This window comes from Anopheles ziemanni, chromosome 2 (assembly GCF_943734765.1).
Source record: "Anopheles ziemanni chromosome 2, idAnoZiCoDA_A2_x.2, whole genome shotgun sequence".
Taxonomy (NCBI): domain Eukaryota; kingdom Metazoa; phylum Arthropoda; class Insecta; order Diptera; family Culicidae; genus Anopheles; species Anopheles ziemanni.
The window spans coordinates 15,488,020-15,560,108 of NC_080705.1; the positions used below are offsets into that span (position 1 = coordinate 15,488,020).

The 72,089-nt window shown below is 46.2% G+C and overlaps 2 protein-coding genes across 2 annotated transcripts; both read left to right on the forward strand.

The window, feature by feature from the left end:
• The first annotated feature begins 1,785 nt into the window (after positions 1-1,785).
• Positions 1,786-51,977, forward strand: LOC131290758 (uncharacterized). Its single transcript, XM_058319936.1, has 5 exons — positions 1,786-2,175; positions 23,879-23,963; positions 50,047-50,804; positions 50,869-51,690; positions 51,754-51,977. Exons 1-5 carry the CDS (start codon positions 2,107-2,109, stop codon positions 51,826-51,828), a joined length of 1,809 nt encoding a protein of 602 aa, XP_058175919.1. The 5' UTR covers positions 1,786-2,106; the 3' UTR covers positions 51,829-51,977.
• Positions 51,978-65,044: 13,067 nt separating this feature from the next.
• LOC131293016 (uncharacterized) lies at positions 65,045-66,048 on the forward strand. The gene is made up of 2 exons (XM_058321095.1): positions 65,045-65,491; positions 65,570-66,048. The coding sequence occupies exons 1-2, from the start codon at positions 65,062-65,064 to the stop codon at positions 66,046-66,048; spliced, it is 909 nt and encodes a 302-aa protein (XP_058177078.1). The 5' UTR covers positions 65,045-65,061.
• Positions 66,049-72,089: the final 6,041 nt, after the last annotated feature.

Here is a 72,089-nt window from a genome sequence, read left to right on the forward strand (position 1 = left end):
GACATGGCGTGTCTAGGATGGTCAAAATGTTGTTTATTATTCTGAAGTAACAAAACAAATCATTTGTAATCAACTTACCTCGCATTTTATATTCATTTGATATGGAAGAAGACTTCCTTCATCTCGCTAATTGTTCAAAAAGGCTGCCACGGCTGGGCTTTGATTATACCTGCTGTATTTTATCAATCTTGGTATTCTGTGGCAGCAGGTTTTTTGGTCGAGTAAAGTGCTGGGGGTGATGGGGGTGATGGGGACTGTGCGAGATTAGGTCGGAACAAGCAGAAGTTGCCAACATAAATTCAGTGTTTTGACGGCGCGGTGACTGCTCTGGCGTTTTTTGGCGCAAGTAGTCGTTTGTAGGCGATTGTGGTGGTCATGTTTCTGGCTTTTGGTAATAGGTTTGCTTATGGTTTTCTTTGCCACCTTTCTTTCCGTAGTAGTGCAGCACTGGGACACCCATTTCCGCTAGATGAAAATTTTGTTTTGGGCTGTAGAATTTTTGGTGCAAATAGTGAACCTGGTCGGGTTTCATTGTGGAATTGTGTATGTGGTTTGTCAATTTGTTTTGGCTGTAGCTGGACGAGAGTGACGGATCGCCAGGCATTTGCTAGAAAATCGAGAAGCAATTCTCTATGAAATTGTTGGCGAAGGAGCTTGAAAATGTTTTTTCGCAACTCCACTTGGCTGTCGGTGCTGTAAAATTATTCTACTAGTAAAAAGTTTTTCCTTCAATGCTCTTTCGCACGAGCGAATTGCAGTGCAGTGGAGCTTCGCCGTATCTCGCCTCGCAGTGCAGTGAAGTGCAGCGCCCTTTAACGGGAGGTGGATGAAAATTGAAAAATCGATAACATTTTATTGCAACTCGCCTGCTCTCGCCGTATTTCCAGCGCATTGCTATATTATAGGACCGGCTTGAAATGTAGTTGACTTGTCGTGGGGGTAGGGGGAGCAGGTGGAAGGTAGGGAGGCATGTGCGCGAGAAAGAGACACCAAACGGGAGAGAGAAATAATGCAGTGAGAGAGCGAGAGAGGGCGGACAGAAAATACCACATCGAAAGTGGTGTTCTCGTTCTTGTTGGATTAGGAAACGTGCGTCCTGTGCAATCTTTTTGGCCATTATTTTAGTAATTCCAAGGACCTCGTTTTTGGGGAAAAATTTGTGCGTTTGATTTCCCACCCCACGCCTCCCCCCTTCGGTCGGTTTGGTCGTTGTTATGGTGCCAGCGCTTTGTATGGCGACAGGTCCTTCCGGCGGGGCAGCCGACGTAGGGTGAGGTCGATGTCAGGGACTTTCGTTTCAACAGGCACGTCCCCTGCAGGATAGGTGGGGATAGGGTGCAGGGTGAGTTTCAAAAGGGTTTGGGTGTTCCGGAATAGTTTGTTACACTCCGCCACTTGACGACAGAGTTGGCGAAAGGCTTGTTGAAAATTACCATCGCAACGCTGAGCAGAGTAACTTTGGAAAACCATCCGAGCAATCATTTGGGCATGGTTGTTGGGTTGTTTTAAAAAGTAGCTGCTCTGTTGCTGTACATTCTTGCTTGGCTTTTTCGCTGATTTCCCCCTTCTGTTTCCGGCGTAGTGCGGCGAAGAAGCACTGCCCAGCGGTAGAGAAGAGCGTTCGCCCGGAAAATGCAGGTAGCCTCCGGATGAGCCAAACGCAGAGCCACCAGCAACTTAGTGTTTAGTGTTGTGTCGTGCGATCCGGTGCGAGTGAGCTGTTCCGGTCGGTGCGTGTGGATACCGGTTTGGTGCGGGCACAACAACTGGTGTAAGTGTTTCCGGTTCGAGCCAGCAGCCGCCGCCGCCGAGGCCGCACGTCGAAGTACGGGGGCCGCCGTGGAAAGCGTACGGGAGCAGTTGCGGGCGGGCAGGAAGCAGTTTCGCAGAGATCGTCGCACCCGCAGCGGGGCCGAAGGACTTCCAAAGTGTATCATCACCGTGCAGGACACCAGCGTCGACGTCGGCGTCGGGGCAGGAGGAGAGGACACGGCAGTGGCAACGGCAACGCAGGAAGGCGGCGCCGGAAGTGGCAACCGACCCCGGAGAAGGTGGAGACGGTGCAAGCTGGCGACGGGGGCGAGACGCGGTGCGAACCAAACTACTATGCTCAAGTATCTGACGCACAAGCTTCGCACGCAATCAATCAACGATGAGAATCATGCCAACGAGAAGGTAAGTGTGTAGTCAATAGGGTTTCGGGCCAACCCCTGGTGGCAAAATCAGCATGCTTTCTCGTTCTGGCGGCATCAATTGTCAATTGGAGAGAATGAGAAAGCATGCTGATTTTGCCACCGGGGACGTATCCCAAATGTCTTACGATTACGGCAGGCAGCTGGACAAAGAAACATTCAAAGATTAGCGGCCATGAGCTGATCGAGAGGGAGATAAGTTCGGTGAGGGGAAATATTCCAATCCGACACAATTCAGCTTACCCTGTTGAATATGTTCTGATGAATTATGATTGGAAAACTTTTAAATGGCTTGCCTAAAAGTCCTACCTTCGCTTGTTCGTTCACGTTTTAAAAAAGAATATGTAAAAAGTTCACCCTCAATGTACAATTTAGAATTAGGTTAGGGTCGTTGTCTACCCGACGACTTCCACGCGATAAAAACGGGACTAGTGGGGGAGGGCGCGATGGAAAGAGACGCACTGTTGCCAGAGAGGTAGACAAAGAAATTAGGTGGTGAAAATTACACCATTAATGTGGTGGTAACGCGTTTCTTGAATGTGTTTCTTTATGAACTCTCCCCCTTCACCCTCCTCACTCCCCACGACAAGAGGGGTGGCCTTCCGGTGGGTTCCTTCTGGAGGTTTCGTTCAACCGACCCCCAAACCGGGCACAGCCGGAAAAATCGGCAACCTTTCACGGACGCCATTTTTCTTTTTCTTCCCTGGCAAACGCACGTACGGCGCGTCACAACGACACTCACTCATCGGTTTGTTGCAGCGGAAAACCCGTGCCCTCCGCCCCTCCTCCTCTTCCTCCTCCTCGGTACGAGGACCGGGAGCGGAAAGGGGGCTCGTTCCGTCATAAAGCCTGTAGTAGTGGAGGCTGATTTTTGCTTTATCCTTGGGCTCGCACGGGAAGCCGCTCACTAAAATCCGCTGCTCCATTGCACTCACACACACGGAATCACTTCGTAGTGATGATCCGTCGTGTCCTTGCCAAACATGCGCTCGCTCTCTCGCCCCCTCTCTTTCTCTCTGTCTGCTGCCCGGTCCATTAGGCGTATGTGGTCATGGTCCCGACGTCGTCCTGACCTATGTATGTGAGTTATGAGAACGAACTCGACCCAATATAGTAAGTATACGGTACTATCGTGCCGTACGCGACCCAGCAGCAGCAGTAGTAGTAGTAGTAGTAGTAGTAGTAGTACTAGTAGCAGTAGCAGTAGTAGTACTAGTAGTGGTGTGTCGTAGTAGGAAGTCTGTGAGACGCGGCGGCGATTCTTTCGTCCTTCCGTCGGCTCACTCAGGTGAGCTGGTGAATTTTCCTGTGAGATGGAAATTAGCACCCGCTCATGGATCATTTGAGTTGCTTCAAGCTGCACCCCCCCCCCCTCCTCCTCCTCCTCCTCATCCTCCTCCCCCCTCTTTTTGCTTTTGATTATCCTAGTGGATGGACACTGTTCTGTCTCACCTTTACTTCCTGGCGAGTTATGTCGGCTCGGTGTTTGTACAATGACAACAAATCTAATTCGTTCTAACGCTTTGCACGAAGATTGCAATTCCTAGAATTCCTCGTAAGCAGTGTTACTATTACTACATGTTAGTAAGCGATTTTGTAACTGACGCTACCGCTCGGCTGTCATGGGGACTCCCTTTTAATCCATATTTGATGAAAATTACTTTTTACTTCGCCAGTTGTTCACTGGGATGAAAGCATAAGTGGTTATGATATCAGCCTAGAGCAGGGATGTCAAACATGCGGCCCGCGGGCCACATGCGGCCCGCAAGAACATTGGGTGCGGCCCGCGACCCCTTTGAAACATTACATCGAAAGTTTGGATCCTTGAGTATTGGCTTATAGAAAATAGCAAAATATTTAATGTAAATTTTTTCACGAATTACGAATTGCAAGAGAACTGAACAAATGTCAATTTAAACAATTTCAATAAGAAAGTGATATGCAACTTTGCAGCAAAGGTTTTACACAGATTTTTCTAGACAAGTGGATAAATAGTGTTTATAGAAAACAAACGTGATGAACTACAAGACCATTCCAAACAAAATAACAGATGCGGAGCAATAAGTTAGCTATTGTAATTATATACCTTTACTTTTCTAAAATCTTTACCAAAATACACAATAGTGTTGAACTGCAACATATATTTCAATAAACTTGATTTGAATTCGTTAAAATCTGGAAAACGATTGAGCAACAAACCCTCTCTTTTACTCAAAATTTGTAAATTTTATAGGAAGTAATATAATATGAAAAAATGTAAAAATATAAAACATGATTGACTGTTAAGATAAAACCACATTGATAAGAACATATTTTCATCACTCCAATCAATTATATGGTTTGGCCCGCGAGCCTATTTTGGGAGAAAATGCGGCCCGCGAACCTATTTTGGGAGGAAATGCGGCCCGCGAACCTATTTTGGGAGGAAATGCGGCCCGCGAGGTGAAACGAGTTTGACATCACTGGCCTAGAGTTTATGTTTCATGTTTCATTAAAATCCCAAATTGAATTAGTCTTCCGTTGCCGTTACCATTGCTCGTTGTACAATCGTTGCATACGCTATTGTTTTTCTATTCATTATTGGCAATATTGTTATTTGACTTACCTGCTAAGCCTGTTTCTGGTTTCGTGTCTTAGTTTTTACCTTAAAGTTAAACTTTTTTACATCTTTTTGGTGGAATATGCACGTGATAAAATAACGTTGCTCATGTAAATAAAAAAAATAACTTGTACGTTGATAAAGTGTTTCATTTTGAAACGCCAGCAATAATATCATGAAGCACATTATGGGGTTTTTGGTAATTAGTCTAACTAGAACATGTTCGAATGCTTTCGTAATGACTACATTTTCCGAATGTCAAAAGTAACGAGCGGACCGAGGTTGATTTTGCAAAACCATCCCCAAAACTGTCTCGCATTAGGCAGAAAGGTAAAGGTACCTCACTGTTGCTGAAAGTCAAATTAGGAAAGGTTGTTTGCCATACGACAGGACATTGAACATTCTAGGCAAGTGAAAATTCCTTCTTCAAACCACTGTTTCCTCTCACCCTTCGCCCCCCAAATCGAAGGGCATCCAATAACTTCCGACCGGGCTGGCAACCTTCGGCGTGAAAAACAGCACCAATACTGGCGCAACCCCAACCGTACGCCATTGTTGCTTCGTTCGGTCGTGCACCCAGTGCCTTTGCCCAAGGACAGCCCTGTCTGGGCTATGGCTCTGCAGCACCGACCGACTCTATTACACAATATCTACGATGGGAGTGCGTCCCCCATCCTGCCTCCATCGTCGCTGCATTCCCGGAGTTTCGGGAGGTTTGTTTTTAGAAGTGAAGCTAAAACTTCCTTTTCTTTGTGCGCACCAAATGATGGTGTCCTGTGAGTGACTTTGCTTACTACACTCCATTGCCCTGCTTTCCACACACTCTCTCTTGGTGGGTGTGTGTGTTTGTGTGCTCGGCTGCATGGAGCTGTACGTGTGCACCCTCCTCCCCCCCCGGGCGAGTGAAAGTTGAGGGAAAGCTTTGCGCTTCGGATTCATTCAACCACGCGTTACGCGAAGGGACGCCGCGCGGTGGTTGACACGACACGCGCATGACACTCCAAGCAGGAAGGTCCTTCGAGGCGAGGGTGGGTGGGTGGCAAACACGGAAAAAAGGATCATTGCACCGACAGTAGTAGTACGACGACAACGACCACTACTCTACGCTCTGGCGGGTTTCCTCTTTTCGTCCTTCCCCCCTTCCAAGCTTGAGTGTTACAATGTTCTCTGGTGTTGGTGATGTCCTTAGCATGATGCTGGCTCTCGTTTGCACCAATGTGCTTCAGGTGCAATCGCTCCCTGATGTAATGGCGTTACAGCTTTTCCAGGAAGCACCCTACAGTATGTCGACAATGAAGTGAGAAAACCCCCGTGTGGGAACTATTGAGGGGGAGAGAACCTGACGAGTGCTGGCAGGGATATGAGTTTCCCTTGTCCGCTGGCTCTGGTGGGCTAAGCTTTCCAAGCTTTCGAAAATCGCGATGACACGCTGAGCGACGGATTCGAAGTCATTGACCACTCACAGGACCAAAACGGCGAGCTCTCGGCTGACTCCTCCGGTGAGTGACCGGGAAATGTTGAATGAGCAAGGACAATCGCAAAACACGGCGGAGCAAATGAAGTCCTTGGATGGATGCGAAGCAAAAACAAAAAAAAAGAAGGACCTCAACCCATAACACCCGAACACTACAGAATGAGAGCTTCCAAGCTTGGCACCGGAGCGAATGTTTGTGTGTTGGGTGGCCCGTGGTTACAAGGGGGAGAGGAGGTCGGAAAAAGCGTACGTTTCGGTGGAGTAATGGACGAAATTTTGGGATCCGTCCTGCCAGTACGGTTTCGACCGTTCCACGCGAAACAACAAGGTTGCAGGCTTGGCGAAACGCGCTTTCCTGGGGGCTTTCAGTTGAAACAAAATGGAAGACCGTCGTACCGGTTGTCAGAGTTGTGGCATTTAGGAGGGACGCTCCTTCGATCGGGTGGGACAATCTTTGCTAGAGCATCCCTCCTCGGATCAAGATCCTTTCGTTTTTGGATCGGGGGAAAAACAAACCATCACCGAGGGAACGGTCAATAGGCGGACGACTTTTAGTTCTCGTCGGAACTTCGCGGCGCACTCTCCTTCAGTCCTCGAAGAAAACGTGAAGAGCAAACGGGGCGAAATCGGTAAAACGGACGGGCAAAAATCGACCAACAGCAGCAAACGCTCCGGACGAAGAGGGCACCCAATGAAATCCGGTTGCCAGAACATCGCGGTACCGATGGCATCCACCGTGCTGCTGCCACCGCACCCCCCCATGCACGGTGGGTATCGTCCCGTCTTCGCCTTCACCTTCGACGTCGTCGTCGTCTTCGTTGTGTAGCCATCGTTGCGTTGTGGGCTCGTGCAGCTCGGCGCAGTAGTGTGCCGAGAACAGCTCGTGCAGTGTGCCGTGGAATCTCGCTCGGGTCACTTGCTCGCCGCTGTTCCAACGACGGAGAACGAAGCACGGTTCCTTTCAATCGCAATCCAAGAAAAGCGGAGGTTTTTCTTCGAAGCACCAGTGGCATAGACTTTCCGTCCGCCCAGCATCCGGTTTCCGCGCGCGTGTGTGTGTGTGTGTGTGTGTGTTTGAAGAGGAACCACTTTGCGTGGACACCTTCCCGTCGTCGTCCAACGTCGTCCATTTTCCAACGCGAAGAAAAGAAGCTGTCTCCAGTGTGAATCGATCCCATTTTCTCAATCCTTGTTACGCGCACACACCAGCAAGGAGGAGGAGGAGAAGGGTGGGAGGGAGTATAAAAATACTAAACCGGCCAGTGGTAGTGAACTGATGGAAAGCGAAAGTGTCAAATCATTCGAGAGATTCATAGTTCCTAGATCGAAGGAGTACAAAAAAGCATAAGAGCAGGAGAGAGAGAGGGAGAGAGCGAAAACGAGAGACTGAACGAAAGAGCGAGGGAGAGAATGTGTCAGAGAGTGTAGGCGTGAAGGGGAAAAACGTACAACAAACAACAAGAAAACATACACACGTCTCGCAGAATGGAGAGCTGAAATTTTCTTATCGCAAGTCGCAAAGGCGCTCCTCAGAAGCGCAAGATAGTTCTTGAATTGAAGGATTGCTCGTAAATTGGAAACTGCTTCCCAAGAAACCCAAGCTGCTGCTATCGGGAAAACCGGGAAAGACCGGTCGTGGGTGTGTGTTGTGTGTTTGTGTGTGTCGGTATGTCAGCTGTGTCAGCACCTTTTATTTTTTGTTTTCCACCGTTGCGTACACTCTCCGCGTCGTTTGTGCTCTCGGGCGGTGGACGTGGTGTGTAAAAGATTACTTTGCACAAGACTCAGCAGCGACTGACTCCCCCGGTTTGCAGCAAGGGATCGACAACACGGAGATAGGAATCGCCAAAGCGATAGAGCCAAAAGCTTTCGAGCGAAGGTACGTGCCAGGACAAAACGGCCAGAATACAATGACGTGGAAAAAACGCTAGGAAAATAGCGAGCTAGAACTGGGAAAAAGCAGGCGAGAGGAGCGAATAGCGTAGAGGGGGGGGGAGAGGAGCGGCCGGGGAAGAGAACAATCCCATTAAAGGACCCGCGCAAGGTATACGGCAAGGCTTTATAGCACCGGAAACAAAACGAAGAAAACTCTCGCCATTCTTTGTTGTTTGCCGAAGGTGACTTTGGGAAGTGTCGAGTGTGTAGTGTGTGTGTGTGTACGTGTCCGTGCTTGAACTGGTGTGCTTTGGTGTGCTTTTTTGTTCCTTCCTTGGTGTCCTGTTTGGGGCGCACGAGACGTTTTTTCGAAATGCCAGGCCTGTTTCCAACGATCGTAAGTAGCATTTTTCGACGTTTTACAAACTTTCTTACTTACTGCGAGTAAGCATTTTCCTTCGGAAAAGCCGAATTTTCCACCCTCAACGAAGGTTTGGTTGGTTCCGTGAAGATTCTCACAAGAACTATCCCTTCGCGTGTAATGGCCGGGAAGAGAGAGTGGAAGCGGAAAGGGAGAGTCTGGGAGTGTACGCACGTACGATACGATTGGTAGTATGCCCTTGAAAAAATACCAAACCTCTCCTTGGCCTTCCTATCCCCTGGCTTCGTGTTGGAGTACTATTCCATCTCAAGTGTTATAATCACGCAAACGTCTTTAGTTCACTCCAACATCAGTGACATTTTGAGTTAAATTGTCTTTCCTTACCTTTGGAAAAATGGTTTCCCACCGAAACGATTCCACCGTTTTCAGATGAAGTTGTGTCTTTATGTGATCCAACTGTGTAAAAAGGTCTTCTACAAAGGAGATAATTTCCAAGAGTGTAAGATATTGGAGAGGACAACGCATTTGATCAATAGCCGCTGGAAGAAAAACGGAGGCTCCGACATTCAAGATAGCTTTTCTTCTCCTCTCCTCTCCGATCATCGCTTCCGAACAACGTCACTGCAGTAAATCTTCCCCATCGATGACGTTCGCGGACGCTGGTGGACGCTGGCTGGCAGAAATAAATCACTTGCGATGTGTCAAAGTCTGCGAACGCGTGCACCTAATCAATTCCCAGCTAAAAAGCTTTCCCCAATCAGGGGCAGGGAACGGAGTAAACCCCCTCCCGTTCCGGGCACATCATCCCCTTTGCACTACTGTGTGACCTTGTAGTATACCCCCGGTACGGGTGTAGTAGTAGTGTACGGTCTTTGCGCCGGGCAACCCGAAACGACGGTCCTAGGCGGCGGTGGTGGTGCTTCAGCTTTATGCTGACGTCGGGCGGAACTTGCCTCGACGCTGGCGAGAATGGAACCATCGTGTGATCGTCTTCTCGACCCTTGGGCACGTTTCGGTGCCTGCTCCCATGACCGGTGGAGCTTGGAGCGAGGATAAGAACGATCCACCGTCGTCGTCCTTTACATTGGAAACTTGGAGCCAGCAGCATGACGATGCTGTATATACCACTTACTCCCAGCACATTACGAATAGACGCAAGACGTGTGGCTTGTCTTCCGGAGAGCAAATCCGAGCGGCGTTACCGTGTTCCGCAATATGGCGAGAGAAATCCTCCGGAATTGGCACGGTAACCACCAACCGCCCTCCACCCAAGGTGGCAAATTCCAAGACCGTACGGAGCAAACGACGACGTAGCGTAGAGAACGTTCCACGTCTCGTTCTTTGGCGCAGGGAAAAGCAACCAACAAACCAACCAACCAACCTTTCCCGGAGACTTCAAAGTCATCATCCCACCCGAGCGCGTCGGGTCGGTGGTGGTGGTGGTGGTGGTGGCGCCTCTCGGGGTGGCTCGGGTTCTCGCGTTCGTGCCGAAGACACACACGGTTGCTGCTGCGCTTTGCGCATACTACGCGATTGGCGTAGAAAATGTTATTTCAGCAGTAGCCGCGCGTCCGGTCGGGGGTGAGCAAAAAAAAGAAGAGGGTAGAGGGTGGGTGGGGTGGGGGCTGGTTGGTCTTTTTACAACCTCTACTCCGCAGCGACCGCACCATCCCAGTCCCGGAAAGGGCGAAGGCTCCCATTTCATTCACAGCGTCGCGTTACCACTCCAGTTCCGAACAGCAGGGCTGCCGTAGTTTTTCCTTTTTTGAATGAATCGACCGCCACTCACACTCCGGGCGGCGCCGGAATGCCATTGGCATGGCATCTCGCTCGTTCGCAGGAAGTATCCGACGCTTGCGTTTTCGGGGAGGGGAAACACACACACTGCCGGTTCCTACTTCCAACAATAATGCTGCCCGTCGTCAGGAAGTAGTAATATTTTTCGGAATAGATCCGTTTCCACTCGCGCCGTCCGCGTTTTCCCCATACCGAACGATCCGCTTTTCCGGAGTGCTTTTCTCGGGCTTCTTGTTGTACTTGCTATTTTAGCGCTGTTATTTTACAGCACACCCCCGCCGAGAACTCTCTCAACCATTTGCTAGTTGACCGTTTCTTTTTTTTTCCTGTCAGTGGTTTTCCCTCACAAACCTTCCGGTTGGTCGTGGGTGGAAGATTAAGCTCGAACATTTATTGATGGGTTTTGGGGCCCTGCCACTACTGCTGATAGTCATCGTTGACGTTGATCCTTTCCTGGTGCTCGCTTGCTTGCATGCTCTCGATATGCGAATTTTAATGGACGCGCTGTAACTGAAATGGTATTTAAAAAAAAGGAATTATCGGAATAAATTTCTTGAGCTTTCTTTGCAAAAGCCATTGAACCATGGAAGGTGACTGCATTCAGTGAACGTGCGGTAGTTTAAGGACCTTTTTGCGCTTTCCCTTCGCGTAAAGGATTTCCACCGAAGCGAGGGGTTTTTTTTTGGGAAACACTGTGTCAAACGGGGATTTTGTGGTTTATGTTGAGGGAAGAGGTGAGAAGAAGAAGAAGAATAACAACGAATGAAATGCAATGAAATTCGTAAAATTAATCACGTTTCCCCTGTTAAGCTGTGTCGGAATGTCTCGGTTTATCCGGTTTTCGGAAATTGTGCATGCGATCCGGATGCGGGAACGGGATCGTCAAACTGTTCCGGAGCCGGGACCGTTTTTCATGCGATGTAACATTACACGCCACTCCTTGTTCCCGCCCCCCACCCCCACTTGCCCCCCTTGGCTCCAGCAGGAGCCCGGATGGTTCCGGGGGCTTTGCGCGCAGTTTCATGTCATGCGACATTTAAGGTAATCCCCGTTCGGAGAGAGAATATTAGGAAAACGGGATAATCCCTTTTTGGTAGTGGGGGGGAGGAGGGGCTTGGAGCCGGCTTAACGCTACCGTGGCCGGATATGTGGATACGGATGGGCCAAACCGCACACATACACATGACTCCACACACACACATACAAACAACAAATAGACGGCAAAAGAGTGCGAGGCCAGTTTGGACGGACAATTTCTCAGCCTCCTCGGCTCGTGATAACCGTACCGTGAATGTCACGGCATGGAATTTGGGCGTTTTTGGTTCGTACTTGCTGGTGCTTGTGAAAGGTTTTTCTCCTCCTCACCACTCGCCCGTTCTCGACCCCTTCCGAATATCGGGGCTCGGGAACGGTCAACCGGGTTATTGGCAATGTTCACCGAATCGGTTGTTTCGGGCGTGGGAGGAAAACGGTTCGTTACTCTACATGCGCCCCATTATCGTGGGCCCACCCCCCCCCTGGGCACGTAGACGCGGGCTGGACGGGTATTACTGTCAATGTTGTCCAACCCAAACCCGGGCTGGGGATCGATTTTCCACCAGGATACTGGCCGTTTACGTTGGTTCTTTTTTCTGACGACGCGATATATCCGCAAAAGGAACGAAGCGAAAGGAATGTAATGAAGCAAAGGAGAAGTAAAAACGGAACGGCAAAAGAAAATCACTGCTCCACGTGTCTCCGGCACGAAACACTTTACAACGCTGAATGGGACACTCGAAGGCAGCGAGGCTTAAAATTCGATCGAACGGGCAGCAACTCCTACGCGCGCCCTCGAAACGGTGTAAAAAGACACCCGTGTGCCAGTTTGCTCTAAGATCCCTTTCGGAGAGCCTATCTCTCATTACGGTTAATTAATTTTAATAACCGACCCTTTGCGACTTCTTCTCGCAGAGTAAGCTGTACTACTTTGTTGCGAAAAACGATCGATTTCCTTTGATGTTTTTGGGGGGGCAGCGAATGTGTGTTTGTGGACATAGAATGACGAGAAAAAACTTATTTGTTCCGCAGATGCCTTATCGATTATTATGTTCACTGTAATTAATGACACTTGGGTGAAAAGCGTTACATTCAAGAAGTCGGAGGATGCGAGAAAAAAGACCGCCACACATCACCATTTTATTGTCCCGCTTGTGCGGAATTACTTTGTGGTCAGCGTTTGATGATGCCTCTCATCATCAGAGGGCCAGTGTGCCGACGTTCGGTACTGCGTGTATCGTAAAATTAATAAGCCAATAAATGGCATTAAATCATTTTCGAACGAGCGGCTCCCTTCCATCGGTACATCATGTGGATATGTTTTGTTGTTTATGCGCATTCGTTCGCTTTCGTTACCTTCGCACGATCGATCGTATCGGTGACCGCATAAGAAAGAACAAAAAAAAAACACAGGGAAGCGGGCCAGCGTGCAGAAATTTATGAAGCCTTTTTCCGCCCATGGTGCATGGAAGATGTATTACCGCATGCGGAAAGGCCATTGAGTTGAAAAAGAAAAAAACGGTGGTGGTTTGGGGGGACTGGGAAGGAGTTACTACAGAGTCGTTGTGGCACCCCTGCACCCCTAAGAACAATCGCCCCGAGAGAGGGAGGGCAGGCCGAGATTCTTCGGCTCGAACGAACAGAGACGGACGTACAGAGAATATGGCGTTGGAGCTGGAAAACCCGTAGCGAAATCCATAAAATGCACTGCATCTGTGGCGCTTTAGTGTGTGTGTGTGTATGTGGTGAAGGTAATAAATTTCGCTGGTGTTCTGCCGTTCGAGTCGGCCCCCGCCACACACCCCCATTCCCGTTCTCCAACGGCGCGACGGAGAAAGGTGATACGAAACAATTTGGAATAACGAAAACTGCACAAAAGCGGACCAGGCCTACAGGGGCGGAGGTGGTGAAGGGGCGGAAGGATGATGAGGGTTGCCGTTGCGTTGTGGCGAAACCAAACCGAAATTCCGCTCTCGTTGGGTGCCGAAAAATTCAACGGACCTGAACCGCCGACTCTCCTTGGCCACTTCCTGCGAGACCCTCTATTGATCATAACCACCCCGGGATGAGGGATGAGGGCGGGGATTAACAAAACCTGGGGGACGAGGAGCTGGGGGTAAACAAGTCACGCCGGAAAGGCAGCATATCGGCAGCGGGCCTACGCCATCGGCTTTGCACCCGCTGTTGGCCCCACGAAGGACGAAGAGAGGTTAAACAGAAACTCAATCATATCAAACGAAAAGCTCTCCTGGGGTGTAGATGGGGTAAGTGGTGGAGGGGAGTTACGTGGTCTTTAAAGGGTTCATGATTACGTTAAGAAACGCGTCCTTAGGTGCGCGATCAGCCTCTTTTTCCCTCTTTGTCCACCTTTAGGTACCGAAGATATAAACCCTTCCACCTCGGAGACTCCGGAACGAGGAGAGTTTCTAGAGGTGGCGATACCCTTTTTACCCATTTTCGCCCGTTCTCTTCCACGGCCGATTCGATATCGTAAAGCCTGATTACTACACCAGCACAACCCAGTTGTGGAGCGGCGCAAGAACCGGTTACGCGAATAAGTTCTCTTCCCTTCTATGGCGTGACCTGCTGCCTCTAACGTGAGTTCGTGAGTTCGCGCCGGTGTCTAGCGTAAGCTATCGAACTCGAGGTGTAAATATTCTAAAGCCCGAGCTCGAACTACTCTCCACCTTGTTGTACACCTTGTGCCCTTGTGGTACACTTCTGGGTACTGGGTTGGTTTTGGTTTTTTCTTACAACCGAATCCGTTCCTCTACAACCGCGTCCCACACGGAAAGGCGTGCCGGAGAACCACGGCTGAGCTTGGGCAACGTTCTTTCGCCAACGTTGTTCGTTTTACACTTAATCGGCTCTGTGGGTCCCGAGACAGAGATCTCTCTCTCTTTCACTGCCCTCCGGGGTCCCTGCCTTGAATGGTTACATTGCGTGTCGTTTAATCGTGATCGCGTACGCGCACCTCCAACATAACGCTCTGTAAGAAGGAATGGAAGCGGTGGAGTCTGCGTGGGTTTTGGTTGGAAGGCGCAGCACTAGAGCCCACCATTGACCGTCCGTGCGGGTCTCTGAATTGTCGAACAAGTTAAACCTGAAAATCCACCCCATCCTCCGGTGTCTCCGGACGTTTCTGTTCGTTCGTTTGGTTTTGGTCCTGGGGAGAAGTTCTTTGTGTCGGGAAGTTGGTTCCCGGGGCTTGGTGTGTACACGAGAGAGATTGAGTTCATGATTTATGCCTCACTCCATCGTTCTCCGTTCGTTGCTTCTTGCACCGACGGCGCGATCGGCGCGGTACGGCAAAGAAGTAGTCTTCTTGCGCGGCCGTCAATTGGCATTCCTTCTATGGTTTGCACACGAATTCGACCTGCGTCGGTACGACGGGTTTCGCTTCCTCCAACCACTACCTCGGGGGTACTCTCTTCGGGTTCGGGACACCTTTCAGTCCCAGCGGTCTGCGGTTGTCGCCAGAACTTGGGCGGTACACGATTCACTTTGGAAACACAATACTGTTAACTCGGCCCCATGCACCACGATCTGGGCGTTTGCGAGCGGATAATAGGCTGTTGCACCTTCATCTAGTGATCGACTGCGATGGCGGCCCCTAAGGATTGGCTTTGGAGCGAAACTGGTTTCGAACCTGAAGCGACGCAACTGGGAGGCTATAGACTAGATTTGCAAAGGTCGCCGTTACCGTCGGTGAGAGTATGGAAGGAACTCTTGTGGGCCAAGTTCTGCTTGCAGCTGAGTTCTGTGTCGATCCATTTTATTTGGGCGATCATGTTTCAGAAAGTCGGGAAGGTGTAAATGTTTCCTTTTCACTTAGAAAGTCTCCGAATACTTGAATTAAATGTTGACTTTGACCTATTTTCCGATGTGCGTTTTATAAAATTTGTCGGAATATGACCTCTTTAGACACGATCTCATTTAACATACAATAACATTCGCTTCAAGTAAAAATTAATTCGACGAGGAAATGATTCCTATGGTGGAAGTTGTGGATGATCCCGTGGCAAAGTGATTTTTAATTTTCGCATCTTTACACGTCTATTACACATCCGTTAAATATTCATAAAAGCCAACGGTCAATAGTCATACACCGAAAAGGTAGCCGTGTTCTCCAAGCACTTATCCCTATGCATAGTCAAACTTTCGCAAGATTTTGAAGTTGATGGATTATTCATTTGGTTGTGGAAGAACCGCACTTACACGGTCTTTGACGGTTTCGATCGTTGCGATTTCGTGTTTGGTCACGGTGAATATATAAACAACCGTCGGGGGTGATGGTTGCAGACTTACATTAATAGCAACATATGCGTTCCAAAATCGCACCCTTTACTAGTTCTGGTTTTTTGTTGAAGCTTTCTAGAATCGTACACCGATTAGTCCCGCATCATATCTTATCTCTCACACTTGATGGCAGATCGTCGTCATCGTCGTCGTCGTCGTTTGTCATAAATCAACATAAGCATCATATCAGCCATTGGTCGATCGTAAAAATCACGCTGTTATTGGGTGGAACAAAGGCAGAGCAGCAAGAACCTCGGATGGTTCCCGTGTTCGTAGGATTAATTTTTATTTTGCCTCACGATCGTCGTCTTCGTCGTCATCATTTAACATCGGCTCAACATATGTTTCTTGCTGCCTCCATGGGTGGGTAATTCCGACGGCGGAATTGTGAATGGGACCGTGAAGGCAATAATTAAACGAAATCGCAAACGTACGACGCCGAAAAGTTGTTTATATGTTGGACCATTCTCGAGGAGATAACAGTGACGTGCGGCGGCGACCGTGTGTTGTTGATTGAAACGTTGCTGACGCTGCTGGGTGGACGTGCCTTAACACGCCTGATAAGTGCCTTCGCTCTAAGAACTCAACTCGCAGGCTTCAAATTATGTCGCACTCTTTTGTTGGTCGTACAACCTCTGTCCAGCCTAAAAATAGCTCCCGCTCCCTCAGATTCACTTAAAGATAGCATTTTGGGCTAACAAACGCGGGATGGTTGCTTTACTTATCAAATTCAAGTGACGTGTAATGTGCAGTACAGTGCACTTCCGTCGAATAACGATGCTATCGCAGCGAGGAAGAGTGCTACGGCAAAGGAGAGGGAGAGGCATTAAAACAAATCTGTATGATGGAACAAAAAGACCACGTCTTCAGAAAATCACACTTGAACAGCAACGAAAAAACACACAAGACAATCTTCCTGCTTCTCCGATGCCGTTAACCGTGTTGCCGTTTGTTTGCACCGTATTTGGATTGGCGTGTAAACGATCAGAGCGAGTGTGCGACCGAAGTTTGGTATGCTCCACCACACGCACCGTGTCCCCTTCGCCTTCCCTTTGCGTTAGTGTGTAGTTCGATGGGGTTGGTGGGGAAAATGAAGAAAAGTCTGCCTTCTCGACGAGCTGCTGTCGGGGTAAAGCAAAGCCGACGCAAAAATCTCACCCATTATGAGATCGCTGTCTTTCGCGATCAAGTGTGTGTGTGCGTGTGTGTGTGCAGAATGATGTACCTTCCCGTCGTCATCAGGGAAACGGGGGAGCGAGTTAAACTGGGAAGAAAGTAAACACGAGGCCCATCGGCGGGACACACATATGTTTCTGCGTGTGTGTGTGTGTTTGCCACCAATAAGAATGGAATGAAAATATGCGATAGCATAAAATGAGAGTCGAACGTCGTAAGCTCGGGCCTGGGGGGACGGTGGAGGAAAGGTAGTGAATTAATTACAGTTTAAAAAATATTTACCACAAAAAAAACACAGACATCCCGGGAAGAGGCCACTGGGTGGAACGAACGAGCCGGGGGCATAACCCGGGGGGTGGGACATGGGAGGAAAACTTGATGTTTAGTAAGGGATCGCCTCGTGAGAAGGAAAGAAGGCACAGCGATGGCAGTGACCACTGCTAAGATCTGAATGGGAAATAAAACAGAATGCAGCTGAAGCGGTGACACGGGGCGCGCGGGGGTCGTTAATGGGAAGCAAAAGCAAAGAAAAACTCACTCATCGTCACTTGGGATGTCAGTTGGAAGGCCCCGACGGTGCTGCTAGAGGTGCGCGCCGGTGCTGTTGGTCGTGTGTGTATTTTAAGACGAAATGCCAGAAGAAGCGTATGTTTATTTTCTTACTTTACACTTCGGGGCGACGCTGAACGACGTGGCCGTCGTAACCGCCGTTTTTTTTTTGTTTTTTGGTTGAGCTCCGGGGGAACAAATCCGCTCCGAGGGAGGGGCGCCACGGTTCGGTGTGACAGTTGAATGGAGTTGACAAACGGTGGATCCCCCGTCCGCCGATCCGTTGGTCGACGCGGAAATGCGCCGATGCGCCGTACCTCCGATCCCGAGCTCGAAGGGGGGAGTGGGTGAAGGTTGGAGTGGGGACAGGGTGGTTCTTCTTCTTTCGGGATCGCGTAATGTCTTGTAGTGTCCCACCATCGTCCACGTCGTCGTCGTCTTCGATGCTTTCTTATCGTCGTGTCATCATCAACGCTGCAGTCAAGCGCAGACACGTCGTTAGAGTATCTGTGGGAGGGTGAGAGGGGACCCGAAAGGGGGGAGTGGGGGTTCTCTTGGTTGCGATGTGTGCATTGATTAGTATGGTCGGTACATTCTTGGTGCATCCTTCACTCGCTTGCAACACACACACACACACACCGTGGTTGCATTCTTCGCCGGCCGCGAAGGGGAAAACAGCGAAGTGCGTGATACATCATCATTAGAGGTGATACACATTGGCAAAACGGGCTAGAAGAAAATGGTCCTACCCGAGCGAGAGATGGACTGCAGTACGGGAGGGAACTGCATTGTGTAATAATGCAATTGTGAATGCAATTCAATTGACGTGCGCACACTATAGCGGAATCATCGCGTTCCGTTGTGGCGTCGTTCCTCCTTCGTCCCGTTGTTACCATTTTCCATGGAAAGAAGATAAAATAACAATATACATATAGAAAAGGCGCTCGGTTTTCTTTTTTCTGATGTTGTTTTCCCAATCCACCGTTGGAAGGTGTCCTTCAATGGAGGAAAAACGAATGCACCGAGTTATGCTTGGTTGCGATCGGCGAAACGGACATGAAAGTGAACATGCACACACAATGTTCGCTCCATTTATGGAAAACACTTTCTGGGGCTTGGAATTGGATGGCGAAAATAATGAATGATCGACGGTTGAAGCAAAAAACGGAGGGTTTTTTTTTTGGAGAAACGTGAAGCAAATGCAACCGTTTCGTTAATCGTCAATCAAGTGTAAATGTACTCTGTAAAATAGAACGAACAGTAATCTAATATGCGTTATGGGGGAGTAGGTTGTATGTTTACGCAATAAGCGGTTCATAAATAGAAAAAAAAGAATTCTAAACATAGATTTGACGACCATAAATCGAACTTTAGTGTCTGAACAAGATGTAAACTAAACTTATGAAACTAAATATTTAAAATGAAAAATAATTAAAAAATTAAATAATATAGTTTGAAATGTGTGTAAAAAATAATCATTGTTTAACCCCTTGACATTTTTGCCCGAGCCTGGCTCGGATTTTATTTAATCAATAAAATCCCAACGACAATTGAAAAATTTAATTTTTTTCTTCGGTTCTAGACCAAAAACTATACAGAAATGTAAAAAAAAACAGTGTGACAATTTTTTGAGCCAATTTCTCAACTTGGCAGGACTGTGAAGGCGTTAAAATTAAAATCAAAATTAAAATTTGAAAGTCTAAAAGGAACTTGAGAACATTAATTCATTTATCTTTCGTGAAAACTCGTTTTTTAGTGCCAACTTGACCTTTTAGTCGCAAAATTTCCACCATGGTTTGAATTTCAGCTGTTGTTATGGAAAATATGATGTATCTTACTTCGTTCGTACTTACCGCAAAAACAACATCATCCCATTGTTGGGAGGCAGCATAATTAGCTTTTCGGTGGGTTGGCCACCTTCTACCGCTTCCTGGTATATGGCGTCGTATGTTGTGTGTGTGCGTTTGTGTGGCCGCGATTTGCGTGAGCGTTGATCGTTAGATGAGGGCTTGCAAGAGATTGACCCGACACACAACAAAAGAATGATTACAGAGCAACGGGCACGGAGATTGAGGAAGACATTCAGCTCGAAGGGGCTCGAAGACGTGGCATTCCGATCAAATGACTATAATACACGATCCATCGACCTCGGGGAGAAGTATGGTTGCTCACTGGCACTATGCTCCCCCACCCCGCAGGGAAACTGAACCACGCATCGTATGATTCAAACAGCCGGTGTGCGTGTGTGTATGTGGTGCAGGTCCCAAGCTCGCGGAAGATGTGAGCGATGTAATGGGAGCAAACATGTAAAAAAGAAAGAACACCGAATCTTCCGTACAATAGGCCTAGCCACACCCACCCGTGTCCATTGTTGTTCATTTACATGACCCATCGAAAGCCGGTGGTGTGTTTGTTCTCAGTGTCTGGTTTGCAAGTAAACCGATGCAGAACAAGAAGAAAACGGAAAATGGATAAATTGTGGCGAAAATCAGCGACTCACCATCGGCCGGTGCACGAATGCCGTCACGGTGTTTTGGTCGAGAAAAATGACCGATTTTTCCGCGCAACGAAGGGGGGAGGTTGATGGGGGTTGGGTTGGTTAGGAAAGTGCGTATGAGACTCTCCCTGCCTCCCCCGTGGGGAGGAGCATAACGGATCGAACGCTATTGTTTTCTGCGCTCTCGTTGGGGGTTTATGTGAGTACTTGGTGTAAACGTTCCCCGGGGGTTGTAACCTGTGTGGAAAATGTGACCCAATGGAGGGAAAGTCAGCAGGAAGTTGGCAGGAAGAAGCCCATTAACCTTGACCTCCCCCACCCCCCTCCTCGTTAGTGAACGGGGGTGTATGGTACAATGCGCATGTCAAACCGGTCCGTTACATTAAAGCTTTTTCGAATGCAAACTGCGGGAGTTGGGAGTGCATTCCCTCGAGTGGCCAAAAGTGTCATGTTAAGTGTCGAGTTGGGATCGCAAATTCAACGTTTTCTGGGCAACGATCCATCGGTAATGGAATCGCTTAACAGAAAACCAGTCGGTGTTGGGAAGGCTAACGCGGTGCGTTAATAACGATTTACCGTTTTATTTAATTTCTTTGTTTATTTCATGTTTTTTTTCCTTCGTAGTTTTTAAAGGATACACACATTTAACTGTTGTTCGGCCTTTCTGCTTCGTTATCCGGTCCGGTTGAAGGAATGCTGCAACTGATTTTTGGACAACGGACTGCTTGCTACCTTCGGTCGGACCGGTTTCGCCAAGTGCAACAACTGCATGCTCGTGGAATTCATTATGTCGTCGAGAGTTGCGTACTCCGCCCCTCCGCGTGCCCAACGCCCTAAAATCTCCATAATGGGCAATGTGATAAACATTCCCAAAAACGCTCGTACAATTGTAAGCTGGACCTCTGGTACCGGTTTACTAGCTAGACGGTTTTATGGTTTCGTTTCGTCAGGGACGACGTGTGTGAGAGATCAAAAGGGTTCCCCTGAAATGTTTCTTTATGTTGGGCGAATGTAAGGGTAGGGAGCAAGCGAAGGGCTACGTGAGAAAAAATGTATTATAAACAGTTAAAAGTAAGCTTATAACAGTAAAATGGTCAATCCAATGTAGCTTCGAATCAAACAATTCATCTTTTTATCATTATATTGCATCGCTCGATGTATATTATGACATCAGAATTTTTAAATACGACAACCTGATTTTTTTTTTCTTTGTATCCTAATATTTAAAAATATCCTCTATAACGTTCGATTTGGTATAAATATGGTTATAGTAGATACATTTTGAACTTTACTTAGGCTCAATGTTTCGTTTCTTTGACTCTAGTACGAATTTGTCTTTCAGTTTCAGTTTTTAATACGTTGACTGCCACGTCACCCAAAAGTGGATGACATCAGTGATTAGTTCTAAAAAGTTTTAGACCATAAATAAATTAAAACTATAGTAATATTAAAAACAAGTTCTTCGGGAAGCTAAGTCTTTGCTTGGCTTTCAAAAGCCATCTGTTTGACAAATGTTATAAACAAATTTTGTTAAAAAGATTGTACTAAAAAGGTGTGCAGTCAACGTGTCAACGTACCAAGCGTTTTAGCACAGTTTTAGTACAATTTTTCAAATTACAATTTGTTTATAATATTTGTTAAACCGATTGTTTTCGAAAGCCAAGCAAAAATTTAGCTTCCCAAAAATTTATATAAAATATTACAATAATGTTTATGTTGCATTTTCATTTATTTATGGGTCAAAAACTTTTTAGAACTAGAACTGCTGTCACCCATATTTGGGTAACGCGGTACGGAACGTGTTAAATGATATAATGCGTTACACAATGAGCTTTACATGGTAGTAAATTTTATAAAAGACAATTGTCTGGTCCATTGGGCCTCTTGTCAACCTAACTACGAACCATCATCAACAACAATCGTTCATCTATATTGTGATTCCGAGGTAAGAAAACGGGCATGAACAACAAGGTGTCGCATTCTAGTCGAACGTGTGTAGGCAACTCGCGGAAACGGAACGGTTTATAGTAACGCTTTTCAACGTGTGTCTACGAACACTCTGTCATCGGTTCTATTAGTTTTCCGTTCTGTCTGCGTGCTCAATCCGACGGACGTCATTCGCGTTTACAATCGCTACCCTGTGACGTGGTCAAGGGGAAAGGGGGGGTAGGGGAAGGGTGGTTGACGCAAATACTATCACGACTGCAATGGGACCGTCCGAGAAGAAGAGGGAAAAGCAGGAGTAAGGAAGCGAAGGGAGAATGCCGGGAAGTGAAGGAACACGAACAGATGACGGGTCGCTAGCTTTTGGATGCGAGTGGAAGGGTTGTCGTCTTGACGGAGAGACCTTTGCCCTACACCCCAAACACCCCCTGGCCTATGAAGTAATGGACCACAAACAATAAGCTGTCAAGCGGGCGCGAATAAAAGCATGCCAAAGTTTTGTTGTAGCATGCCCGGAAAGTGCTGATGCTGTACTAGCGCCACCGCACGATTGGCACCCTAGACGCTGGGCTCCGAAAAGGTCGTGTCGCGGCTGGGCTATGCTGAGCGGTACGAAGCAATTGCGAAGTGCAAATTACAACCTCCGAATCACAGAGCCGAGCGGCCGGGCAACGCTCAAGTCACGAGCGAAAGGAAGGTGAAATAGAAGTCAACCACCGTCGATGGGAGGACGAGATAGCTTGGCCGGCCCGGCCCAGCCCAACCCGGTCCAGAAGACAGAACCGCGGAAAGGAACGGAGAGAATTAGGTGAAAACGCTAACGCGGTTGGAGGAGGAAACAAAAGCGAACGTGTTCCTTCGTGCCTCGGTTGGCTTGCGCAAACGAAATCGTTGTTACGCGCCAGTTACGCGAAGGAGAACGGCGAAGAATAAAAGAGGCAAGCATCAGAAGAGTGCGCCAAGAAGAGGATAATCTGCTGGCGAGAGGAAAGAATCGACCGGGAACTGGTTCTTGCAAGAGATTCCCCGGCTTTTTGCGCCTCGGTAGTCAGGACGGTGGTGGTGGTGGTGGTGGTGGTGGACTACGAAAGCAACGACACAACCGATCGCCATGCCGAATGCCGGCCCGAGGCCGAGGGAGTAAATAAACTGTGGCTCCCAAAATGAAATATAAATATACGAGTAATATAATGTATTCCGCACCGCATCGGGGAATGATAGTCAAACACTTAGCAGGAATGTGTAATCGGTTGCCCCGCGGGACCCTCCACCCTCCCCCGGCCGGATACCAAATTTGCTCATCTGCAAATGGACGAACGCGGTTCGTCGAACGGGGTCTCCCTTTGCTTGCGGTGGAAAGTTTGCCTGCTTCCTACCGGCGTGTTCTTCTGACCTGAAGAAGAAAGTCTTCGCAGGGCTAGGAGAAGGTTGTAGCTTGCACAACGGCACAGGCCGAGGAAGGATTGGGAATTTCGCCAACCAAGAATGAATTATGGAATTATTCGATTAGGCCGATCTTCTTCTTGGTGGATGGACGTTTCGTGCTTCGGTCGGTTGTCGTTTTTCACTTCGAAAGATCGCGGGTTTTGTTTCTTTGACAAAGGTATTAGCGACGAGTGCGTTGTGTTCATCCGTGTCCACCATAAAGCCGGATCTAGATGGAGTAGTCCGACTAAGCAATGATCCCTACTTTAAACATCGAAAAGGGTTCACTTGAAAGGTAGATCAATTGAACGCTTTAATGTTCTTATAAATATTACATAATTCGGAATTTGCTTTAGGTTGTATAAAAATATTGACAAGTTGAGAGAATGAACCTGGTTGGTAAAAAAAGTAAACGAAAGCTCCTGCCTCACAGAAATAGTTTGCACGAAAAATGTGCCATTGTCCATGATTAAAACGCTTCTGGCCGGCATCCAAGGATATCCCAGGGAGGAGCCTTGAAACGAACGAAGCCATCCCCCATCGCGCTAGCGGACGTACTGCAGTAAGAGCAACGGACCGGTGGACCATAAGTAATGCTTTTTCTCTGCCTTTCTGTCTCCTTTTTTCCCCGCAGATTGACGGCCATGACTCGGGCACCGAGTCGGACGGCGACCTGGAGCAGGAGGACGACCTGATACAGGAGCACGAGATGGAGCTAAGTAAGTAGCGAGTTGCACCGGTTTTACTTTTTCGTTTTCCCTTCCGCCGTCCCGTACTCCTCTCTCTTCGCGCGTTGTTCGCCTGCTTTGCACCGGCGGCGGGTGCCGAAAAGTAAGGTTATGCTTTCGGCAGCGGCCAAAACGCTCACCCTACATACACTACGTACGCGGACACGCGGTTCCTCGCGGGCCCACATCGAATAATCCCCCGGTGTTGGTAAGGGCTTTCCGGGGCGGAGGCCTTTTATGTGTCTCCTTGTGTTTCTTCTTCCTCTTAGGGTGCGCTGTTGTTTTGTTTGCCCGCTGCTCCTTCGAATTTGCTTCAGTTTTACGATACTGCAACGTTTCGTCGTAGTACGCGAAGGAAAGCATAAGGCACGGCCCCCCCTCCATTTCCCCGTGCCGGCCACGGTCGCTATATATTATGCTGTCTGGTCGGTCTGGTGTCCCTCCCTCCCTCAGGTCAGGTTGTACTTTTTGGCGTAACTTTTTGAGCCGGCATTTTTATGGCACGTGCTTGGGAATACAATTTGGACGGATATAATCTGGGGAGGGCGCATGAATTGTATTTTTAATAAAGCACCGGCCCGGGGTTTTGATAGGAATTTTCGCTGCTCCACCGAGAACACTCCCCCCCCCGCCCTCCCCTTCCCCCTCCCTTTCACGGTGGCCAAAAGGTGTGGCCCGTGTGCGCTCCGCTGCGAAACGGATGTAATTTTGAAGTTTATGTTAATAGAACAGCGCTTCTTTTCTTCCACGCCACGCCGGGTGGGCCACCTAAACATCCTCCCCTCACCTCAGGAGCCTGCTTAGGAAGCAGCCTGCGTGACTATCAAATGACGGCGAATTGGGACGTGTTTTGCGCCGTTTGGAAATCACTTTATTACCAGCTTTTCAGCGGGTGATAATTGGTGTATTTTGATGGAGGGCGTTCAGCAAAACAGGACGAATTTCCGGTTACGACCGTTCGGTTGGAACTTGCGCTTTACTAATTTGCTTAATCTATAAGACATGGTTGGATGTTTAGAAGTCTATTTGGAACCAAAAAAAAAAATTGAGCAAAACTAATCCCCTATCTTTTACTCATGGATTGGTTTGTGCGACAGATGACGACCCAGTTTGTACACCAGCTCATGTCGTGACTGAGGGTTTAAGCTCGAAAATTAACCAGCCCCGATTAATTAGGATTGATTACAGCACGTTTTACAACGATGTTAAAAATAAATGTTTGGCAGTCGGCAAACCATTTGACAAAAACCGGGTAGTCACTGTCCAATGGTCAAGCCTTTTCGCGTGACACTAAATAGTAGGAAAATTTAAGCCTATGTGAAGAAATCGCCGCTAAAAACAATCGAATGAGCTGACGAAAACGGAAACGAGCAAATCATCCGTGTCAGCAGCGCCATCGGATCTCGTCCGAATGCGCCGCCAAACAAGCACTTTTCCCAAGATTCGCTTACACCAACCAAACACGTCACGATCAAATGGTTCATTTCACACGCAAGCGCCGTGGGGGGATCAATTGGAAAAGAGAGAAGAGGAGAGAGAGAAGAGAGGAACGACAACAATAACAAACAAACCGAAACTCCAACCCCAAAACGTTTCCAACTACGCGCGGGGTGAAGGAGAGTGTCAATTACTCGCTGAAGTCCAGCCAAAAGCAAATGCGGAAAGTATTGGCCACGGTTTGTGTTGCTCCCCTAAACATATAGACAGAGGAAACAAGAAAACAAAACATAAAAGTATCGCAAATGTGTGTGTGTGTGTGTGGCGCGCGTGAATTGAGCTGAATTGGAAGAAATAGATATTACTCGCGCAATCATTTGCAGTTATTTTTTAAAGCCTGCAATGGGGCGTGTGTTAATGTTGGCGCGCCGCGCGAGGAGTAAATTTAATGGGGGGCCCATTTTGGCCCGTCCTCGCCCGTCCCACTTCCGCCACCACCCACCCGCGTGGACGATTAAAAGACATTAAAAATAATATACCGACCGAAGAGTTAATTTCCCAGCTGCGCAAACTAACGCGAATCTCGGACAAGTCACCCATTTAGCCTTTTATTTTGTCCTTTCCGTTCGCCTGTTTCGTTCCACAGCGTCCGCTAATTTTGCTGCAGCCGATATTTACTGGGCCAACGGTTTTGTGCCATTCGCTGCAAAAAGTGATTAGACTTTAGCGTTTGTATGGTCGATGGTTCGTTGGCTTGTTAGGGGGGTCAATTTGTTGTTTTGTTCACGAATGCTCCTACTTGTCCGATCAGTTTATGAGAAGCGGTACCGAGGAAAACCATTTCGGTGACATTGAACGAGTTTGTTGGGGGTTTTTATGTGGTTTTGCTTGTCACTTTTTCGATTGCATCCATTCGCTTGTTGAGAGTTGGTGGTTAAATTGTCCGTTGGTGGTTAAAATTAATAAACTAACCGCGTGTTTGTTCATTTCATTAGGAAGGGGATGCAGGCGACGAACGGCATAATGCATAAAATAAATACAACCAACCAGTAGCAGTTTATTGATTTTTGAAAAAAAGAATTACAATTTGTTTATTTTTTATCAGATCAGAACTGTCCGATTGGAGGACCCTGAACTTACTTTTCAATTAGCAACATACTTTTCTTTTTTACTTTTGGGTTTAAACTTACTTTTCAATTAGCAATTGCGATACCCTTTAGAAAAGGGGTTTGCTGGCCAAGAAACCGCGATGAAAATGAGGCTTCATAGCCTCTCAAAGTTTATGGTACATAACGTTTTCACTACTTAAAGGCCCGAATTAAATGCCACGAGTTGGGATTTATAATACTCCACTTGTTTTTATTATCAAATAATAGATTTTCCCGTTTTTCGTCATGCATAAATTGGATGTAAACATAAAAACCCTCGATCTTTGCGATTGCTATTTCTGCGAAATTAATTTGTTATCCTCCAGCTTCGATCAACGGTTTTCGCAACTGAAAAGTATTACCATCTTCTGCATGTTCTCCTTTCTCGGAAACGATATTGCCCCTTCCCCAGTGGCTTCCGAAGGACTAGATTTCTTCGAATAATTGATTACTTGGCAAAGGCCTGACTGACTGGTTGCTGGCACCGGCACGTGGCCGTCCTAGCTTCGCAAAACATTTTCCGCTGGTTGGGCATCGGAAAAGTTTTCCACTCCACCGTTATCCTCCCCCTCCCTCCGCGCGGACGCAAACGCTCGCAAACCGCCGGCCAAACTAACTTCGTTTGTGTCCAGTGTGTCTCAAAAATTATGCTCGTTTCCACGAGAAATAAAAAAAGCCTCCCACGATCCGACCCAACAGGGCTCAACCCACCCCCATCCCCCGGGGGCCCATCATCGTAACCCAACTCTTCGGTCGCTTCAATAAACAAAATTCATCTTGGCGTAATTGTTGCTAATGGCTGCTGTCCTGCCGAACTTCATGGCTGCTGCACGGAAGCGTGAACATTTTGTGCTGCTTTTGAGTAGTTCCTAGTACCGGGGGGAGGCAGGGATGATGGGAGTGATGACCACCGAAAGCCTCGCTCAGCATCCGGCCTTGTGTGTTTGACATTCAGCGGAAAATCGCATTGCATTTAACCCAAGAGGAAACTGACCGTCGTCGTCGTCGACGGCTCCGTTCTAGTCGTCCATCGTTTGCGTGTGTGTGTGTGTGTGTGTAGGAGAGAGTGGCAAGCCTGAACGGAGAGCCCTGCAGATATCACCCCGCACCCGGGGGTTTTGCTGATTTGCTGCAATTAAAGCAAACGTCCGAAACAGACCATGGGTATGCGACGACTTGGTCATACTTTTAGATTATTACAACGGGCGAGTTGAAGTACCGGCTGGCTGTGGGTGGCTCCGAAGAGACAAGGGTGCCAAATTGACCAACCCCCCTCCCCCAGCAGCGTCCACTTCCGGAGGGAGGGAGGGGGAAGAAAAGTCAAACGGGGTTTGATCCGAGAAGAGACTTCTTCCCCAAAAGCACCCCAAAATGGAAAGGGTGGAGGGTCAAAGTTTGCTTCCCCATTTCGAACCCCACCACCCACCCCGAGAGCGCCCACGCCAGTGTCCTTGCGTGTCCTTGTGCTGGCGCTTTGCCCTCAAACCCGGCCCCGGTCCGTAACTCTTTCGCCGGCCGTCTTGTCGTGACGTTTGTGCCCCCCCCGGGAAAGCGAGTATGGTCGTAATTAAGATTTGTGTGCGACTTGGAAAGTGTCCCAACGTCACCACCATCACCCTCTAGCATCATCGGCGTGTACCGGCAGAGGCTGAAGGCTTAAGGTGCCATCGTTTCACTCGGAGTGTTGGGTGTTTGTTGGGCTTTCCGCAGAAGAATCTTCGGCGAAGAGGTCCCGGTTTTTCCCCCGTTTTTCCCCCCCTCCCCATGGCTGGCTGATGCTGAGTTGCACACATTCTTCATCTACGAGCAACGGAAACTGGCTTTAATTATGATTTATTTTCCCCTTTTACGGCCGAGAAGGTGTACCCATAAAAATAAGCACCGTCTTGAGGAACCACCATCTCTTCAGAACGGGCAAGGAGGCAGGTTAAGAGATGGTTAAGCGGGTCTTTTCTCGCGCCGTCGACAATCCCCCGGCCCAGTTCATCAGTTCCCCTCCCCCTCCCCGCCAAAGTGTATTGCTGCATGCATCGGAGCCGGTGGTGGTGGAACGAATTGTATCGTATATTTTTTACGAGCCATCGCTGACAGGTTAAAGGTTAAGTGAATTCTTTCAGCTTTCTTTAATTTCACTGCCCTTTTCTTTATGCGGCTGGGGAGAATGTTTGCCCCGATCGTGCCGTGTATTGATAGTTTTGTTTTTCCATGGCCATTGTTCGCTTGAAGTGCAGGGATTTTCGGATTAAACGTCGCTCCGGTACCGTAAATGATTATGGTCTTTGTTTTACAACGTTGCCATTTTGGGGAAAATGCCTTTGAAACTCCTCTCCGGTACGTCATGGATTCGGCAAGTGTTTTGCACTTTTTCTTCGTCCTTCGGCCGTACGTACAGGGTTTTTTTTTTGCTGGTCCACGGAGGAAGGACACTCCAAGGGCGCCCGAAAAACCGAACGACCGATGTGACCGCTTCTGTTGAGGTGATGGGGGTGAATGGGGGAGCAGGGTATGGGACACTACCGAAAGGGTTGTTGTGCCGTCGGTAATGAAAGGTCCAAATCATACTCCGCTGTAGGGGGCGGTCGACCCGAACCCCCCGACCCTGCCCGGTTTTGTGCCTTCGGTGATTTGCTATTAATGTTGCTGGTTCCATAATCCGCATTGCAATATAGTTGAAATTAATGGGTGGGCACTGTCACTTTCTTGGTTCTTCTTCTTTTTCGGTCTGTCATTTTCTTGCCTAATGGGGGGGTGTTCAAATCGGACTGCATTTTTACGAGTTTTAGCTTTTTATGTAATGCGAAGGTTTCATTTTGTAAAATTAGTTAACGAGAGTAGCTTTTGTCCTTTTATGATTATTCAATAACATCGGCTTGGTAGATTTTAATTTAAATTTTTTACTATTTCCTAGACAAGGCAAAGATGATAAAATATGATCTACTTTGACAGGAGATAGATTATTCATTCAATTTGTTTCATTTTCACTGGGCGACAATTCATCCATCATTCGTCAATAAATTTACGAGTATTCTTTCTGTGAAAAAGTATCACTTTGGCCCGAAAATATAGGCATGCCATTCACGGACCCGCTGACGACGACGCTCGATATTGATTCGCACGCAGCATGTTTTCCCCTTTTCCCTTGCAAAACCAAATCGGTGCTGTTTGGGAAAAGGAAAAAAACCTAGTCTCCGCTACGCGAAAACGGTTGTGCGTGAAAAGTGGAATGAGGCGCGGTACGTGAGTTAAGTGATCGAACGCCGATTTGGCGAAGATATTAATAGAACTAACTGGCATGAATTTGGCACCATTTTTTTTCCTTTTTGGCGCAACAACGACCGCGGCTCATTTGCGAGATGTTCGAAAATCAATCCTAGTTTTGCTTGAGTTTTTGGGGGGTAAAAGTACCACAATTTGACAAATGATTCACGGTTCGCCGACTGTGGGGTGTTTTACTTTGAAACATGGGCGAGAGTAGGCAACCATTAGACATTACAGCATAATGATTAATAGAGAGGAAGAGAGACAGGATGCAAAAGGTGTCTTAACGAAAGAAGGCATTCATATCCGAATGGTGTCGATGATCGGTGATGTGATGTAAATCGAAAAGCGAAACAACGCGTTTACGCTACTGTGTGTTCGTCTAGGAAACGCTGAACTTCACATTCTTGGCCACCATTTGCTGCGTGAAGGAAGAAAAAGGTGCACAGAAAAGAGGAAAAAAAAACACTACACTATCGTAGACGTCGTTCGTAAGACATTCGAGAGCCAGTCAGTCCACGACCGAATGGCGCTGTCTTCAAGAGCACGAGAGAGAAAAAAGCTTCGGGAAAACCCGTTTTCCTTCTCTCGTTCGTTGAAGGTGGTTGGGGAGAGGGGTCGTCCAAGGGATAGCGGCCTTTGGGAAAGCGGCGGGACGCGCTTTTACGCTAAGAAAAACACAACACACATTGCGCTCTGACGCACGGGGCATCCTTTCGTAGTGTATCGTAAAACGGCGCTCATTTCGTTTGTAGTATGTTTCCGCCCCCTCCCACTCCTTCCCCCTTTCCTTACTTTCCGTTTATACTACCATTTCGAGTCCTGCCGAAACCACGCTCCGCGGTGAGCATCTTAGCAGCGTCGACCGGGTGAGCTCCTTCATCGGCGGTGAGTACCGCGGCGTCAAAGTTCATTGATGATGCTGCTGTGGATGAGATGAGGAGGCGGCGGGTGGATGGGGTGGATGGGGTGTCGTATGGCGCTGAGAAAGGCATTCGCTCCCGCGCGAGCAGAAACGTGCCGCGTTGAGATGCAGGCTGAGATGCGAGAGTCGCGAGTTCGAGAGCGACTACTATGCAATCGGGTGTGTGTACTACGGCCTGGGGGTGGTTGGTTGGATGGGTGAGAGTGGTCGGAAGGGTGGCAGGGAGGGGGTGGTAGTTTGCGATATCGTAAAATTCCGCCGTAGCTCGTAGCGACTCGCGAACGGCGCATGCGTCCGCTCGTTCATTCACATTTCTCCGCCGGCATTAGAGATATAGGGGATGATGATGGCGAACGATGGCTTTGGCTTCACACAGCACAGCGCGACGTTGTTGGTCGATGGTTGTTGGCCCAACACACGACCGATCGTTTGGCGAATCGGACCCATTGTGTGCATGCGCCGACTTGGTCGCCGATGTGTGTAGATTGGAATGTTGTGTGCTCCTCGTTGTCCGCGGGTTGGGGGGGAAGGGTTGGAGGAATGGGAAACTGGCGGGGGGAATTCCCGAAAACTCTCCCCAGCCCCAGCAAATCGTACAACCAAAACCGTACTTCCATCTTCGTCTTACGACTGCCAGAGGTCGAACTGCTGTGTGTACGCGCAACGATTGTTGGTTGGTTGGTTTTCTTTTTGCCACACACACACACACACACACACTCGCAACTCTCATCTTCCTCTCTCTCTCCCTCTCTCGTTGCGGGAAGAAATCGTACTGTTATTGGTATTTTCGGTGTATTATATCGTAAACACATTCCTCCGCGCAAGAGCCAAACAAACGAGCCCAGGGCATCGTGCATATTTTTCGATTTGGCACGTCCTCTCCTAACTCGTTTTTTTCCGTCCGAAATAGAGCGGTTCGCCGGGAAGACGACGGATGGAGGGAATTGCTACTGGGAATCGGATTGTTTGCTTTATCGTTTTCCACGCGATAACACACACAAGAGCACCCCCACCCCTCCCCCTCAGCATCGTGGAGATTCCGTTTGCTGTGAAGAACGCTCACGCTCCTTGGCTGTTGCTCGGGGCGGGCGCTGGTTTTGGATGGAAAGTCGTCAATTTGTCGAACGAATTTTCCACCCCGAAGGGGGGCGGGGTGGGAAGGACAAGGACCGTTCGGTTGGTTCAGGTCCAAAAATAGACTCAATATTCCGGGTACCGTGACGATAAAACCCCGCAGTGGAAGCGTGATGCCGTTCTGCGTTGACTCACCTTGTTGGCGTGTCCCGTCGCTTAAGGTGCCGGGATGAGGTAAACGAGATGATTACGGTGTGGTTTGATGATTTCCGTGGTTGAACCCCCGTGTGGTGCTCGTGAAGTTGAACGAACGGACAGATGCCGCTGGGTAATATACGAGCGGCATCATCGTTAGCGTACGGAGTAATGTTCCCTTTGCGCGCAGTCCTTGACACAATATACGTCCTGGACTGTCTAATCCGTACCTTTGAATGTGATTTAAAGAAAAGACGAATCCAACCAAGTACTAAGATTGTCCAATTTTCAAAAAATGTTTCCAATGACCTGGCGCCTCCATCGAGTGTCGGTCCTTTGAAGATTTGCTTGAAAACGTGTTAAAAGTGTCTTATTCAGTTTAAATTCCATTATCCATTAGTTTTTACTACTCAATAAACAAAACGTAAATTAAAAATAGGTAAATTTTTTTAAATGTAAATTCCAAACATTAATTTTTATTTGCAAATTTTCACACATTGTACACCCTCTAACGAGTATCGATTTAGTCTGTGCTTGATTTTCCGTATCCTAAAATTTTTTTTCTTCGTAAAGTAAACTGTTTCCACCGATTCGTTGGGTGGAATGACAACGTGGCGGCACTAAATTATTCAATTAATATCAATTACATCCCTTCGGCTGTTTCGAGCCACGGCGGACCGACGGCCGAAGGAGCATATCCCTGCCGGATTTTCTATCCGGCTCCGAATCGCGTGGCAAGCGAGGGGGGGGGGGGGGGGGCTTAGTCACGAAATTGCATTTTTTTTTCTCTCTTTGTCTTTTCACTACAAACAACCGGTTCGCTTTGATCTTCACACGTTTCCTGTCGTTACGGGTCGTTTTTTTGTTTTTGGTATTCGTTTTCCTGTGTTTTTTTTTCTTCGGTTCACTTTGGACGAACGCTTCCTCTCGCCGAAGACACAATGTGCCATGAATGTTGAAAGAATGTGGGAAAACGATGTTAAATGAACATTTGCTGTTGAATAATTAAAAGAGATGGTTGTTTACTTCGCCGTTCGTTCTGTTTTTTTTTTCTCTTCTCTCCTATTATCGTTCCAAGCAGTCATTCGACGATGCTTTGATTCATGCTTAATTGATTCAATTTTTCTCCCTTTTCCAGTCGGTTGTTTTAATTTTCCTACCCAACCGCTGTTCGGTTGTGAGTCGCGTTAGGTGAGGTCTCGATGCCGATAATTACAAAAAGAAGGAAACCTCAAAAAGAAAATTTGCCTTACACAGAAACCACGCGGGCATTTTCCAGCGGCCCAACACTCTATCGATTGTCCCGCCGGGAATCCGAACAGATGTGCAGGAAACAGCCGGGATGGGTGGGCCGAGATGGTCAAGGACTTAACCAAAAGTTAATTAAATTTCCCCATACTACTGGCGCACGCCACCACGATGCGGCTCAATACATATATATGTGAACTCTGTGCGCGCTTTCGGTGGAGTGGTTTGTTTTTTCTTCTTCTTTTGGTTCATTCCCCACGGTTCCGGATCCCGGAGACTTCCGGTGCTTCGATTCGTTTGATACCAGTTATACAGGCTCTCATTTCCTTTCCTTCCCCTCACACATGTCTTTTCCACTTTTCTCGCCATAAGACCGGCTTTTCTTTCGTCGAAGCAAACGCTGGAGTGGCAGAACGACCCTCGGAATTTCGATCGTAAAATGTGCAAACTTTTGCGTTTTGTAAAAGCCGTTGTTTTCGCAGGCCGAAGGTCAGAGCATGTTCTCGCCGGAAAACTTCCCCAATTTCCCACCTCCCCTCCTCCTACTGTCAAGGGGAGCGAATGGTCGAAAACTACAGCCGTTTCCCTGTCGCTGGCGTTCCTCCGCTAAGCGGGGTAAGGGCGGAAAAGTTTTTGTGTGAAAATTTGAGCCCCAGTGCTGAAGAAAAACAAAACTCACCCAACATATAAACCTCGCGTAGGCCTCGTAGTCCCTGCCCCGTCGTTCGGGATGGCTTTTCGACTTTCGGAAAGACACAAAATGCAACATTTTCCACCACCTTTTGGGCTACGGGCTCGCTCGGGCTGGCGATCGTGTGGTGGTAGTAAAAAAGTTTATGGTTTAATTTTTATCGCTCCACCGGCACGGTGAAAATGGCGCCCGGGTCCTCTGCCGGGAACACCGTTCGGCACCGATGGCGACGATGCCCGAACGGAACCGCAGCGCGTACACGCCGAAAAGAAAGAAACTCCTAAATGGATGGTGTGTGTGTTTGTGCGGGGATAAGTTAAATAAATTTGTCGAGGATTACGGAAGAAAAGCGCAACATTCACTGCTCATAAACATTCCCCAGAAGGCTCGATGTTTCCATCTAACAAATACAAAAAGCTCAAAACAGAAGAAAGCCACACGGGACTCGGAAACCTCGCAGCAGTTTCTTCGGCCAAAGGGAAAGTTAACGGCCCGCTACAACTTAATAGCCGATGGTTTGAAATGTAAGACATACCTCCTTCTAGCCGGACCCGAATGCAAGGCCATTTTGGGCTAAGCGAACGTCTGTCTGACTGGATTGACTGACTGGGCTGAATGACTGACGGGTTGATGGTTGATTACGGTTTGAATGTTTGATGAGCAAATCAAACGGGGAAATTTTTGCCGGCTAATGACAATTTTCGAATCGTTCGGTTTGCCTGCCCACACACCCACCCACCCACAGGACGCTTTTCCTCCGCGCGGTGCAACATTGTATCGAAATATTTCATCGCCCGAAACAGAGGCGCATACGCAATCGTTTAGTGTTTCGCCCCAATTGGCGTCCATGGAGTGGTTTGCCATCAAAAGGGTAAATTGATGCAACTATGTTCGTACTCCCGCACCCGTTTTTTATTCGCAGTAAAGTGTGCTGCGAGACTCTAAATGTGCGCTTAATTCGTTGTCTATGAGAAGGTCATTGACAGAAGAGAAAATGAAATTTTAATTTGTTAGACGTTCATATGGTTCAAAGTTAGTGAGGTTTGTCCGAAGTAATCGATACTGAAACTGTTGATTAGATAATTCCCTCGTGCCCCTTTTTCTGGATGAGCAAAGAAATTGTATCTTTTCTCAACATTTTATTTAAATCGTATATGATTTTTTCCGCTTATCAAACCTCTCCTGAATTATTGTAGTTGTTTCAGATTAACAAACTTCTAGTTTCCCGTCTGGTGGATCGAAACAAATAATTTACTCTCCTGGACACCCAACATCCGTTCGTGATGTCCTATGAACCGAAGCCTGGCGATGGATTGCTTTATTTTATGATTAATTTCCATGCACATTAGCACATTCTGACGAGCGAGTGTGCTGCCGCAGGATTATGCAAAACGGGATGTCCGTCTCCCTCCGGATCGATCGGACGGAGTGTGTACCTCCTTTCCGTAGCACACTCTGCAGATTGCAGACGTTCGGGTAAGCCACCCAGAACTGTCTAGCGGTTGTAATAAAATCGAATGCTGATGAAATATGTATGCGCCACCCGTCGATGTCGATGTCCATCGAACGTCTGCCCGATGCGCCCGGGTGAGGCTAACTTTTTCCGCGTATCGACGGACGAGACTCTGGGCGAGACAAAGTGTGGCCTCCACGGAGGCACAGCTCGGGAGTGATGCAACCGGTGTTCGATGGTCCCTCGATGAGCTGCAAATACAATGTTGCCACGATTCGGTCATAGGAGGACGATATGAGTTGGCGTGCTCCTGCCAGCAAAGTCAGCGGTGTCCCTTCGGTGATAGACTTCCGGTTGGTTGGATTCTTTCGTAATTTCCGGTTCAGCGGGCGAGTGCAATGGTTGGGTTAATTTTTCCGAGTGCAATGAACGCGTTTTACCAGCTTGCAAGGACGAACACATTATGCTGATGTTGATGATTGATCGAATGTTTAAGAAATACCATTTAGCTTGAGGGCTTTAATCGTTAGATTGTTTCCCTGTCATGTATAAACTTTATTTTATTTTTTAATGCATTCTCTTTGTGTGACGTTTGCGACCATTGATAAAAGTTTATCGTTTAATGGATTCGCCAACAACCGGAAGAGCAAATGTCATTAAACGATTTCGGGCTTTCGAATGAGACTCGCCCCGTTCAATCCCTATACACATTAATGTGAAAAATTATGTCCATTCAAATTAACCTCATGCAAATTGTTCCGAACAACGGTTTGTGTGCTCCCCTTGTCTCGGGAGGAACAAGGGGTTGCATTATTCAAATTCCGAGTCCAAACTTCGAATATTTTCACCCTCCCCTCTTCAACGATGCACACTGCAACTGCAACACTTATCATAATGAATGTCGAAATCGTGGATTAATCACTTATACGCGCGCATAATCGGATAAACCTTCGGGTCGGGTCGGTAAATCAGCGGAAATTGCTTGCGTGATATTGATGGGCCCCCCGAAAAGAAACAAAAGCCAAATGAGAAGTGAAAAATAAACCGTCGTCCCATACTCGCAACGATAAAAATCCTTTAAGGATGCTCAATTTTCATTGCAGCCCGCAGTTTAAAAAAAAAACTGCGGCACATCATTTCCATCCATCGTCATTACGGTGCGAGCTGCGAAAAGCTGGACGAAAGAGAGTGTACCCCATTTCGTGCGTCTCAAGTCCCGTCGGCCGCCGCAACGGCTGGAAGTCCGGAACAATTTCCGGGCGCCAATGAAATTACCGTCGATGGGTCAGCGGTCAAACCCGGCGGTGATGGTTGCATTAATTTCGCGACCATTTCCCAAAGGCAACCTCCCCCCCCCACCCATCCATCCTGTAGCGAAGTATCCTTTTTGTCATGAAATGCACAACACACAGTTGCAGCCGTTTTCATCAAACGGACAATTTATATTCCATTTTCCGATTCCGACCGACGCTGTTCAATTGTCGTTTTGTGTCGTTTTACCATTTTGTTACTGTGCCAAGGATGGTGAGGGTTTTTTTTTGTCGCGTCCAACATTATCCCAAGGAAAAAGTCAAATCAGTTCCCCTAACTGTTCTTTATTGCGAAAGTTATCGTAAGGGCAGGCTCCACCCAACCGGCCAGCGACAAAGAAGGGTCGTTGTAATGCAACAAAATTGAACAGTTTGTATCATGCAAGGGACGCTATTCTAGGTTCCACTCGTTCCGATTTTGTGTTTGCTCCGTTTCAGCGGAAATTGTTGCACACGCGAACAACAATGAAGCAGTTTGATTGGGAGCGGATTGATGTGGCGCTCGATTGAACGGTATGCAAATAATGTTACATGCATATGCTACCCGATTAGCACCACCGTTTGCTCCAGTGAGCACATGTTTTCCCGGTGGTTTTGATGGGCGATGAGTAACGCTAACGTGCGTGAGTGAATTGGTCAATATTTGACGAACCACTTCAGCGCTACGATTCGCGTAGCGGTGACGCAAATTCAATATTTTGCTGTTGCGTTGTTGTGAATTTTATGGGACATAAAATATTATTTTCTCAATTGATCAGTTGATTGTCAATAGAGAAATCCGAATATGTTAGCTTCAGTTTATTTTTGTTGTTGAAACACATTTATACTTACAACTTTGATGAAAAAGAGTGCACTTAATTAATTATCTTCATAAATATTCAATGAGTTCTCTTGTTCTATGATGTATTTAATGTTATTAAATCCGAATATGTTAGCTTCAGTTTAGTTTAGTTGTTGAAACTCATTTATACTTACAACTTTTAAGAAAAAAGTGCATTTAATTTATGTATTTATCTTCATAAATATTCAATAAGTTCACTTGTTCTTTGATGTATTTAATGTTAGAGTAAAAATTTCTACTAGATTTGTCTTTAACTTTTTCGCAAAGGATTCTTTCATTTTTCCACGTTCACCTTTCGGCTTAAATTCTACGTTAAATAATCCGCTGCCAGAGGTTGTTGGTCTATAAATACACATTTATGACGCTACGGCTTTACGACACTTACGCCGGTCTGGCAGGAAGTGGACCGCGGTGCTAACTCGTACGCTAACATCACACCCTCTCTCCCCTATTTCCCTTCTTGCCACCCATGCGTTCGGCTTTAGAGCTTCCGAGTGTGCACGCAAAATCAGCTGTTTTGTGATAAGGCGTGTGGGGACAGAAAAATAGCGGTCCTCTGGGGCAGAACTCGCCCGCCTCGTCTAGCAATTTCCTGAACAAGAAATGTCTTGTGTCCCTGAACGCACATCAACAGCTGGTCAACACAAGACTTTCTCGATCGTGGTAGAAACAACCTCGCCGTTTGGCAAACATGTCAAGTTGATTGTGGCCCTTGGGGGAATGTGGTTTCGTAACGCGCGATGCGGGAACATTAACGATTTAATATTTTGAGATCGTGTCATCAGTATATTTCAAACATGGAACTTCATAGACTGCTGTTGTTGTTTTGAAAGAAGGAGCAATAAGTTCTATCAGCAATTATACTGTACAATTTTTGAAAGTTGCATCATTCATTTTTCACACTGTAATGTAAAAAAGTGCACTAAAAACGGTCGAGAACTCGTATGGATGAGTTTCATAGCCTTTTTTATAATCAGCGGCACGAAACGCTGACTCTGGAAGGCATTACACAAGCCGGTGTCACGATCGTGATCGCGATCAGCACGCGTTGCGATAATGGTTTGGCATCGTTTGTTTTGTTGTCCGCGGCCGTCCCATTGAACATGACGTATGGTTGTTTTTCTCGCATTGAGTAATATTGCTGTGCGCTGACAGCTGTTTTCGCGAGCCTTCGAGCCAGAGTCGAGAAGTATATGGCATGTTTGCGGTAGACGTTGTTTGTGTCTCTTGCATGAATTTGCTATAAAGCCCTTCATAAACTTCTTCCCACCCCCCCGTTGGCGGAGGGTGGGTGTTGTGGAGGGTCACTTGAATATGTAATCCCTCGCTCCTCCGTTCGGAGTTGGCGATAACCTACCGGTGCGGGTGCTGCTGATCTGATCGTCGGTGGAGGAGTAATGTGTTTGTTTAAATCCAACACAGTCTTATGCATTGCAGGTAGAGTTGTCTAACTCAGATTTAGATTCATGAAAACAGATTCCTGTATCAATACGGAGTCTCGTGAATCTTTTGCGAATCATCAATCTTCAAAGATTCATGAATCACAAATGAATCTTGATTCTTTCAAGGTTATAAAATAAAAAAAATCGATGCCTTTCTCGACGCAGGTTGTCAAAATCCGTTTCAAAAAGTTAATAACAACATTGTTTCATATCCGTGCAGGCTTTCGTAGCGTGGGTAGAATATTTCTAGAGGGATTCACATGTCGAAAGATTCATAAATCCCCTAACATTCGTGATTCACTCTCAATGATTCTTACATAAAAGATTCATAGGTATTAATCTCGCCCAAAGCTTCATAAGACACAACTCTAATTGCAGAGCCTTTCCCACACCCCGGCATCAATAACTGTTCGAGATAAGAAGCTGACAAACATGTTATGACTCGTCTATCAATTAACACTGTCAACGTGCTGTGCACGCACCGGGGGCCAAATGTGTGTTGTTGTCTGGTCCACCAGAACGCATACACAGGTTGCATGTGAACAGTGTTCCAAGTTTCGCTCTTTGACCGATTCGTTTTCTGTTGTAGGAAATTGGGCTTCCAAAGGGAAATGCCCATCCATGTTCATAGATGTGGCCTGATATCTCCGCAGCTACCTCATGCCATCCTTTCAGTGCCTTTTGGTACCCTCGAGCTCCACAAATGAGCTAAGCCCGGCGCACCAACACGGACGGGCCCCTCAAGCGTGAAGAGCGCTTGGCACAAAAAAGTTGTGCTAGGCCAGGTTCAAGGAAGCGGACCACACGCCACCCCTTGCGAGGCAAGTCGGGCGAGTTACGCGCGCTGTTTACTCCTAGCCTAGGAAAACCTCGTAAACAGCGGGTCATATAGCGGGGTAAACATAGCCCAATCAGCACCGTTTTCTTCTGCCCGCGCGAGCATCTTAGTATTCTTCGACGGGGCTCTCGGAGGCTACTGATAAGATTGCCGGGTCCGATTAGACTCGAACCATCGTATCATCACCGTAAATCTGCAAGCGGTCACCAACGTTTTGTGCGGGTTGTTTTTCGCTCTGTTTTGAGCGAGTGCGAAAACAAAATGACACGGGAAAGGAGTTTGAGCTATTCGTTCCGCCGAAACATGCTTGTTTTGAATGATTCCATGGACAATCCCCATCCGTAGCCGAGATCAAATGCTTGCGAAAACCCGAGCTAGAGAACGAACGGGGCGAATTGGTGGACAATCGGTTGGTTGGTTGGCTTGTCGGTGGACGACTTTACAGATAAGACGCACACACGGGCGCACAGCACACAACCCGGCCGGTTGTTGTTTTGGCGATAGCGCTCGTCCGAGAACAGCTGATGAAATTTCGAGCTACAGTTTCAGCAACGAATCCCAGGGCAAGGAGGGTCCAATGTAGCACGGGAGCGGACCGCGTTCGGAGCCAAAGCCGATAAGGAATGTGTACCAAAATATGAAAGGAAATTTCCATCGTCCCCGTCGTTCGTGGTCCGAAGTCGGCGGCACTCAATCGTGCATGGATGATGGTGGTCACGGAGCGGGAGGGTGGGAACATAAATTCGGGTATGGACCAGTTAGGGCCAGTTGTGCCGTTTGGGGCTGGGTGATGAAGTCATAAGAAAGAACCGAACAAGAAAAAGAGCCCTGTTGTGTACGGAAACTGTTTCTAGCGCCGCCGCGCGCGTTGTTTACTGAAGAGGACGCTCCGCAGCCTGTTAGATAATCGTTGGTTCGTTGCGCGCGGTACGGCACGTTTTCCTGAGCCGCCGGGTTCTGGAAGCTTCCCGGAACTCAGTTCCTGGAACACACCCCCCAGAGGAACACACCAACTCTGGTGCTGGTAGTTCGTACGGGGTGAGATGTGGTAGTACCAAATCAAGCCACACGCTCTCACACATCTGTCATCTGTTGGGCACTACTAACTTGGTCACAACTATCGCTTGTGTGTTGCACTACGATCACCATCCGTTTAGTGCGCACACTACTTACTACGAGCGTATTCGCCTGTGTGTTTGTGTGTTTAGTAACTAGTAGTGTACCCGCCACCTGCACAACCCCCCTCGAAACCCTCCACGGTACCACCACCGCGCGCCCTCCGCGCTAGACGAGATAGTTTCGCGAAAAGTTAACCTTGAACGCGTACATAAACCTCGGGCCGGACGGCGCCGCCGGTGATGTTTGTAGGCGAAAGGGACGAGATTTGGAGCGCGCGGGAGAGGGGATCGACGCCGTCGTATCTCGCGCAAAAATTTACATACATCGATAAACAAGATTCCAGCGTTGTAGAGGCGACTAAAAGCAGTGGAGGACAAGTGGGGTGGGAGGCGATGGGAGGCTGCAATATTTGCATTCCGACTGTCGGACGACTTTGCTGCGGCCGACTGTTGCTGTTAGCTCTGTGCGGTCGATAGTTTGGCAAGGCAAAAGCGTTGAAGGGAAAGAGTGTGCCCTGTTGCACCAACTGTCGACGCCTTCGGAGAGAAAGTTTCCTCTAGTCAAGAATATGATGCTTTTAGAAGAGCGGGCGCATCAGCAGTCTATTTCTGGGGGGTCTCGGTGGGTCGATCTTCGATTGGAAAACATTCCCAGACTCTCGACCGTTACCAAAGGAACCTCAAAACACGCCAAACAATGCCAGTGGATGCCGGCATCGCTGGGAGCTTTCCTTCTTTTTCCAGCTCACTAATCCGATGTTGTGGGATAAGTCTGCAATTCCAAGAATGTGTTTGTACCAACCTGCAGAGCTCCAGAGAACCGTGGGGAGGAATTGAACTTTTGGGAAGGGGCCGAAAATACTTCCCTTACAAGGCAACTCGAGCGTCTCGAGCATTGCGAGGCAGCAAGCATAAACGAGCCAGAAATGCAAAACATTTAACGAGAATAAAAAAAAGTTCGACCCTAACCGAAGACTTACCGACACTTTCACTGTCGTTACCGGTTCAGGTTCTTTTTTTTGCCCAGGAAAATCTGCGTGGGAAGAAAAATGAAAATTTTCGGTTCCAGTCTGCGGAATTCTGGAGATCAGCAAAATGAAAGTGAAAGAAGCCACCAAGTGGTACCATACCTCCATCGGCATTTGGCCGGTGTTAGTTAATTTGTATTTTTCCATCGCCGATAACCTTCAGGGAAATATCCTCTGCCTTTCTACATCGTTGTTTTTTTTTTTATTTTGGGTGGCTCTGCCAATAATATTCTCTTCGTTGTAGCGAAGAATTGATCTCGTCACGTATCAAAACCCACCGAAGCACGATATAAATACTTTGACATTTGAATACGATTGCTATTTTGTTCGGGGGTTTGCCTGCCAACCGGCTCTCCCTCCTCCTCCACTCCTCCACTCCACCTGTTTATCGTTTCATTGTGGCAAAAGTCTAGTTCCATGTTCGGGCCCGTGCTGCTTCCGTCGTCGCCCACTCGCGTGCTGGCCGGAATTATGCACGAAAAAGCGCTTCCCGTCGCTCCGGCAACGGTTTTATGGTCCGCTGGCTGGTGTACGTTGTTTGGATCTGCACCCTGAACGCCGAGGCACTGTCGAGGAGCGTTCCCCGGGCCGGGTCGAAGGCGCTTGTTATGGGCCTGTGTCGAAAAAGTGAGGATAAATAAAAAGCAAGTCCCCGGGCATTCGGGCTTTTTCGAAGGTCGAACGAAGACGCGTGCGTACCGTTCGGAAGCGATGTTTTGTTTGTTGTATGTTCCTTACCTTCGGATGGCTAGAAATGTTAGAAAATAGCAGCAAAGCATCGAGCTGAGACACATCATACTTTCGTTGCCAGGTCTCTTTGCTTTGCCCTGCCAGTTCCAATGGCGGAAGTCTGTTCATTATAGCAACAGGTGTAGCTAGATTTATTCCAATTGTTAACTCCACTTCTCGTCGGAGCTTAAATAACTGCGACATCAAAGCTTTGGCTTTTGTGTTTTTTTCTTTTTCGGCGTTCTGACTTCGATGGTGAACGGTATTTTTGAAACGATTTCTATTTCGCTCGCCAATTGTACACGTTTCGCAAACTTAATGATGTTACCTATGCAGACGTGACCCTGGGAGGGTGCTCCCAAATCATCCCCCCCAACGAAAACGGCACGGTGCGGGGTTTTACTGCACATTCGCTTTACGACCCAGGCCCTAGCCCCCTCCTGCCCCACCCCGGGCCATGGAGCACCAAATAATGGCTGTAAAATAACGATTATGGGCCGTCTCTTCACTTTTTTTCGCCCATTCCCCCCCCCCCCCCCCCCCCCCCCCCCCCCCGCCTTTCGAGGGCAACAATCGGTGGGATGAAGGGAAGTTGGAAGGTGCGGCCGGCCGGCCAACAACTATTTTTAGCGTGTTCGACCATTCCTTACCTAACAGTTTGGAAAATTACCCCGCAATTGACTTTCATCGCCGTCGATCATTTGCGGCCATTAAGTGCACTTTATGAGCGGAAAACCGAACTATCCAAACTTCGTGCAGGGTGAGGGTTGGAGGATTGCTGTGACGGGGGCTGAAGTGAGGGGGTGAGGAAGGAGGGTGAAGCTTTGGTACACAACAGTACCTTACAGCGTTTTATTACAATGATGATGATCTCATCGAATCGAGAACAGATCGGAAGAAAGTGTGCGAAGGTGTTCGGAGTCGAAGCAACACGGAGGAAGCAGCTGTGAAACTTGTGGATGAATTATGAAACAGTGCACTCAACATGCTGCACGTTGTTTTACTCTTTTGCTGGGTAGTACGAGGGCTCAGGACTTGTGACGAGGGAGGGGGGACCAGGTTCGATTACCGATTATTTCATCCCCCAGTTGGAGTATATGAGTAAGAGTGTTTTTAATCGGCTTTGGATGGTACAGCTTAAATCTTTCGATGAAGTAACCATGTTGTTTTCCGGGATTGTCAAGTAGGGAACTCGTCAATATCAGTCATTGATCGGGGGACCATAAAGTATAAAAAAGCACGTAAACAAAATGCCTGCCTGAAATACGAACTACTTTTTACGGTTCGGGTAGATCTTTTTGCGGTTAAGTTTAGCTTTGGTTGAAGGCGCGGCTGCACGTGAGACACGGTGGACTGCAGGCATGACATCCTCCGAGGAAATGGATCCGCCGTCACGATGTAGCGTCCACTAACAAGCTGCCCTAGAGGGTGTTGATTTTTTCCCTTCTCATCCGTTAGTGTTGAGTATTCGAGTACTGCACCTTCTAGCAAATTGTATGGCTGTGTGAGTTATCCCGTGGGAGAAAAAAGGGTAGGGATCGCCTTTTTTTGCCACATCGGGCGAGCTAGACTATTTATAATCGACCGTTCGACGACAGCAACAACTACCACCATCAACATTGTTCGTCGGGAAGCGAGGAGGAGGGAGGGAGGGTGGCTAAGTAAACTAATCGTCTAAACTTACACACACGCCCCGACGTCGACCATTAGAGTGTAGCTCACGTTGACATGGCGTTGGCCCGTTGCGTCAGCCCCAAGTTGCAACAAAGTTGGGCTGCGGTGCACTGCACTCGTTCAAGGTCGGGTTGCAGGGAAGCGCATCCGATCGGGGGAAACGGACAAGTGCATACGATGGAAGGGAAAGTGACTTCACAGGTGCCGGATGGACGGTCGGTTTTGGGACGGGCGGGGTCGCGATCTGGTGCTAGTCTAGTGCCTTATATGGGCCGAGCCCCACTGATAAATGTGACTGCGGGGGGGAATAATGTGCACATCGCGCGATCTATTGCAAGTAATTAATTTGTTGAGGGAAAATGGCAAACGCATGTTTGCGCTAATCTCTGTAACACGGGAGCGTCTATTTGTGTACGAACATGCGTTAGAGTTAATTTAATTGTTCATTTAGAAGTGGAGCTACAGCTTGTGAGCTGTGCTATTTTTCACGTTTTTAATTTTCTTTAAATGATGCTCAAGCAAAATTAAACACTTTTGCTTATTGTCTTACTGCAATGATAAAACTTAAAGTATACAAATTACTGCGGATAATCCATTGAAAATATACTCGGAAATATAGATTCTATCTGACTTGGGAGAGTTTGATACACAAAGCAAAAAATATTAAAGAAATTACACAAAACTGTAGTTCCTTAAAGGTGAATATCTTCTTCTATCTAAATATCTATATCTATATATATAAAATTCTTGTTTCACGGTGTTAATGTTTAAACGGCTGAACCATTTTTAATAAAACTTTGCAAACATGTTTATCAGGAATGATAATGGATTTTTTACTATATATCAGACCTGGAAACTACATACTTTTTTCGTTAAATACGCATTTCTATCTTCATATGTTGGTTTGTTTGTTTACATTCAGCAATGACATGAGAAGTGTAATATCAACTCGGAAGTACAAACGTGATACCAGTATGCCTTTTGATTCTTAAAAATAAAAGAATGCATACTTCCTAACATACAAAAAAAATATGTACATCATACGTAGTTTAATGAAAAGGCCTTTTTCATCGTGTTTGCAACTCCAACGAAGCTGTAAATTTTCCAACATAGTTTGTTAGCTCATTTGTTTTTACATATTTTCAATAGCTGTATGTCGTAAAAACTGCTTACCGAGCCAGCTAGGAAAATTTATAGATTCTAGAAAAGCTACATTTGTTTTTGGACAAAGTTAGGCAAATTTTACCTTTTTAAACACTTCCTCGAATACTATTAGCAGGTATGCGAAACTTAATCAAAACATATTTGTTCATTCGAGTATTGTTTCTATTCTTATATAATGGAACTCCAAATGACACCTATCCAGCACGTTCAGCTACTGCAAATGGCACGCGGTTTTTCGGAATGCTGCGGTTTAAGCCTGGCTTAATTGGGTGCCATACGTTCTGTCAGCTGGAAGAGATTTGCGCCGCGGTAGCAGTGCAAATGCTGTGCCATCGCTTGCGTGCGGTTCGGCTGGCAATGAGGCCACTATTAATTTACTGTCAGAGAGCGAGCCCGGAAAGCAGAAGGACCCAGGACGGGTCCGGTTTAGGAATGCGCATACAATGTGTGCTTGACATTTGCCTCTGCGTGGCGGGGTCGGTACGCCGAAGTAGGATCCTAAAACCGAAACCCATGCTGTTACTGGCATTTGTTTGCAAAGTTAACATAGTGTGCCCGGGACATGGAGCTTGGAAAGGAAGTTAAAAAAAACGAGGTAGCGTTTGTCCTAGGGAATTACTATCACCACCGGGAACCACCGGCAGCTCCTCCGGGAGTAGGTTGGTTCGCTCGGGTTGCTGGGGAAGGATGGTCTGGCGTCAATTGGCAACCGAACCGCCAGCACTGGAACTGACTGGCACATTACTAGGCTCGGGCAATCGGGCGAGGAAAACAGTGCGCCAGCGAAACCGTTTGTAGATGTCACGGAACGCGCGCTTACTGTTCCGCATCGTCGGGAATTGGCTGCAGGGAACCCTTGGCAGCCGTTGCTTGGCTGCCACAAAGCACGTGCATCGAAACGCAAAGTAACGCACCAAAACGCATCCCGAGTGGTGCCCGCGCTCGTGTCCTGTTCGTAGTGGAACCTCAAAAACCAAGCGAAGGCATTACTGGAACCATTGGACGTCGTTACTGACGGCCCACGAGCGGGAGGAGGGATTGGGCAGGGGGATGTGACTGTGGGAATGGCCACGCAGTAAACGACACGCATCGCCGGCCAACAGAGCGTGCGACAGACAGACAGACAGTCAGTCAGCCAGTCGGCTAGCTCCCTGCAACATTGTTGCCATTCGCTACATTATGGCGTTTACAACGCTCTTCCCGGGACTACTTCCCCCGGTTTCCGGGCGGGAACGCTAGAAGGAGGACGATTTTGTGCATTACTGCAGCAGGCCATTCGGGTGAAATGCAGCCGCAGTAAGTGGAAAATCGGAAGGCGGAACCGCGTTTGGGAGTATCACCCCGCGCCAGTCGTTTGTTTGTTGGGAATCTTGTCCCGGTGTCACGCGAACGGGCCAGGGAAAATTGAGCCCCATTGGATGGATGTCCTCGCGGGTGGGGGAAGGGAAAGGGAAAAGCTAGTACCCAAGCAACCGGCGATCCCATTTTTTTGTTGCTAGCGAATTGTTCATGGTGGGAGTTCCGTTCCAGTGTTTTCAACGAACCATTCCCTGTGGAGGTCTGCCACATTCATCCCCCTCTAGCAGTGATTGTTGCAACAAAGTATGACTTCTTACAGCTGGGAAAATTTACTGCTGCCCTTCCGTTCCACCACAACCCCTCGCCGTGGCACGTTTCGCTGCACGCGGTAGTCGCACTGGCATGACGGAGTGTCTTTCATTTGTTTGTTCCCTCCGCTTGCTCCCGAAAATTACAAATGCGCGCACCTAGACGAATTCTCAGTGGCACATTCCACCATCAGGCATAAGGCCAACAAAGGGAAATGGCGGTGAGACGGACGGCCGGACGGACGGTGGGTTTTATATTTTCCGCGAGTGATGTGTAATAAAGTAAGTGCCAATGGTTTGAGTTTTCACTCCGAAGGAGGAGATGTCTCCTGGTGGCACGCGATTTTTTCGCCTGTGACATACCGGCGAATCCTCATTTTCCCGCAGTTTTCTTTCCTCTCTTGCCGTTCCAGCCGGTCTACCCGGCATAGGAAAGACAACGATGCAGCCGACCGAAAATGGTAACGAATTTTGGGTGAACACGTTTTTCCACGCAGGACGGGGCACTGTTTTATGTGAAGCACCTTCCCAAACGCGGAGGTGACGATGGAGGTCAGGAGGATGACCATAGACCGTGGCGTTTTGTAATGCTAACATACACAGGACGGTCTCGTCTATTTGCTGTAAGCGGATGCAACGGTACTGCGCTAATTGGACAAGGGAGTCCATGGATATATTGCTCGGAAAGTGCACGCTTTTTCGCGCAACATTGTTGCAGAGTGGAAGTTCTTGTTTGAGTTTTCGGTTCCCGCCGAGACCACTCAAACGGGCTCCGATGAACGTACCCCCAAAACACGAATTCCGTAAAGAGCAAATATTGTTCTTCGCTGGCGCAAACACGTGTTATGGCCAGCTCAAGTATGGTTTTTTGAGTCTTTTTTTCTATCGTGTGCAGACTTTTGTAAAGAATATTTGGCTCTTACAAAAAAGGGGACACCTTTCGATTGATTACACACACACACCGCGCCTTATCGCTATCGAAGACCCGTGTCGAACGGTGGAAGCCGTCCGCGGACCCCCTTTGTTCCGGGGTTCTCCGGTATCGCCTTAACCTCTGCCGGCTGATAAATCGCTCGCGATGGTGATAAAGATAGCGGCGCCGATGGACTGGCAAACATTGATCGATAATACTTCTGGGAGGAAGAGAAAGGAATCTTGACAAAATGACAACAAAATCGGTGGAGGAGACCCTTTGGTGGCAAGGGAAAATACCATCACGGGGGGTTCGTTCTTTTCTTGAATGGCAAGCCAGACGGCGGATATGGGCCATTGACGTTCGTCCGGGAGCTGGATCAATATTAACAGTGTGTTAAATACAATGTCGTTTGGTTGGTGGCCTATGCTTGTGGTTCTAATGTACCTCAGCGGCTGCACAAACACCTCACGTTCACAACAGTGGAAGTACGATTCTCTGGTCAATGGAATGCCATAAATTCGCAATTTATTATTCGACCGTCGTTCATCCGTCGCCTGTATTGAAATAAGGTGCATTTCGGCGTTTGAATGAATGTGGTACACCGCACGACCACCTTCGGCAGACGGGGGGGATATGTGTGGGACGACACGCATATGTCCCAGATGATGCCAATGTCGTTGGAGAGTGTGTGGTGGCCCCGGTTGGATGATGCGGGCGGTTGCTGCGCGAGAAGTTGTCAGCTGTTCCGCGAGGTCGCTCTGCTGCAGTTGCACCAACACACGCAGGCAGGTGCCGGCACGACGGGACCGGCATCTACTAAACCTCCTCGCGGTTTATGACATCCAACACCAGCGGAACCCGTCCGCGCGAGATGCCCCGTATTCACGCGTGCCGCGATGCGCGCATGTCGTTGTTGGCGCTCGCGTTCGACCCTGCGCTGGTGGTCGTCGGCGTGCCGTTGTGATGGCCCCGTCGGTTGAAGTCGCGGCCCCAACCAGTTTGTGTGTTGGTTAAGTGTTCGAACGGGCCCCATCCGCGAGAGCGGGGTGTGTATTCGTGCGCTCGGATCCGCGGCACGACCGCCATACAGATGAGATGTAGTTCATCTATAAAAGCAGTGCGGCAGAAGGTTCTGAAGGCGACAAATGGTCTGAACACGATACCGGTAACGCAACGCTCGCACTCCCGGTAGAGAGGCAGCACAGGACATACGCACCGTCGGTCGATCGGTCGGTCTGTCGGTCGGTACCTTTTGCAAGGCCCTTTTAGTCTTTGGGTTGGCAGCGCGCGGTTTGGTTCCGGAAGATCTCGATCTCAACCAGCGAGAGTAGTGTACGATCAAAGTGTGCTGTGTGTTGTGCCGTGCACGGATGGGGAAGAAGGAACAGTATTAAGAAAACCCAGATAAGACAGCGAAGGGGCTCCCCGGGGGAGATAATCAGTTGGGACCGTCGTGGTGTCGCACAAAGAAATCAAGAAACGTGCACACAAACGGAAGGTGTTTGACGTGATCGATCGTGTTGTGAAAAGTTCGCACGAAAAAGAGGGATAGCGAAGAAGAAGGATCAGCATGTGGGACGAGATGTTATCAAGTAAATGATCTTTCTATATGAAACCAATCCGAGCCCTTCACTTCAAAACGGTCTGCGAACGGTTCTTGGTGTTTTTCTATATGACACGAAAAATGCTTGGTTGACGTGATTGTGTGAGATAAAATGTACACTTTGGTGGGATTTAATCAGTGGCATTTGGAGGAGTTTTTTTTAATATGTTCAGAGCAAGTTGTTCTCACAGTCTGTGTAGTTCCAACTTTTTTCTTTTTTTAATACAAATTCAAAGTTTTTTCCTTTCATCCTTCTCATAAAAGATACTGTCAATGAAATTATCGTTAAACTGACCGTTTAAGTGAGGGTTTTCTGAGGGCCTCGTTCTGAAGTTGAAACTCATGCGGTTCCTACCTTTTCTTCGCTACTTTTAGGCTTAAGCTCCCGGCAGGACACCGCCTCGCCGACCGATACGGCCTGTTCCTCCGAATCGCCCGCCTTTCTGGGACCCTCCTCGTCGCACCTGCTGTTGTACGACCAGAACAGCTCCGAGGAGGAGCTGGAAGTGATCAACGGTGGAGCGGGCAGTTGTGATATCGAAGTTGGCAGTGTCAGCGGAGTGCCCAGCCGGATAGGAGACGCAAATGGGGGCGGTGTGATCCACGGTGGTATCGGTATCGCGGTCATCGATCCACACGGCGGAACCGGTGTGGACGAGGATGATGACGAAGACGATCGGACCGAGGAGATCCTCGCGGATGGTGACGATGACGAGGAGCCAGATGAAGAGGAGGAGGAGGAAGATGATGAAGAAGAGGAGGACGACTACCGAGAGGCACCAGGGACGGCGAGCAGGAGCACACCGACGGCGATGGCAACGGCAACGACAATCATCGGAAGTGCCGTCGGTGCCATGGACACGAGCAGCAGCAACAGTAGCAGCACCATTCGCGGCCAGTTTGTGCCGGTGGGTGGCGGTGCGGCGGGTGACGAGGTGTCACAGGAAGGAATGTTTGACCGCAGCGAGTCGGTGGATGATTTCTCCGACGAGCTGTCCGCTTTGACGGGGAAGGTTTCGAGTGTACCGGCAGCGGTGAGCAAGTTGAATTCGGCCACCGGCAAACGGTTCACCAGTGTGGGCAGTTTGCTTGAGAAACGGAAACGCTCACTGGCGCACAATTCGGATGATGAGGTAGGATGGATCCGTTACAAACAGAATCCGATGGATGGCTAACATTTAACTTCGTCCATTTTAGGTTCGCTACCTTCTCGAGCAGCAACAGCAGCTGCAGACTCCACTGCAAGCCCATCATCAGCATTCACATCAACATCACCACCATCATCATCATCATACGGCGCTGCGGCAACAGCACCCGCACCAGCCGGAACAGCACCCGGAGGATGCGCTACTCTCAGCGCCAGTCAATTTCCGCACGTCACCACCTCTAGAAGCTTTAAAACCACACCGTGGCCATATTATACAACGCTCGACGACTCCGCTAGTACTGATCGAGGGTGGCGGAGCAACGGGTGTTAGTACCACCGGCGGAACCGGACTGCTGCTGTCGGCCGGCGCCGGTAACAGTGGATTCTACGGAACCGGCAGTGGCGTTGGTGGTGGTGGTATCGGCGGCGTCGGTGGCCTTCGATTCGGTCTCGGCCGACGCCCCATTGGCTGTGATAGTCCTTTGTCCGCTGCTGCTGCGGGCCACCGGAACAGCACCAATCAACCAACACACGGTGGCTGCAGCGGCTCGGCGGGATCCGGTCTTAGTACAACCACATCCGCACAACATCGCACATCATCATCCTCGACGGCGTCGTCATCCCTGTCATCATCGTCGTCGCTGGCACGGCTCGGTGGAGGCGCTGGTGGAACCACCGGTAGTCCCTCGCTTGACGTGTGCAGCTCTTCCTCCCTCGTAACCAACATGGACGTCAGCCGATCCGTGAGTCCGCCGGCCAAAATGTTCCACTGTGCCGTTTCACCCCGGCGGCGACAACCTCGCCACCACCAGCAGCATCAGCGACTGCAGCGACCCCACAGGCCGTGTTTAGATTTCGATAAAATGCAACAGGTAAGTGCCAATTGCCCTTTCCAATTGCGAGCGGGTTTAAAAGGGGTTTAATTTTCGTTTTAGCTCAAAGCCCGTTCCGTGACAACCTGGCGCCACAGTAACGAACATTCGGGTGAGCTGTCCGTTTTCTGCTGGTGATGATGAGTAAACCTGGCGCCGTCGTATGGTGGCTATCGTCATCCATTATTGCGTAGGGCGCCCCTCGAGCAACAACTTCGAGCGTCGTTAGTGTTGATGGCGGATGCATTTTTTAGACAAAAAGCCATCGTCACCAAAACTACGTGCATCACCGCTGCAGCATCAGTGGAGTACTGCTTCTCGAGGGAAGGGCCCACCAGAGCCCGCAGACGCGCGCGATGGCTGTGCGTGGCATTTTAATGATTTGCCATTGAAACAAAAAAGAATCAGGAGAGGGATGAAGTTACGACTGCAGGGTCGCATTTTTTCGAAGTTTGTTCGTTAGTGATCAGTGAGATCGTTGCACTGGAAGCAGCACGGAGACATAGTACAAGAGTTTGTTCGTAGGCCACAGACAACCAGCTTTGGGCAGGAGACCGACAAATGGGTGAGGCAGGGCGAGGGAACGTTATCATCTTCATGGCGCGTTCCATACTACGCGACACGCTGCCTCTCCTGGGGGTTTGCGTGGCCGAATAGTTTTGTTAGCGGAGGGCGCGGGACGGACGCCCTCGCAGTTTACGGTTAATCCAATCCAATATGTGTGTTTGTGTGTTTCGTTTTTGATTTTAATTTTTAGTTTTATTATTATCCTACTCTTAATGACATTTTCAAAGCAATTTTGTGATTTAATCGTTAGCAATGGTACCATGTATTAAGTTTGAAGTTTGAACGTTTGTTTTCTCAACATAACAACCTCCTCCCTCCTCCTCCGGGGATCAATCTGGAGTGTATGTTTTTTGGGCCGCATGGTATGCGACCTGCATAGAGTTGCATATGTGTCCGTTTGTGGAGGGGTGGAGGAACGAGGGGCGCAATTTGTTGACCGCCACATTTTGGTGGATGTGTTAATGTGTGTGTTAGGACTGGAAGGAATAAAATTTCACCAGAGCGAATGACGATGTTTTTCGATGCTAGTTCTTCTCAGGGACAACACAAACAAACACGAGCGCGTGCAAGCGCGCGTACAGACAAACACACACACACGCACACATAACAAACTTAAAGGGAAAATCCTTAGCGGAGTGGCAATAATAAGGCGGGCAAAAACAATGGCAAGTTGTTAAGCGGGTGATGTTAGCTATCACAGCAGCTACCAAAGAGATCCGCGGAGAATGAGGCGGTACCGAACAGAGCACCTGGTTTGGACACGAAGCAGAATCATAGTTCAACTAAGACTGGCGAGATGGGATGGGAAATAATTTCCGATTTTGGCTCGCCATTGGAAATCCAAAAAACAACTCAAGCTCTGCCATGTCACATCCAACTACCATTAGGAAACTGCAGGTCTTAAGTAGGTCCAACATCAATCAATAGTGAGGTGAGGGAATATAAATAATACCGAATAACATAAAAGCATCAATCAACTAACGCTAAGAAACGGTCAAACGGTCGGCACCCTTTAGGACAAATCTTACTGAAACAAACAAATTGTGTTCGCCGATCTGTCACTGACTGTCTGCTAGATGCAAATGAACCTGAAACAAACAAACAAAACTCCACACTCTCGGCCAGCTCTCAGTAAGTGCGTAGCGAATGTGTGTAGGGTTAACTGTAGAACGTTTAAGCAAACCGAGAAGAATAAACCAACACACAGGAGTACTAAAGAAAAAAACTGAACAACACTTAAAACGCAGTTAAACCACGTCAATAATAATCACCAGCATTTAATAACTTACACGACAACAACAACAAGCCATATTACTGCCGTGAAAGAACGCAAAAAAACAACTAACACCTAGGATCGTCGGGTTGCCCCGAGCAACCAGGTCCTGTAGGGAACCGTCATGGGCCGTACATTCGTTTGTATACATATGTGTGTGTGTGTGTGTTGTTATTTAAGTAATTATGATAATCGTTGTGTTTCCTGTTTCCGTTTGCTAGCGAACAAATTCGATTACAAAAACAAAATCACGTCGAATAAGCAGAGAAAGAGAGAGAAAGAGAAAATGAAAAAGAGATGAAATGACACTGTTTAAGGAAAGCCAATTTGAAATGCGTGTCTGTTGGAACCACAAATCGTAGTAGACATGGCCAGAAGAGGTGACGTAATAGTACAGATTGCCTGACAACCACACACACACACGACAGTTAGCGAAAGGATATCAAATTAGCATTTTACAATAAGTACTACGTACCCATAAACAACAGTAGAAAATATGTTTTACCGACATTAAGAGAAAAGAAAAGAAAAAAAGTACTAAAGCCGAATACAAAAACACAACACTCTAGCAATATACAAAATAGACAACACAATTGGTAATGAAGCAAACCGAAAGCGAAGACGTTTGGGATAACGGAAAGAAAATGGAAAATGTTTCTTGTGTGACCTCTTGTGTTGATTAAAAGGGAGCGAAACAGTGTGGTTTAGAGGATGCGTGGCGTAGGAAAAGTACACGATTTTTTGGGGGAATATTGCATTCCCCGAGTAGCGCGGGACGTAAACGATCCGATACATGCAGAATCATTCATATCGATTGAAGGTTTGGAATCTTATTTAATTTTCTTCATTTTCTCCAAAAGCGACCACCGGGAACAAAATAGAAAAGCGGCAAGCAGAAGGAAATTTCCCAATTTTCTCATATGATGATTAGTGCCAACCGAGGAGTAGTGGGACAAAAATGTTTGCGATGTGTACGATGTAACGTTTGGTAGGGAACATTTGGGTACTGATATGTGTGTCATTGGTTTTTAGCGGTTGTGTAGCAGCGGAAGAATAAACCAATTTGATTTATTGTACAATGAATAGGTCGTTTGAGACTTCCGCCACAAGACTCAGTGTAAAATCGATGGAGATGGAAAAGGGTATACAGATAGAGGGGATTGCGAACGGTTATAGTTTCTCTGAACTTTTAACCTCCTGGAGAATGTCAAGCGAAAGCAAACCCTTACATACGACAGCATAATCATAGCGAAAGCATTGTGATGGAACTCGTACCTTGTGCGAAGTAACCAGAACCTGATTAGAGGGACAATGATTATAAGCTGGGTGGTAGTGCTGACAGCAAATGGTAGACAGTCTGTGTGGTTTTACAAATTTGTATCATATAAGTAACGGATAATGCAAACAAGCAAACAAGCAAACAAACAAACAAACAAACAAATAACAAAATAATTATAAAAAATCTAGGAAAGCATAGAATACCGAATACTTCACGACGACGCAGACGTAAACGAAAACGATGATCGTTAAACGAGGGAGAGCTTTGTCGGCCATCAACCCCGACGTAACATGGTAAAGGTGTAAAAGAACGAGAAGATATAAGCTATGTATCCTTGATGCACGGGAAATGTAAACACTAGCAGAAGAAATGGGAAACACCTACAGAGGACACAGGACGGAACATTATGGACATATACAGTGGTGAAATCATGATAGAAAAAAAACACACAGACACACACACACAAATACACTCATACTTACGAAACATATACAGACACTCTCACCGGAAACCAACACATGAAAATAACAAATTAAGCGTAAGTAAGTTAAGTAGAGAACAAATAATTAATTATTGATAGTAAGAGGGGATGATAGCCTCGAAGGCGCGAGCTCCTCTCCACGGTGGTCGTCAATGCATGGAAGGGAACGAACGAGAAGATCATATTGATGAAAGGGAAAATGGTACAGTGGAAAATGCTAATCAAATCGAATACAAACAGAAACACAATCGCACACATTAGCCTGTTTAGGTGCAGGACGTTATAAGTGGGAGATCATGTAGACCGGATGTATCTTTGTCCGTTGGATTCATTTTCCCAGTTTTGCTCCAGAGGGAATTTGGGGAAAAGTAAGAGATTAAATTCTAACAAACCAACCGGAATGAATCGTGCAACAGTAAACGACCGGTGGGGGAAGTTGGGCACGATTCACCTTGGTGGTAACTTTCAACAATGAACTGAAACCCGTCTCTCGATTAGAAAAAGCCCCAAAGGGTGGAATGGAAAAGGGTACGTTAGAAAATCATTCTTCGGAGCGCTGTGTAAATATATAAAATTGAGAGGATAAAAGTAGTTGTGGGAGCCGTATCCGCAACGTTGGACGGTGGAAACAAAAAAAAACAATGTGCATTTTGAAATGAATTTTTGTAGTTTTTCACACGAAGCAGAAAAGGGAAAAATAAACACACGCACGCCCAGGGCTAACCCGGGAGGGTTCTACGTGGCATATATATAAATGTGTGTGTGTGTATAATACAAACTAAAGTAAAGTAAACAGTCACTAAAAATTGGACAATTTGAAATGATTGGTTCCGCTGTCCGAAGAGCCAATTTAGAGTGTGTAATAATGAAAAGAAGACACACGATTATTGTTTGCGTGCTCCATTCGGTTTGGTTTGACTCGGTTTGGGCAACGGATTAGGCGTGATTAGCCAAACGGTTTTGGTAGTTGGTAGCTTGTGGTAAAATGTGCAAAAATAATACCGGTGACAAAAACTCAACACTCGAGGTCGGTACCTACTCTGTGGCACAGCACACACACAAAATATGCGAATTTAATTGGTATCCTCATCTCAAAGGAATAGTGATATAAATATGTTTTTTTGTTTGTTAAGAATCGTGCATTGGAAATGATGCAATTTAAGTTTTTCAAAATTTAGTTACGAGTAATTTGCTGATGAACGTTATCTCTCTCTCCATCTCGGTTTAAAAGACACAATCCAACGTAGAGGATGTGAGGCAAGTAAAATGTGCCCCACACAATACGAGGTCACATAAGTCGAGCATAGACCAACCCCGTGCGGAAAAGTGGAACTGCATGTCAAGGATTGAAGTAAAATAAGAAAAATCGAAAGAGAGAAAGTAAAAGCGGGAGAGAATTGGAGAACCATCTGCAACAAATAGTAGCGCAACAAAAATGAAGCAAAAACAAAAATAAAACAAACATAAAAAAAACCATTAAAAGAGAACCGCCTTGTTGTCCTGTTGTTTTGCGTGGTTGCAAAAATGGCGTAAACATCCGAATCCGTACATGAATGATGACAACCGCTGCGTAGAAGATTGCAATGACATCGAGCGTCGGCTTGTTGTGATCCTTGACCTTTTCCTTATCGCATTGCGAAAGGCAAAAAAGCCATCTTCCACTTAACGTGTTCCGTGGCGGGATCCATCGCGTACTGGACATAGTTCGCATCCGACGTAGAACAGTTAGGTCACGTAAATCGACTTCTCAAAATGAATGGAAAATTTGTAGTGTGCATTGCGTTAGTTTGTCTACTGGCTGCCGTTTGCGTGTCCGGCCGCGGAGCAATGACCAGACAGAATGGCTCAAACAAGGCTCAAATAAGAAAACTTATCGAACAGAGTCGAAGAAACGTGGCGTTCAATTTGCATGCCTCCGGTGCACAGTGTTTTGTCTTCGTGGCCATCTTGCAAACATTCGTGCTTGCGTATCGCTGGTGGACCCCTGGAATGGACCTGCGGCCATAAAATAACCCGATACATCCATTAAACTTCTTAGAATGTTAAGTGTGCAAGGATAGAACTAGGTTTACCTACCTAAACTAAAGCTACCCAACATGTCTTTATCATGTTCTTTGTTGTTGTTAATTACCCTTAAAGACAGTTCGATTTATAAGCTTCCTGTTTCACCCACACTGAATCAGTTAAAAATAAATATCGCCCCATTTTGATAGACGTAACGTAGATCAGGTCCTTATCAAGGAATTGTCTGTAGCATGCTGACTTCCAATTCAATATTCTTCAGTGTGGTTCTACCGTTCGAACGGAGCGAGAGTTAAAACAGTGTTGCTGCAACCATGAAGCTTCATATTGCCGCATTGTGTGCAGCATTTGTCTTAACGCTCGCGACAAGTGTCCCACCACGCCATCAACACTATGTACCAAGGCATCAACAACCCTTGCGGCTTGATCTGAGCCCCCGAAATTGTGTTTTGTATACGAGAAAAATTCAAGTCCTCCACCCCGCTGGCGTACGTGTGACTCGAAGAGCCGGAGTTGTAAGCACATTCGGAATTAGGCTGTACATCAACGGGTCGGAAACGTGTGCCTTCTGTGCCAACACAACGTTGGTCGACCCAACGAGCAACCATTTTGTCTTTTACGAACCGACGGCCGTCATCCGCCCAGGAGATGTTCTACGCTTCACCGCCCTGGAGGGGTATAGGTTTGGGGGTATTACTGAGTACAATTGCGCTGACATTCCAGTGGTTGGTAGGTGCTTTACGCTTCGGAGTGTTTCCTTTTTTAAACCGATTTATCTTATATTTGTAGAATCCCGTACCACACAGAAGTGTCCAACTCGACGAGGAGAGCCAATCATTCCTCCGAAGGCAGAAATTGTATATAGCACACAAGCGACCCTTCACAACAACAGTCGAACCATCCTTGAGGACGATATAAATAATCTTGCAGTGAACTGTAAAAACGCTACCGTTACGAACAAGTTTGTCTTGGCGAAAACGCGAGCGTTAGGACGGAATCAGCATTAAGACCATTTATTGTTTCTCGTCTCACTGCGCTGCTTTCGACAGTTGAGTGGAACAGTATGGTAAAAATTGTTTCCCGGTTGAATGGAAAGTATTCGTTCGAGGAGAACACGGCGATCGATAAGCAGAGAATCCTACGTCTTATCAAACGAATCAAACGGAAAACGGCGAAAGTTATATTGGATTTCGATAAATATGAAGCAAGTGCATGAACAAGTTGATTGTAGTTGAAATATTTTGATCACAGAAGTACGAAATCTGTCGTACATACAAAAAAAAAACACACACACACACACACACACACACTCAGAGTGGTGAAGAAGTTTAGAATAAGCTAAAGCGTACTGCTAGTACGATAAAAGAAATATTTACTTATCCTTTTCCACATTTCAAGGATTAAAGAATGTGGACATTAGGTAGAGTATATCATATTACGTATAAGATAAAAATAAATATATGTTTGATACAAATTAGTGAAAGCGGAAAATAAGGAATCGTATAAAACGAATTTGTTTTCCAAAACTCGGGATTTGACTAATTGCTAGCAGCTTTTTAGATGATGGAAGAAATGGACATACAGACTAAATAAATAGAATGACTATACTTGTAAGTATCTTTTCGTTATAAAGGGTACGGGAAACGAAGCGTAATCGCTGGCGTAATCGTGTCATTCCACTGCTCCATCTGTCAAAAAGAATTTTGGCTTACCTACCCTATAATCGCATGCGTAATCTTGTTAGAACGTAAACAATCGAATCAAAAGTTCATTCGATTGTGATTTTTATTGAAATTCTATGATTATTTAGCGTAGTTTTTGTATTTCCAACAATACCCAACAAAATAATAGCTGTGGCTTCATGGAATGTTGCAACTTTTACCAAATTGCAAAACATAAACAAAGCACAGACGACGCTTGGCCCGAATATCGACGATACACGAGAGACCAGCGATTACGCTTCGTTTACCGCGCCCTTAAGAACACTTTCTTATCGCTTCACTGCGTTGGGTCTCGTCAGTTCTAAACGTTTCTCATTACCGAGTGCGATCGTCTATGAACCTTCGCCACATGTTTAGCTCTTAGTTTAGTCCCCTTGGTCAGCAACGAACAAGACAAGGCAAGCGTAGCAGGCGCTGATCGTAATGGCTGCGAAACCGGCGTGGGCGACGAAGCACTTGGAGCGTACGACCGTGCTGGATGGTAGCTGCTGTAAGTTCTTCAAACGTCCTTATCACCAGTTTTACTCATGAAATAAAGCCGGTTTATGTTTCATCTGTCCTGATCACTGCTAAGTATGCATTTTGTGTTTGAACAAGAAACATTTCGCTTCGCTTGACAATGAGTATTAAGGGCTCAATTTTCGTCGCATTAGTGGCTATCGTTTCTGTGCCGGGTGGTTCAACTATAGATTATAAAGGTTGTGGCAGTTTCAAATCGAAAGATCAAATTGAAATATATAGCCCAATGGGACTGAGAGTGACTCAGCAGCAGACCGCGGATTTGGAGGGTTTTGGAATAGAGGTTTTCATCAATAAGTCACAAAGTGCACCACGGGAGTCCGACATTAAGCTGAACACTACGGAGGTGGATCCAATTAGTAATAATTTTATTTTATACGCACCAATGGCTGTGATTCGTGAAGGGGATATGTTTGACTACGCTATAATGAAAAAATATAGAAACGGTTTTACTCATTGGTATGATTGTGCAACTTTTCGCGTGAATGGTAAGTAATAATCAGTACTTTGAATAGTACGTTTCGGTAGTGTTTTAAAATTTCATTGCACATCTTTTTCAAACCTGTAGCAAATGCAATAAAACCAGCATCAGGAGCTCAAATTGAACCATCTAATAGTGCTCAAGCAAAGTAACTTTTCCAACAATATGGAGAATCCTGCAGGTTTGAGGTCCTGGAAAATCTGGAGATACACAATGCTGAAATCATCGCAAATGTTTGTACAGCGGCAGCAGAAAAATCATAGTTTACGTTTTAACTGTTCTAGAAGGAAGGAAATAATAAAAAAAAGTTTCAAAACATTGGTAGAACAAATAAAATGAGCATTCAAATGTATTACAGCAAAACATAATTGGGTTTTAATTGGGTTATGTACTGGTGTTAGAACGAATGTGGAAACGTTTAAATTATTTTATTTTCCCAATACATGGGGTTTCTGGCTTATCATTGGGATAGATTGTAATGTGCTGGAAAATCGCGAAGTACCGCGAACTGTCTTATCAGCTGATTCATAAAGTTACGTTGGGTTGTATTTCATCTGCTCTGGTGATTACTCAGTACAGATTGTGTGTTCGAACAAGAAACATTTGTCAAAAGTGTTAAAGAAAAATGGGATTTAGAGTACCCATGCTTGTCGTATTAGTTGTGATGGTTGTTGTTTCTGTATCAGGTGGATCGATTAGACGTTATAAAGCTTGTGGCAGTTTCAAACCGAAAGACCAAATACAAATATACAGCCCCAATGGACTGAGAGTCTTTCAGAAGAAGACACGTAAAATTGTGGGGTTTGGTATAAAGGTGTACATTAATAAGCCGCAAAACAAACCGCGCGTGTATGACTTTTCTCTGAACACTACGGTTATGGAGCCGATTAGCAAAAATTTTACTTTATATGAACCTACGGCTGTGATTCGTGAAGGGGATGTGTTTGATTACGCCATTATGAAGCAGTATAAAAGTGGTTCTACTCACTGGTATCATTGTAGAGGTTTTCGCGTAAAAGGTTTGTACAATTATAATTTTTTAAACCTATCAGCTATCAATAATGCTTAATTTTGCTAATGCAATAATTTTTATTTGTAGGATCGTTAATAAAAGAAGTCCCACAGGGTCAGAATGAGATCCACAATTCCCATGCCGTTGAAGAAAAACTCAAGAAATCACAAACTGCTCCCCAGAATAATACCACTGTAAACGACAACGCACTGGCCACAAATACGTTTGTCTTGGCGGAAAACACGGATGTTACAACGGAATCGAAACTAAGAGAATTCATCGTTTCTCGACTCACGGCGCTGCTTCCGTCAGTTGATTGGAATAATACGATAACAGAAGTTTTTCGATGGAATAGTAAATTTTCCTTTGACGTGAAAACAGCAGAAGAGAAAAGGAAAATACTGCGTTTGCTAGAGAAGAACAAGAACGCTGCGGAAGTGGTTCTAGATTTCGACAATTTGGAAACCTTAGATAATAACGTAGACTACGACTATGATGAAGAATAAAGTTTAATGTTTTAAAAATAATAAAGAATTCTTTTACAAACACGTCTGAAGCTCAGGCAGAAAAAAGAACAAACAACAGAAAAGAATTACAGTCAATTATACCTACCTAACTCGAGTGACGAAGATAATTCAATAAAAAAGTAAAGAAATAATTTACTAATACGTAAAACGATCATTAAAATTAATAAAATGTATTTCTTTTGATTTGGTGCATGCACAAGTTTGGAAGAACGCTTATATATGCTGGGCTCCATAGCACCTTATCTGTAACTGGGAGAATTTACACTACAGAGAAAACATCGTTTCGCTACAAGTTCCGCTGATTTTGTTATCATCACTTTATGAATCTCTCTGTTTGATTTTTCCTCAGTATAGATTGTGTGTTCGATCAAGAAACATTTGCGTAGAACATCGTGCAAATATGCGGATCGAGAGTTCAATTCTGATCTCGTTGGTTTTGATTGTTTTGATGGCCTCTGTGTTTGGTCAGCCTGTTGAACATGAAATAGTAAGAACACATCTAGAACCAAAGGGTGTGATTCGAACAGGTCGTAAATATTATGTAGGTTGTGAAACTTTTAAATCACAAGATCAGATTCAGATATTTCGTCCAACGGGACTGAGCGTGACCCAGAACAGTGAGAATTTGTTGGGGTTTGGAATAAAAGTATACCTAATTCCGAAGAATAGGAAATATTGCACGTATTCGCTCACTACTACAGAAGTAGACCCGGTTAGCAATAATTTTACCTTTAATGAACCGACGGCTGTAATTCGTGAAGGAGATAGATTTGAATACAGCATTCAGAAACAGTATAAAAATGGTTCTACTCATTGGTATGAATGTAGAGCTTTTTACGTGAATGGTAAGTAAGAATTTTAATATTCTTGTCTAACCTTTTAGTTGTTTCTAGAGTTTATTATTCATCTTTTGTAGAATCGTCGATAAAAGAAGTCCCACAGGGTCAAATTGGATCTTACAATCCCCGTTCCGATGGTGACACAAATAATGAATCACAAACAACGCCTTCAAACCATACCAATATTAACAACACAACGGAAATCACGAAGACCTTTGTATTGGCTGAAAACACGGATGTTACGACCGAATCTGCATTAAGAGAATTCATCATACACCGGCTTACGGCGCTGCTCCCGTCAGTTGATTGGAACAATACGATAACAGAAGTTTTTCGATGGAATAGTAAATTTTCCTTTGACGTGAAAACAGCAGAAGAGAAGAGAAAAGTACTGCGTTTGCTAGAGAAGAACAAGAAAGCCGCGGAAGTGGTTCTAGATTTCGACAATTTGGAAATTACAGATAATGACGAAGACTACGACTCTGCTACTGATACTAGTTGGTAAACCAGAATTGTGAATGCAAAATGCTTTTTGAATTTTGAACTTTGTCAATTGAGGATGACGAACATGATGATGGAAAATCAAATGTTAATAAAATATCACTACCTATGTGGAAAATTACATGATTGTTTTTTTATACTAGCTGCTTTGGTCAACAATCAATGCTTAAGATTCTGTGAAAAAATCCTTTTTTTGCAAAATTTCAGAGGGTGTCGCATTGGCTAAAGAATTAAAAAAAGAATGTCTAGCTTATACACATTCAACAGAATATAAGTTTTAAGACCAGCGTCGGATTGACATGAATCCAACGTTATACTAAATTTCAGGATTTTCCAGCGCCTTATCACTGTTTGCTCCAATTTCACTCAAATACAATACGAACATGGTGGCCATCACACATGTAAATCACATTCCGCTGGATTTCTTATCACCGCAGGCATGCGTATTTATAAATTTGCGCCTTACTGGGTGTAGTCGGTTCCTGCCATTGGGCAGTATCATCATTGGGTTCGAACAAGAAACATTTGCGTTAACCATTCGTGTAAAAATGCAGCTTAAAGGATTCATGTTTCTCGCTTTGGTTGTTGTGGGCATTGCTTATGTATCAGGGGATCTAATTAGGCATTATAAAGGCTGTGGCAGATTCAAACCGAAAGACCAAATACAAATATACAGCCCCAATGGACTGAGTGTGACTCAGAGGAAGACCGAGCAAATGGTGGCTTTTGGAATAGAAGTGTACATCAATAAGCCGCAAAACAAACCGCGCGTGTATGATTTTTGGCTGAACACTACGGTTGTGGATCCGATTAGCAAAAACTTTACTTTATATGAACCGACGGCTGTAATTCGTGAAGGGGATTACTTTGACTATGCCATAAGAAAACAATATAAAAGCGGCACCATTGATTGGAATGATTGTAGAGCATTTCGTGTAAATGGTAAGTAATATTGTGTCCGTGATGTTATTTAAATTTACTTTATTTCATAATTTCCTTGCCAATCCTTTTCATAACTGTAGCAAAATACATAAAGACCGCATCAAAAGCTCACACTGAGACAACAACGCGTGGAGCAAAGTCTTTTGATAACGAAAAATGGAGTCAAACCCACAACGAGCAGGATCCTGGCAGTGTTACATCCCTGAGCAACGAAGACAACGACTACGAAGCTACCAGTTTTTTATACGAAGACTAGGGCAGTAGGACCAGTACAGCTTGTGGGTTTTAGAAAAGAAAAAAGTTATAAGTAGTAAAGCAATAAGAAATTGTTTGTAACATGGCAAAGAGAATATCCTTTTTTTCTCGTCTGATTCAAAAATTAAATATCCTTCTTCATTCACAATCAACTGGTTTTTGTCTTCGCTAAGGCACAAAAATTACACAAACTATTTATTGTAGCTGTTCGAAATTAATATACGAAGCGATTGTGGAATTTTTAAGAATGTCATAAATTCATAGTTGTAAAATATTCCAAAATATCGCAATATTTATCAACATCATTATTTCAGCCATTTACGGATTTATTTTAATACGCCGGAAAGTATGCAATGGTAGTTACACCGAACATAGGATTTAATTTCAGTTGGTAAGGGGGTTACCTACATTGTATTCACTATGTATTCGACAGATTTTTGTTCTTTCTGACTGATTAACTCAACCAAGTTATTTGGAACGATTCCTATGTAATGTAAAGTGAAACCACGGTGCTGATTACCGCCATTTTGTAGCATAACAATATTTAAGTCAGTGATTTTATACGAGATATGTTTTTGAATGAGAGGAATATAAATCTGAACATCCTTTTACGCTTAAAAAAGGATGTTCAATTTAAATTTACTCTTATTGAACATGCAATTTTTGCTTGTTGACTACGCATGATTCAACATTCGCATGACTCATTTCTTCGGAGACTGAATCTGACACAAACAAAATCGTTTGTCCATTGCATCTCGATTATTTTGTTGACTTATACTAGTTCAATCATGTCTACCGTGCGGCACTTTCCTTTGCACCATTACATCAAAGATCAAGTCTTATCAGCTCGAGAAAGTGACCAATACCAACAATGCTGATAGCATTAATTGTCCAGAATCTTCGCCTGTCGTCCGACAACCGTCAGTACTAGTGATCACTTTGAACCGCAAACATGTTGAATCGCCAACGCCTAATCCTGGCCGCGCTCGTCCTGCTCATCGTGGCGAGCTGCTTGTTCGATGGGGCCAGCGCTCGGAAGCATCGCTCTCGGAAGTCCAGCCGTCCAAAGGGCGTTAATATTGAAATCTACCATCCGAAGGGCGTTCTGATCTGGTATCCGTATCGATCGGGAATCGAGATGTTTGGTATCGAAATCTTCATTAATCAGGCAAACCCGAACCGGGACGGGTCGAGTTCGAGCGAAGAAGTATCGGCGACCTGTGACATCTGCCTCAACACGACGGAGGTTTCGTACGGAAAGTTTATTCTACGCAGCAATGACGCGATCATTCGTAGCCGCGATCATGTTTACTACAATGCGATCGTGAAGAAGACGTCCGGCAAGGCTTACGTTGCACGTTCGAACGAGTTTTACGTTTCAGGTGCGTCATAGTTTCCACCATGTTTTTTCCCCATCCTGTAAGTAATGCCATTTTGTTTGTCATCTCACACAATCACAGAAAGTCGCATTCTGATAGCGGACATCACCGGCGGTGCGAGCAACTCGCGTGATGAGAGCTCGTCCGTGGTTCAGGCCCAATCGGGAAATCTGGCCGACAAAACCCCAAACGCACTCCAGCAAGAGGTGAAGCTGCTCGAGGAAATTCTGGACGAGCTGAACCAACAGTGTAATCTGGCGCAGAATCAATCGAGGGAGCTGCTGCTGAGCGTATCGACCGAAACCCGGCTCGATGCTAAAGATTTACATCAGTTCATGACCCGACAGCTCTCCGCTAAGCTGCCCTCGATCGACTGGAACCGGGTGCTGGTGGACACGTATTACACGACCAACGGAATCATCTTCGAAGTACCGACCATCGTCGAAAAGTTGAAGATCCTTAAACTGGCCAAAAAGCTGCCCGATCAACCGATCGTGGATGTGGATGTGTTTGAAACGGAGGACGTAACAAACGATATCGAGGCATGGCTGGTGGAGTGAATGTTGAGTGTTGTTTGGTTTAAACCTCCTTGGAAGCTTGACATATTGTGTTGCTTTACGTTAGAGTGATTTGTTTAGTTTTATTGTAATCTGACGGAATTGAAAATAAAAATGTTCATGTGTGCGTTAAACTTGAGTTTCTACGGTGGAAGTTCCATTTCAACGCGGGTCCATCGTTTACTCAATTATCAATTCTTATCAGTTCTGACATTTTCCCTGGCCTGCTTGGTCGGAACAGAATGCTGTGTGTATAGGTAAAATAAAAATACAATAATATTTGTCAGAAGCTTAGACCTTTTAACTACCCATTTTAACCTTCTAATACAGCATTTATTTCTATTTCATATTTCTTGATTACATTTTAGATCATGCTGTATAAATAAACAATTGCAATTCCAATAAACTTTCATGCATTACAAACTCCTCCAAGGTCACGATAAGGCAAGCAAAACAACTGGAATGTATGTGTTTTTGTTGAATGTAAAAACAAGGGTACTTAACACAACTATTTAAATTGTTTTATTCGTTTATTCTTTTTTGTTGTTATTTTTTCTTGTGACTTAAGGTGTTACTATTAATTCTAAATATTTATTCCAAAAAGTCTAAAATGAAGCATTCATAAATTTATTAAAATTCCTACTGCATTTTCGGATTTGATCGATTTACCTTTGTTTATGTTAGCTAATATGATAAGTCAATGCATGATGAATTAAACCCAAGATCTATTTCAATGTCGCAAATGAAACTGTTTACATGAAAGATTGAATGCTGCAAAAGAATATAGAGTACCTACGAACTCGACCACTCTCCCACTCCTCGACTTTAGACTAAAGACTTCATGAAATGCATCTACCCAAAAGTTAGAAATATCCCTCAACCTGCTTCACACTGACCTAATGGGTTCATCTTCATCGCCTAAATGGTATTAGCAGCTTTGGCTTCGAGTTCTTAACCCGATCGCACCCAAAGTCGCCAAAACCTTTCGTCCTGGCCCGGGATCCCCTTAGCAATTGTCAAAGCCCATTCCCATTCGTGGTGACTTGAGGTTCGATAAGGAGACCCTTTTGTTCACCGTCCTTGTCGTCACCTGCCCGTGCAAGCTATCTTAGCTTTGAAGAATGTACAGGTCTGTTTCTACGTACACGAAAGTAATATTTAAATATTTTGATCTCATTAAAATTAAAGAGCCCGGTTTAACCGTCCCTCCGGGGCCTATTGTACGGCGACTTATGTGTGTCGACGAATGGACGCAGAAGACAATCGCCTCGCAAAGCTTTGGTACTGTTTGTTCTTCATTAAGGTCTTAAGGATAATTCCTTTAACCTCAATTTTGCTTCAGAGGGGAGCTTTCGGGCGTACGAGCGTCGTCGTAGGATTAAAAGACGATCGATGGGCGGCAGAAGAAAGGAAGCCAGCTCAGGCGAAACGTTAAGGGCCTTAGTGGCAGCGAGTGGACCGCTTCGTGGATGCGCTCCGACCCGGTTGGCATTTGTCGGACGGTGTTTGTCGAAGGTAGAATCTGTTTATTATTTTTGGGACGCAGAAGAAACGCAGGCTGCCGAGATGCCCTTTTTGGGGTACACGATAATGCGGTAAGGAAGGGTTCTTTCCTTTCTTCGGAGTTTTTGGCTGCCGAGTAAAAAGGATTAACGTTGATTCTTTCCCTCCAGAGGTGAGAGGTAAGTGGCTGAACCGGCAAAAGGTCAGCCGTGCATGGTGCAAAGTGCATTAGTGCTCGTCTTGGCTGATAGGATTCAATTATTTGTGAAGAATAGAGCAACACTTTCGGTGAATTATCGTGGAATGGAGCTTTGAAACGAACCATCTTGAAGAAGGAACCAGTTGAATAAATATTCAAGCCGATGCAAGATAAGACGTTTGTATTGAGGAAGATTGTTTCTTATCATTTTCATCAAATAGGTTGGGAATTTGGAACAAAATAATCATTCATGAAAATCTTATAGTTTTTAATGAATGAATCTTTTTGATGTTTGTTTTAGGATAAATTCAACACACACTATAACAATCTATTGAATCAGCATATTTGTGTGAGGATCACATCTTTAAAATGTGTGCATAAAAATATGTTTCAAAAGAAAAAAAAACTTATTATTTGCACTGCACTGAATGAGGAATACAATTAACCGTGTGCTTGCATTCTTTCATTCACAAACTTAACATCTTTAACAAAAAGGGCTAATAAAAAAATAATTACTATTTTCAAAACTTCATCTAAATTTATCTTTTTAGGCAGGAAGTTTTTTCAAGAAGCTATTGGGAACTTGCAAATCATAACTGTGTCTTAAGTAATTCCAAAAAACTCATTAATCAAGCAAATGTGCTCCAAGAATTGAATAATCATAATAATATATAATATATTTTATTTAGTAGTAAACTTTTTATTGAATTTTGGTAAAATATCACTTGTAGGAGTGCATTTTACCAATGTTTAACACTATTTTTTATACCATTTAGGAAGGGCTCTGCCCCTTGTCTTTCTTTCGGGGAAACATAACTCACTTGAAATTTTATTACTTCTCATTACCAACTCCGGCTTCTCATTCTACTCAATAGATTCCACCCCAAAACGGACGGGATCGGACGTCACTTTGCTTCCCATGACTGCGTAAATCACGCCAACAGTCTCGGCAACCGGCCCCCGAACATATGTTTCTTGTCAACGAGTCCAACCGTAGGCCGCGCTTCGTCACGATTTAATCCTCCACCTTCCGAGACGTTCGGATCACCTTGCCGTGCCTTTCTTATCGCACTTCCTTTCCCGCGGAAACCGGGACGCGCCGTTCGGTCCCCTTCGGAACTGCATCCGCGCACTGCTGGTCGCTATTGAGCCAACAAATTTCCCAAATATTTTCCAACTCATCGCCTTAATCCTCCGTCGACAGGCGCGGCATTTTCCTCTCCCTCGTGGAAGCCGTTCGGTGTCTCGAAGGAAACCGAGCCCGCGGGATGGGAAACAAATGACTATTTATGTTTGTGTGGCAAAGTTTATGCATCACCGTTGGTGTAAAGTTGGCCAATGTGGCGTTGAATGTGCAGAGAGTCTTTTTTCTCGTATTTTAAAACTAGAGCCGAAGATGGAGGGAGAGGATCGTGCGTTGCATCGGAGCTAATCCTTGTCATAATTAGGATCTTAGGTAGGAACATCCGGGAGTGCTTAAATTGACAAGATGCATAAGGTGGATATTTTTGGAAGCTTGGAAGTTATTCGAAAACAAGTAAATGCTGCCAACTATGAACTATTTATCGTTTTAATTTACTAACTATTTACCTTTTTCTTGCGTATTTGATTATCTGGCTTTGGCTTTATTTTAAGTTTAATGTGCTGTGTAATTTAAAACCTCATTCAATCATGACATATTTTTATATCGCTCAGTCACGTCCTTATGTCCGGGCAAAACGGACCGGACGTTATCCAAAAACCTTTCACTCCGTCCTCTCTAATCTTTGAATTAGTAACCTAGGATACCTTGCACCAGGTAGCCATGTTCTTTTCTCATCAATCTATTGCTCACCATGGTAACCTTGAGGACCTCCCCAGCCAGCTCAGTTTCAAATGAGACGGATGCGGTTGGATTTTAACATGTTACATTTGTGTCCTTCTTCAAGACCATTTTGTTTTCCTCACTTCTTTCAGTTTTCAAACCTCTCCATACCAATATGCTGACCGATTAAGACGTTCTAATATTTTTATTGCACCCCTTCGATCCGTTTTGCGACCACCTCAAGCGTTAATGATTGAAAAGAGTGCTTTTATGCTTGATTCCATACTTTTGATTCCGAAATCGATTGGAAGATGAGGAAACCCTGTTCCGCTTGATGGATTTAGGGAAATGTTAACAATCCAACAGCTACGTTTCACATTTGTCCCTTCGCTCGCTCGCCATGGAAACGGGAACCTTAGAGTATTGGAGAGCAAGAAGCTAGCAGCGAACAACCTTCAATGGAAGACATGGAAACCGGGTGAGGTTTCGGTTGAGCACGTTGTCAAGGGCGATGGAAAGAAATATCTCTATTTAACAAGTGATCTTATTACGTTCGTCACGTAGCCGTCTTTTCCCAACTTGAGAGGTAGAAAAGAAGACAAAAATCGAGCATAACAATCACATTTGCTTTCCCTGTCCCGATTTCTGGTTCCCGAGCACACGCTGACACACGACCGAACGTTCGGAAAAATCACAATTTGTTTTATGTTATTTTTCCACAAGTATGTTTCCACTTTTCCCCCTACAGCAGAGGAATGCAAGCGAACAAGAAACGGAGTGGTTTGGTGCGGGAAAACCTGAGTGAGGGCGATGCTGACAACCCTCTGGGAAAATTCTGCTGAGTTGCCACATACACCATTACGGTACACTTTGCTCCGTGCCGGTGTCCCAGCCGGTGTCGGGCGGAAGGGGAAGAGCGTGGAAAACTGGGAAATGTTGGAAAATGTTGTCAGACAGTTAGGAAACAGTTTGTGCTAACATTGAGCATAACAACAACAACGAACGGAGCGAGCGAGGGAGGAAGGCGTCGTCGATCCTCGTCCTCATTAGAGGCCCTTCCGTTCGCGAGTAGGTCACGTAGTCGCTTCTGGCGGAAAATTGTGCATAACGAGCAGTTTTTCCGAACGCTCTGTGGTGAAACTGTGTACGAAGCGAATGCTTTGTGGAAGTGCCGATTGTGTTTTACCCTCAACTGAGTGTAATCGAGTATAATATCTTAAGTACTCTACCCGACGTTCTTTCATAAAAGACAGAATATAACTTAGTAAAGTTATTTGAATATTTGTCATCAACACAATAATTGCATAATAAACTAACAATATTTTTTTTAATATTTAAGATCATTTTCGTGACATGTTTTTTTAATCTATTGTGAGCAGATAAGAATAATGTTATTAAACTCATTTTGTTCATCAAGTTTTGCCATGACTTTAGTATGATTCAAGATACATTTTTCATATTATTATATTCAGGGCACATCAATAATCTCTCTAAAATTTTACAGTTTTTTTTTTCAAACCCACAGACATAAATTTGGCCATCGGCTATCTACCATGCTGCCCACTGTGCCCAATCAAACTCAGGCACCCGAAGTGTGTTTCTGTTGATACTGCGCTGGAAAACTGTTTCTATAACGCTGCTGTAAGTGTTGGGAAACAGAATTTCGTTCGCCTCTCCCAATCCAAGCCATCGTTTTCCGCGATAACAATTTCCCATTCCGTTCGACGAGGGTTGTTGGACGCCCATCGATAAGGGGTTTTCCTATCTCCACCAACAATGGAGAGTCTGTTGCCCCCGCTTTTCACTGATGAATTTTCTCGACAAGCTCCACCCATCCGGTTTGGAAGGGGAGGTTTGTCGGTTGGAAAAGAAATGATAGCACCATCTCCCTTCGGCGGGCTTGCGTGGTGGCTTTTCCAACGATGAGTGTAACGGGCCAGCACCGAGGGGTTGGGAAAATAACACTCCCGAGAGCAACGGGAAGGACAATGGTAAATATTTTTGCATCCGCGATAAGCGTACAACTCTTTCACTTTTTTTTTTATCAACACTCGCAGCAAATGGGAAAGGACTTCGATCCAACGCAGTGCACCGGGGTTGGAAAAATCCTTGCACCTTCTAGGACGTGACTTGCGCCGTTCGGATGACGGAAAGTTAGTGCGTGTTTCTGCGTCAATTGAAGCAATTACCGTGTCTTGGTACGCGTGCACGTTTTCCGACGGTGGAGGTGTGGTCGAACGTAACCGAAGCCGTTTTGGAAATAATCATCAACATTCGCTGGATGGACATTTTCGGGGGCGAAAAAAGCCAAACACATTGAGCCCACACCATCGAAGGGATGGTGGAATTTTAATTGAAAATGTCCCTTCGAGCACCGAATTTAACATTTTTCCATCGTGGAATTGTTTGCTGTTTTGTATCGAGAAAGTTTACGGTGACAAAGAAGCAAAGTACCGTAACAACGGATTGGAAAGTAGATAACAAATGAAGCTGCCGAGCATCACTTGTCTCTTTCGTCGTCCCAATGTTCAAGAATCC

Coding starts and splice junctions, on each gene's coding strand:
- LOC131290758 (XM_058319936.1), top strand. CDS start 2,107: ATGCTCAAGTATCTGACGCACAAGCTTCGCACGCAATCAATCAACGAT. Junction 2,176..23,878: donor AGAATCATGCCAACGAGAAG/GTAAGTGTGTAG, acceptor TTTTCCCCGCAG/ATTGACGGCCATGACTCGGG. Junction 23,964..50,046: donor GGAGCACGAGATGGAGCTAA/GTAAGTAGCGAG, acceptor CGCTACTTTTAG/GCTTAAGCTCCCGGCAGGAC.
- LOC131293016 (XM_058321095.1), top strand. CDS start 65,062: ATGTTGAATCGCCAACGCCTAATCCTGGCCGCGCTCGTCCTGCTCATC. Junction 65,492..65,569: donor GAACGAGTTTTACGTTTCAG/GTGCGTCATAGT, acceptor ACACAATCACAG/AAAGTCGCATTCTGATAGCG.